Here is a 72,089-nt window from a genome sequence, read left to right on the forward strand (position 1 = left end):
CAACAAACCATTCCTCAATCATAGTTTTCAAATAAAGGGGGATCTTGGTTAATGGTTGTTTAACACTTCGTCAAGAATAAAAATATCATTTAGGGGAGCCTAGAGAAGAATTGGCCAACCCTTCCTCAAGTTTAAAATTTTCACAAAAGAGGTATATTTGGAAGGGTTAGTTGACCCTTCCTCTTCTATAGGATTGTCATTGAGGGAGAGAACAAGTGAGGGGTTAGTTGGAACTTCCTTGTGGGTGGTATGCTCATCATGAAGTATTTGGTGGAAGGGTTAGTCCTTCATCTAGAATAAGTTCTACTAAAGGGGGGACCTAAGGGAAGGGTTAGCCTTCCTAAAACATAGGAATATCATATATGAGTCCTCATTTATGCAAATTAATGACCCTTTTGTTGCAATAACAAACTCCATTCCTTAAAGTTTTTGTAGGTTCATGGAAAAATATATTTCCACCTCATCATCAAAACCCGTGAGTCTCTTAAAGAATCCTATCCATTGGCAATTTTCAAATATGGTGACAAATTTAGGATGTTGGTAAATTCTACTAGTATCAATGGGCTCTCTCCTATTGAAATTTCCTACCATTCTACCTTCATAGAGTTCCCTTAAGTAGATTTTGGAAATTGATTTTAGATTACATTGAGAGGGTTCCTTGTTATAAATTCCAAAGCCTTGTTAAGATAAATAGTTTTCTCTATGGGTATGAAAATTTGGAGAGAAGGTGTTGTGGCTGTGTTGCTACAAGAAACATGGTTTCCTATTGTAACATCTTTGTGGTGTTATTTTTGAATGAAAAACAAAAAAATAGTCTTAACTTTATACTTTCATAAAAATAAGCATAAAATATGAAAAACAATCTGATGAACCCTAGGCTTCCTTTCCACTCAAAATTTGACACAAAAAAATTCTTATTTAGACTGTGAACCTAGTTAATCACATAATCGGTTACACATGCTAAGCATTTTTTGTGCTAATAATTTCAAAGATTATTTTGGGGCATCAACCTATGTAATATGTGTAGGGATCTTGGTGAGAGAAGCTTGGAAGTGTATCTACATCCTTGTAGCAAACCCTTGTAGTGGTTTCAATAGAATTTTATAAGCTTTTGGCTTCTTGTAGCAGTTTGTAAACAATAATTTTTTGCAGCAATCTATAAACATGTAACAACTCTTATAATTTTTTCATGCAAAACATCAATGGGGGGAGACTTCTTTTGTTGTGATTTCCCAATTAATCGAGCATGGGGTATAACATGATATCGAGGTGGTAGGGATGGGACTTAACACATAACACTTAGTTGTCCCATCTACCACTCCCCTTCCAATGCATTCCTTAGTAGTACTCTCATCTTGAGTGTTTCATCATTAGAAGACAATGACAACCTTTTCAAATGAGGCAAAGAGAAATAATAGCTTGTTTGTCTCATTTTCCCTCGCACGTGGGAAGAAAACTTTTAGAAAAGTGAGTGTTGACTGATTTTTATACTTTACTTGTTGGTTAGATTGCATAGGATAGTATATTTGAGCCTTGTTTTACACGAAAGCTATTTTTCACTACACTTCAAATTAATCTAGAGATTTTTTTTTAGGGAATTCATACCTCATGGTTACCCTTTTGGATGATTGATGTTGATGTATTCCATTGTTCTAGGTGTTTTCAGGTACTAATTACAGTGTACAACTTATCCTATAAATTTTTTATGGGATCATGTAGCTTCTCAGAAACTCTTCATTAGTTTTTGGAGGGTATTTATGAAGCTATTAAGTTTCCGAAGAATGTAGTCCTCTCAGAGGGCTCTCTCCATGTTGAACAAGTTGGGCATGTAGGGTTTTGGTATCCCAGTACAAGATTGTGTAATATCCTGTAGTAGGAATAGAGGCCCTTCATGCTTAATGAGATAATATCTTCAAGTGGCATATGTGTTTTGATGATTCATAGGAATGGAGGAAATGCTGGTAGTAAATATTTTGAGTTTGACTGTGATGAAAGATTGAAAGAAGTGGGTTTCTATAAGGTGGAATGGGGCACACATAATGAGAGGAACTCATTTGTGAGGCTTACCTATGGAAAGGTAAATTATTAGGATCCCACTAGTTCTCTTTCATGGATCAGATGCTCAAAGAAACTTGCATCTATAACTTTTTTAGAGGTTGGTCCTTCCTCTAGTAGTTGTGGACTTTCCTGTAAAATTTTAGGAAAGTTGCAGAAAAATTATGAAAAGTGGGTTATATGAGATGGATGATATTGAGGAAGATGCAAAGGAGTATAATATGGTAAAAGGATGTCAACTAGGTCAACCTTAGAGAAACTGTTATGATGACTTGGAATGAGTTGTAGGACTGTCCCTCTTGGTTGACCTAATTGTTGTGTCTTTGCTTGTTCCAGGAAAAATACCTACACAAAAAACAATGTGAGAGATTAACATGTTTTGTTCTTTTTTTTCTTCTTCTTCTTGTTTCTCTTTTTATGGGCTCAATTTCTTCCTCATGGAGGTTTTCAACCAATGAACCTGAACAAGATGCCTAGGAAGATATTTTCACTTGGAGCTTTATATATATATCTTTTTATTTTTTTATTTTTAGTTTATTTTTTATTTTTATTTATTTATTTTTATTTTTTCTTTCTGTAGACTCACTTACTACCTCCTCGAGGTTTTCAACCAATGAGCCTATCTCAAGCGCCTCAAATGAGGTTTTCACTTGAGATCTTATATTTTTTCTTTTTTTCCTTGATTTGATAAGGATATGGATGGATTTGTAGCACTAAGGTTCTTAATCACATCTAGTTCCTTGCTTATTGAAAGTATGAATTCAACCCTAGAGAGGGGCTTCCTGTAAAACTTCAACCTAAAACCATTTACTAACAGTGGTATTTATTCCTCATCTATAGTTCTAATTCTGACAGAGCCATTATCATACCATTTCTCCACCAAGTAAGGTCGCAACCATCAAGACATGAGTTTACCTTTGAATTACTTGAACCTAGATTCATACAAGGGGGCCTAATCACCCTCTTGGAAGGCTATGGCTATGATGTATCTATCATGCTATATTTTTCTTTGTAGTTTGACTACCTCATTATGTAACAAGGATTGCATCATATACTCATCTAAGAAATTTAGATATTGTATCCCATCATCTTATCCCTTGATCAAATCCATGTATAGCTGGGTTACCATCCTCAAAGTGTTCTATTCAAACTCATCTAGCAACAAATACTTCTTTCCATAAAATAGCTCATATGGGGTGAAACTAGTGGTGGTTTTCCAAATGGTGTTGTAGTCCCAAGTTGCTTCAACTAATTACTTTAGTAAGACTAATTTCTAATTCTTTTTAGTGACTTTCACCTTCCCATTTTCTTAGGGTTAGTAAGGAGTGGACTTTCAATGGAAAATGTGATGCTACTTCATTATCCCCTCGATCATGTAGGAATTAGACTAGGAGAGTTTGTCTACTACTAACTTTCTTAGAAAACAAAACTTGTAGAAAACATTCTCTCTTACGAAATCAACTATATTTTTTTTTTGTGGATACCTTTATTGCTTTCAATTCAACCCATTTACTTAGGTAATTAGTGCATAAAATTACGGACTTTTTCTATCTAAATGGGGGATCAATAAGACTAATAAATTCCATGCCCTATTTCTCAAATGGATCAAAAGGAACTTGATGTTGAAGGGGAATTTCATCCTTCCATGAGGCTTCTCTATTCTCTAGAATTAATCACATTATGTAGTGTATCTTAGGGCATCTTTATGAAGAGTTGGCCAAAATTACCCTAGTTGCAGGATATTGTAGGTTGTCCTTCTTGTATTGAAATAACTTCCATAGGGTCCATCATGAAAAGCTAAGAGGATATAATAGACTTCATCCTCACTCATACATCTTCTTAGAATTTGATTGAACCCCAACTTGAACATGCTTCCCCCAATCCATGTATAAGAGGAAATTTGTCTAATGATCTTGCATTTCTCCCTTGAATATAGGTGAGGAAGGAGTTGGATAGTGGCTCGATATTTGGAAATGTCAACACATAATGGAGAGAGAAGTGAGATGAAAAAAATATGATCATCTTGGATTTGATCATCTACTAGCCCTTCATCTACAAAAAAGGTTAGCCTTGACAAGATACCTGTAATAACGTTTTCTTTCCTTGGTTTGTCAACAATGTTTAAGTCAAACTATTGCAAAAGCAATGGCCATCTGATTATCCTAGCATTTACATATGGTTTGTTCATCAAATACTTAATTGTTTCATGGTCAATATGTATGAAGACTTGGTAAACAATAATATAATGTTTAATCTTATTTAAAGAGTACAATAATCAGGAATTATTTTCAGTTACAGTGTAATTTAATTCATCCTTAGACAAAATATTCTAAATAAGTAAAATGCATATGGAAATTTAAGTTCAAGTTGACCTAATGTTGCTCCAACTTCCCTATCTGATGCATCTACGTGAATGTGAAAAGTGTTGGTAAACTGACAGGGCGGTTTAATAATTCATGTTTCCCATACAATATAGCTATTTGTGATTATTCTCCTTTTATTATGTGTGTATTCTTTTACCATGAAACAAATTCCAAGCAAACAAAGATCACAAGAACACAAGATGTAGGCATCATGCCAAGGAAAAATCCCTCCAATAGGGGAAAACACCCAAGAACTTTTCTTCTTATCAACTTCAAATGAGACTTCTAATACCATTGACCAAATAACAACACACCAAGACCAAGCCAACCACACAACCAAGAGTCATGCTCCTTCAACAAGGTGTGCTGCTAACTTTTACAAGGTTCAGACTTGTGGAAACCCTAATATCCACATAAATTTTCATACCATTTCAAAAAACACAAGATATTATTTCTCCCTTCTTCGGTGGTTTGTTATAAGACCCTCACACCTTTTTTCTTTCCTCAGATCAGATAAGATGAATGTACTCAAAATGTATGTCAAATGGAGGTTGAATTCCTTCCTTTATATATGCTTCTTGTGGGTTGGAAGGGTCTCCTCTTGGCTGACTTGAAGGGTGGGACGACTTGATCTTTGGTGGACTCTAGACACTTATTTACATAAAATTAAATTTATTTTTCTTGTTACATGAGCCCCAATGGGTCTATTACATCATGACTTTGACTTTGACTCAATACAAAAATCCTAGAGCACACAATGGGTGCTTTGACCTATTGACCAATGACCCAAGCATAAAACACATGCTTTAATAAGTCAAATTTCTTCTTCTTCTTTTGATCAATACATATGAGTTAAATCATGACATAAGACATAGGAAAAGTATGAAGACCGAAAATAGTTACAATTTTCAACACTCCCTCTTAACTAGGGAGGTATTCATAATTGTCCAACGAGTACAAGGACAATACTCCATTAGAAAAGTTCTTATAAGAAGAGAATAAAATTGATAAGAATCACTCATCATAACTAGCATTTTCACATTACCGAAGGCCTTGACAGGTACACTTTATCTCTCACAAGATCAAAGCACAATTTAGGAGTCATTCTATGGGACACCATACTGCCTCATCATGGTACATACTCCACCTAGGATACCTGAGTAATCCTACCATCAAACCATTCTTATCCAAGTCCATGTGACTTAGGATTTTTATCCTGATCCATCACATTACATGACTCCAAGAATGTAAGTCAAATATTCTTATCCAATCCAACATTATCCTTATCCATGTCCATGTACTTTACCTAGGACATCTGTACTAATCCATCAAAGTACTTGACACAAGGATAACCAAACAAGTCATCATTCTCCCTATTTTTGATGCATGCACTAGACTTATGGATGTAAGTCCCAGTCTAGTACATGACACATGTATAACTAATGTCCAATCATACTCCCTCTCAATCAAGAAAGACAACCATATTCTCTTTGTAGTCAGAGAATAGATCTTGCTCCTATTCAAGGAGAGTTCTTTTACTCCCTCTCAAACATAGAGGAGATTCCCAACTGTGTTAGAGAAGTCACAACCACAAGTACTTTTTGTAAAAGCACCATCTATCAACTTCCATGGCTCCCTCTTTCCTCCACATCTCATTGTATAAAGCATGTTTCCTTTCACAGAGCCATCTTCTTATGAAAAATTCCAAGTAATCCAATTTGCTCATCTCTTTCTTATTGACTTTATTAACGAAGGCATTCTATTGAACCTTCCCAAACTTCAAGCTAATCATAGATTCCTAATGAAAGTGATATTCCTTCTAGACCTTTAGGTTATCATCTCACATTTTTATCCTTCAATCCCAAGATGAGAACATCTTGATCTTCCTCAATGTTAGGCACCAATGTTGAGTTTTCCCCCAACATCCATAAATCTTCGACATCTTTCTAGGTAGCAAAGCAACATATTAACAAGATAACCAATAATAGATATCATTATCAGACTTACCTCATCATGAAGATATTCAAAAAATATTCATGGTACATCTCCATAAGAGTCTATCAGAGTGCCCAAGGATCCAACTTGATTACCAAGTTACCATTTTTCCTTTAATGATATTTTGATAGTATCATTTCCTTCAGGGTCTTTATAGTTCCCTCCATTCATCATAATCTTCATAGCATAAGACAGATTTTTCTTAGCGACATACTTTTACTATGACAAGTACCACCAATAAAAATATACAAATACAAGAACATGATTGTAACTTTGATAATCTAAGGATACCACAATATCTTAGAGGGAGAATTCCTAGGATTTTCGATACAAACCCTGAGTTCCTAGATATTTCCCTTAAAACATCAACCCTAAGGTTTGAACCCAAAATTCAGTTCTACCCTTACTAATAATTTTCATACACCCTAGACTACCAACAAAACCTAGAAACCAAAAACTAGGGTTTCTATAAGGGAATAAATATATTAGGGTTAGGGTTACTCACTTGACTTGGGTTTCGAAGTACCAACTAGGGTTTTATAAAATACTAGTTACCAACAATATTCAACAAACCATAGAAACAAACATATCCAAAATACCCTAATGAAATTCAATTCAAACCCTTTATGTATAAAAACAATTATATGTATCTTAAATTCAAGGAACACATACCTTAGTTCTTCATGATCATTGAGTGTTTCTACAATGCTTTCTCCTTGATTACATTGTCCAAGGTATTTTCATTTCCTTAGTTTCCATGATCTTCCTATTGATTCCAATATTCTAAAGTCAAAGATTGAGTTGCAATGATCTTGTAAGTTTCAAATAAGAGAAAACTCATTTGTCCTTTCATGCGTGGTTCCTCTACCAATCTTCAGAAATTCCATAAAAGTGCCTTCAAAATAGATTTGGTACCTATCTTCAATATTTCATTTTTTCAAATAAAATTATGAGGAACAACCCTTAAAAGCTATTTTCACATAATCTAGTTAATTCTTAACAATTTCACTAAGTATTATATAACAAACCTATAAGTTCAATATCCTCTACTGTCTTACTTCTTCTAACACTGTTTTCAACAATAGGACAACTTCCTATGAGTATTCCTTTTAATGAGATTTCAATAATGATGGGAAATGCTACTGCTCTTCATTTTATAGTAGAGACTGCTACATTATCTCATAAAGACTTCTCTCATAGGTCGGTGCAATATGCTTGATGCCTCTTCTATCATTGATTGTATCTCCCAAGGAGGTAGGATTACAAGATTTTCATATTATTGCAAAAAAACATTCTTTCACTACTTCTATCTTTCTTTAGCAAGCTGCGACGTAGACCCTTAGACTGGGGTTTCCTCAATCTCAGAATCGACTTTGCAAAGGATCTACCCCACCGAAATATATATATGTGTCTATGTGTCTAAATACACACACACACAGACACACACACACATATGTGTGTGTGTGTGTGTGTGTATATATATATATATATATATAGGTATATAGATACATACATATCTATATCTATATATATCTATCTATCTATCTATATATATATATATATATATATATATATATATAGCTTAGGTATTTCCTTATACAAGTATCTGACCTTCTCCACAGGGATCTTGGCTTCTTCAAAGATTATGGTGATTGTGGCTTTATAATAGGCCTATAAAGCCTCTAAATAACTTGGTTTTGGTTCTTCTCTTCTGTTCTGGAGATTAGGACCACAAGAGACACCATAAACTTCTAATTCGATAAACTTAGCATAGATATATGAGATGACACAAATTTCAGATTGCTGAAATGATTTTTGACCATGATTCCTATGCCCAAGTCTTCACTTTGCTTTCCAAAGGACTCGAATTTGATGAGGATAGAGATATAGTTATTCATATCTCCAAATGAAGAAAATCAACTCCTCTATACTTCGGTATTTAAGGGCCTACTCTACAGCCTTAATTGTAGAGGTATGTTCCAAAAAATATACCTTCTAATAAGCTCAACCTTCAAAACTAGGCTAAAAACCCTTGACCTCTGCACACACAAGTGATATTTAGATGCCTTATTTCTTTGACCATAGCTCTGATACCATGTTGGAAAAATGAAAGGGAAGCTTAATAATTTATGTTTTCCATACCTGAAAATTATTTGTGGTTATGCTCCTTTCATCTTGTGTGTATTATTTTATCATCAAATAAATGCCAAACAAACAAAGATCATAAGAACACAAGATGTATGCATCATGCCAAGAAAAAACACGTCCAAGAGGGGAAACTCGTAAGAACTCTTCTTATCGAATTCAAATGATACTTCCAAGAACATTGACCCAAGATCAACCCACAAAGACTAGGCTATCCATTCAACTAGGAGACCTGCTCCTTAAACAAGGTCTGTTGCTAGCTTTTGCCAGATTCAAACCTGTGTAAACCCTAATATGCATAGAAATTTACATATCACTTTAGAAAAACACGGGATCTTCTTTCTTCCTTTTTCACTGGCTTCTTATAAGACCCCCACACATTATTTCTTTCCTCAAATCATATTAGATGAGTGTACTCCAAATGTATGTAAAATGGAGGTCAAATTCCTTCCTTTATATAGGCTTCTTGTGGGCTGGAAGGGTCTCCTCTAGGTTGAATTGAAGGGTTTTCTGACTTGATCTTTGGTGGATTCTAGACACTTATTTACATAAAATGAAAATTCCTTTTCTTATTACATGAGCCCCAGTGGGCCTATTACATCATGAATTTGATCTTGACTCAACACAAAAATCTTAGAGCACATAATGGGTGCTTTTACCTATTGACCAATGACCCAAGCATGAAACCCAAGCTTTAATAAGTAAATTTTATTTATTTTCTTCTTTTGATCAATACATGAGAGATACATCATGTCATCAGACCTATGACAATTATGAAGACCAAAAATAGTTAGAATTTCTAGCAAAAGGGAAAGTTATAATTAGAATCTATGAGAATAGGTGTTATCATTAATTTTTATTTTATGCTTTCATATGCTTCTTAGCATGGATCTATTGAACAAAAATCAACATATTTGGTTAGCAAGGAAAACAAAGTAGAACTCCCGATCGGGATGTGTAATGAGATAAGTGAGGGTGGCAGGGGTAGTTATGATTACGGAAGGATAGCCGGTCATAACCACAGGGCTGAAGTCGCCCTTCCAACCAAGATAATGAGTAGTAGGTCAGTGTAGGGCCCAAGAAATTGGAGTGGGGGAGGTGGAATACAGGTGATTAGAAGAAGTGGCGATGATAATGGAAGAGGGAGAAGGTTGGTGAGGAGATACTATATGAAGGTGGCAGAGGGGAACGGAAAGGGTATTCCAAGCGAGACAAAGGCAGAGCAGAGCGCAACACAGTCGACAGGAGCCATCAGGGAGGATTGCGATTACGGGTATGTGAAACCTGAGACCCCTGTACCCCTTTACTCCATTACAGTAGGTAGTATGGATAAGTTAAATTCATGTGAAGTCCCTGTAGAAGGAAAGGGTTGGAGCGAGGTCGCCCTCCCCTCAGCACTGCATTGTGAGGGACAATTGAGTCAGAATTGGAGGAGGATCCGTGGCGAACAGGGAAACTGTAGCCGGGAGCATAGCCTAGGAAGAAATTCGGGAAACGAGGGCAAGCAATCCACCACAATAGCAGAGGGGAAGCTGGAGAAAGGGGATTCGAAAGTTATGGCCTTAGCCCACCAAGTGATATGCCTGACAGAGGGTCTTATACATCTCCTGTATACTGATAATGGTGAACAATGTCAAACCCAAAAACAGGGTGGTGACTGCAATAGAAAGAGAGGAATACTTGAAAGGAAAATGGTAGTGGGAGAGGATGATAGGAAACTTGAAAATGTGATTTCGGTGATTGATAATTGTCAACAGGTAAGGAAGGAAACCAGGATGGCGTGTTCGGGTCACGGCAGAGGACGTGGAGGCAGAGGACGACCAAGGCATGAGAACCAGGAAAGTCGGCCAACAGAACCCCCAAGCAACCCGAGCAGAGGAAGACGGTCCACACTGATTGCAGTTTAGGAAGCGGCAAGAGCATATCGGGAAGGTACGAGTGAGGACATCCGCTAAATCATCCAAGACATGGAGACCAATGTGTTGGAGGAGTAGTCGGAATCTGAGATGGAAGAATGGGCGGAAGTGATTCGAGACCCAGGGAACACATGGGGTAGACTGACTCAGTATAGAAAGTCTCTTCATATCTACTGGGTTGTCAAATGCCTCCTGGCAAAAGCACTAGAACATGTAGCAAAAGAAATGGCAGAAATCACAAATGGTATGCTGAATCTGCAGAAGGAAATGAAAAACTTCCAGGTAATAATGATTAGACAGAACAACAAACTAGAAGAGATGTCGCAGCTGCTGTCCAAGATGGTTAGCATCAACCCAAGTCAGGAGGAACAAAGGGACACTCCCATGGAAATGGACCAGAATGTAGGCACCAGAGAGGAATGATCCTCTTGAGCATTTTTTGTGGTTTCTGATCTTTTATTTTCACAGCCTTATGCATGTTAGCTGCTTAATAGGTAGTTTCAGGTGTATAGTGCATATAGCTAGTATGGAAAGACTCATGAAATTTTGCTTTTGGAATGCTTATAACAAATTGAGGTGGCCAACAGACCTGGTTTCCCTTCGGGGTAGGTTGAGGCCACCAAAATGATGTATCTGGTTTTATTTATTATAAATTGAAAAGAAAGGCACTACCTACACTTACAAAAAAAAAGGAAAACAAAGTAGAAGAAATTTTATCATAATCCTTTATAAACCTTCGATAGTATCCTTCAAGGCCTAAGAATATTTTGACATCTCTTTGTTTCAGAGGTACATGAAGGTGCTTGATGATGACTACCTTACTAGGGTCTACTTGAATACCTTTTAAGGAAAGGAAAGTTCCTATTAAAACTCCCTAATTCATTAGGAACAAGCATTTTTCATGGATTAAGGATAGGTTCATCTCCCCACATATTTGTAATAACTTGGTTAGAATGGAGAGAGCTTCTTGAAATTCATTCCCATAGGGTGTGAAGTCATCCATATAAATTTCTACTAAATGATGTACAATATTAGAAAAGATGCTAAGCACAACCCTTTGGAAAGTGGTAGGGGCATTACATAATCCAAATGGGAGGACCTTATAAGTAAAATTCCCCCAAGGGAAAGTGAAAGTGGTTTTTTGCTAATCATGAGGATTGATTTGGATCTAATTGTACCCACTAAATCCACCCAAGAAGGGAAATAACCCTTTCCCAACAAGCACATCAAAGACTTGGTCAATGAAGGGAAAGGGAAAATGATCTTTCCTTGTGGATTTATTAAGTTCCTTGTAACTGACACAAATTCTCCATTTTCCATTCTTCCTAGGGACAATAACCAAAGGTGATACCCATTCACTATCTGACATTAGACAGATGAACCTATCATTTATTGATTCATGCAATTCTTCTTTCACAATATCTTTTAAAGCATGATTCATTTTCCTTTGAGGCTGGCGAATAGGCTTGTGATATTATTTTATGTATATGTGATTGGTGCATACAGAAGGATGTATACCTTCATACTATTGTAGTTATTCCCATGCAAATACACTAATGTGTTATCTCAATACAGTGAGTGATTGATCCTCTTGATCAGCTAAAAGTGAGGAGTTGATTTTCAACATTTTGGAGGGAATGATTTCTACCATTTTTATGTTGTTCAAATTAGAAACAACAACCAATAATTCTGTCCATGGACTTTCCTTGGAACAACTAGGCTTCCCTAGGGATAACTCCTCTTTCATCCCATCAATGGTCATAGTAGTAGGACATTGACTTTTCCAAAAATTATCAATCAAGTCATATTCATTAGCTTGATTTTTGCTGAGGACAGTTTCTATTGTACAAACATGATAGGGTGATAAGAGTTTAAAATCCTCTTATTATTCTTCCTCCCATTTAGGAAATTAACTTCAATAAGAGGTTGTGTTGGGGGATATAGTACAGGTTCTTTTCGAGACTTCCTAATAGTAATTTTCATATTTCCATCCCTACAACTAATATATGCATCAATATATCTAACCAAGGTCTCCCTAGAATGAATGGATAACCATTGAACTTGGTTTTGGGTCCAAGGATAAGGAAGTGTGTGGGATATTCCCAAGTTTCTACGAAGACCATTACGTCTTTGATTATGCCTTCTAGATCTACTTTGGATTTGTTAGTAAGATGAAGTACAATAGTGCATTTTCTAAAGGACTCTTGGAGGTTAAGCTTAAACATAGTTTCCCTAGTCATGACATTGATTGTATCTCCTAGATCAATGAGTGTGTTTGGAAATGAAATATTGTTTATGTGTGCATCTATTATTGGACTTCCAGGATCCAAATACTTAGGGATGAATACTCACTCAAGCATTAGGTCAGTTAGTTTCCCAACAACATTGATGTTAGGGGCATCCCTTCTCTTCCTTCTAGGCCTTCTAAGACACTATAACTTGATGAATTTGTTATAAATTGGATCATTCTAGATGGTTTGGAGGAGAGGTATTTTTACACTTAAAATATTTAATTCAGATAGAAGTTCAACCTCTTCTAGAGTGTATGTTTTTTGGGTTTTCAACCTTTTAGGATAGGGAGATACTTTGTGAAAGATCTAAGGCACATGATCCTCCTATTTCTTAGGATCTTCATTAGGAGAAGGTTGGTGGAAATCTAGGAGAACCTTCCATGACCTAATTCATATTTCTTGGATTTCTATAGAATAAATCTGATAAGTGATCTCTCTATTGTAAACAACTTGAGTCTACTTATTATTAGGATTGGGATTTTGTTAAGCATGCATCTGGGGTTGTTTCAGAGGATGCTATAGGGTACTTGTTGCTAAGGAGGAGACATTAGAATAGGTGGTTGGGAAACCTGAGGTCTCTATTCTTGTGATGGATTACCCCATTAAGGAGATTGGTTTGAATACGGCTAGAAAGGAGGAACAATAGGTTGAGAAGGATATGGCCAAGAAGTGTGCATGGGCCAAGGAAAATTGTTAATGAGAACCAAGGCTGATATTGAGCATTGTAATTATGATTGAAATGAGAAGGGATGTTCATACCTTGTTGAAATTGTCTTGGAGCGTGTGGTGTATTCATGGAAAATTTTAGGGGCTAATATTTGCAGGTGGGCTAATTTTCCATGATTTTTCCAAAAAATGATTTGCCAATTTCATATTTTTATAAAAATGATTCACCCAAATTTTACAATATAAAATTATTTTACCTTAAAAATCACCAAAATTATATAGAGAGTATATATTAAATCATTATAAATTTGAATAATTTTACAAATACATCAATAAGAATTTTATAGTTTGCATATTAGGGACTAGTGAGATTCACCAATTTTTTTAAACTTTAAGATAATTTTCCATCCTTAAAATATTCCTTATGCCTCTTCTAATTGATGAAGAACAATTGCTCCATGCTCCCTTATATTCCTTGGTAAATAACCTTCAAAAAATGATGGAAACTTATCAGTAGAATTAATTTATTCACAAAAAAACACACTTCTATAGCATTCAAAGGACACTCATTCCTATGGCGTCTCCTAGTGCACTGGGGTAGAACACAACCAATGGTTTTTTTTATTCTTCTTGTTTTCTTTTGATTCACAAAGCATCCATATACATAAAAAATGTGTTCAAAATTTATTTTTCATGTCCTCTAACATACATTCTATTTCATTTTTAGAAATAATTGAGGAGGAAGAAGGACATACCAAACTCTTGCTCACTCTACCTCTTTTTCTATTGGCTCTCAAATGATTTTTAAAAACCCACTTAATCTCATCATAAGTGAGGTGGTAGATATCTCCATTAACCAATAAGTTGAGAGTTTCCATATTGATATATTCTCTAACTCCCCTCAATAGTACAATATTTAGGGAGTTTGGTCTTAGAGTGAAATATTATGCCTTTCTGTAACTTAGCTGGAACATTTCCTCATAATCATCTAAAGACTTGTTTTCCCCTTATGAAAATCTCATATGTGGTGTCCATTGTTCTACAATAGTATTGATACTTATTGTTAAAAGATTTTTGCATTTGATGGTATTAATAATTCCTTTTTAAGGATGGTATTCACATATTAGGGTATCCAAAGGAAGGTAAAATTGACCCTTCCTCAAGCATAGTTTTCATAGAGAGTGGGATCCTAGGGTTGGGCTAGTTCACCCTTCCTTAAGCACAAAATTCTCAACGAATGAAACTGATAGAAGGATAAATGGAACCATATTCCAACATAGTAAATATGTTGAATATGTACATGAGGAAGGGACAATTAAATATTCCTCTCATATAGTATTTATGTCATGGATGAGCATGGAGAAGAGTTCGTTGACCCTTTCTTAAGGAGGGCATTGATATCATGGGGTATCTAGTTGAAAGGTCAACCAACCATTACTCAAGCATAATTTTAAAATAGAGGGGGGTCTTTTTTAATGGTTGGATAACCATTCCTCAAGGATATAAATCTTATATAGGGTAACCTAGAGAAGAATTGGCTAGGACCTTCCTCCAATTTAAGATTTTCACCAAGGAGGTATATGGGGAAGGGTTAGTTGACCCTTATTCATATATAGGATTCTTATTGAGGGAGAGCACAAATAAGGGTTAGTTGGCACTTCATTTTGGGAAGTATGCTCATCACAAAGTATCTAATGGAAGGTTTAAGCCCTCCTCTAGAATAAGTTCTACATAAAGGGGCGACCTAAGGGAAGGGTTATCCTTCCTCTAGCATAGTATTCTCATATATGAGATCTTAGCAAAATATTGGCCACCATTCCTCTAGTATAATATTTTCATTAAGGAGGTGCATGGGGAAGGGTAAACCAATCCTTTCTTGAAAAATATATTCATATCTAGTATATTATAGGGAAGAATTTACCAACCTTTCCTCTAGCATAGTGTTCTAATAAAGGGAAAGCAGGGAGGAGGGTTGGCCAAACCTTCCTCAAGGATGGTATTCACACTGTGGGATATCTAATGGCAGGGATGATCAATCATTTATCAAGCATAGTTTCCATGTAGAGAGGAATCCCCAGTAAGGGTAAGATGACCCTACTCCAACATAATATTTTTATGGAGGGGTGGCATGGAGAAGAGTGAATCAACGCTTTCTCAAGGAAGGTATTCATGTTGTGGGGTATTGTTTGCTACAACACGCTCCAAAATTTAACTAAATTCAAATTTTGGAGTCTACTTTATCAACATATCAAGTTTTTCCTTGATTGTAAATTGTCGTTTCATGTCATCCTATATGTTTCAAGTGTTCTCGACTGATCTCAAGTGTCATCACATTGATTGGAACATAATTGGTGCATTTCATGGTCATAACACCTTTGTTGTTATAAAATGACACTTTTTGATCTCAGTCGCACACACGCCAGCTATTATGCTTGGGGAATGTTTCTAAAGTGGCGTTTTTATGTTTACTTATCATTATTCAAGCTTGTATAAGTTTTCTTAATGCGTTGGTATGTGTCACACTTGATTTTATGTTTAAAATCATTGTGTTCACACCTTTCATGGTATAAGCATGAAGTGTTGTAATTGGCTACAACCACCCTCCAAAATTTTTCCTATGCTTTGATTTTGGAGCCTTCCTTCCTATCCATAGGAGCTTATCTTGTACTATTTTCAAGTACTCGTGATGTGTATGAGACTTATTTTTTTGATTCGTGCTTGTGTTTTCTTGTTTTTACACTTAGCTGATCTTTTTAATTCACAAGCCAACCTCCCGACTTAGTCTTACAGCAGTTCTGGGGTTTCCTCCAGAAACTGTGCAATCCTTGAGGGTAGTGAACCTTGATGATTGGAATTGTGTAGTTCAGACTAGAAGTCATCCTTGAGCTCAGAAACTATGTAGTCATGGAAGGAAGCCAAGAACTGAGGCTAGAAACTGCACAATCCCTCACTGAGCTCAGAAAGTGCACAATGCATTGAGTTGGGAAGTTGCCTAGTTCCCCATAATTATGCAATCTTTCCTGACAATGTGTATGGAAAGTTCCCCCAGAAAAGAAAAAAAAGAAAAAATATAAAAGGAAAATTCATTCCTAAGAAATAGGGATCCATTATTAGTATCCCAAAGGAGGCATGCTTCCTATTTTTAGAAACTTCCACCAAGTGTCACTTTTTCCTTGATTTTAGGCATGTGCATCATGAACCCTAATTTTCTTAAATATATTTAATCGATGCATCTAGAGATCATTTTCACATTTTATCTTGGAGATCTAGCATTCTCGAGGAAATTAATGAACCTTCGGTGGAGTTGTCATTGCTTTTCAAGGTGAGTTTCGCTTTTATCGTCTGTTGCTGCTTTTTCTATCATTTTTTGTTGTTTCACTTATGTGGGTGTTGTTTTTCTTATTTCTCTTCATGTTTGCTGGTGTTTCAAATTATTTTAGCTTATATAAGTGTTTTTCTAAGTTTTCGTTTTCCTTTCACAAGTGTCACACCGCTTTTCTTGTTTTTGTACCAATGGTCGTCGTTTCAGTGACTCTCCTCACATACTTAATTTTCCTTTTATTTGTTGAGTTTCTGTACTTGGTTCACATTGGTTCATTTATATTTAGTCAGTTCTTCACCCAAGATCACATCATCACCTAGTTCTGCTCGTTTTCCACACTTCCACAGGGTAGATCTGCACTTTCCTTATCCAGATTTTGCCTTGCCTAGCTGGGCATTGTGCAATTGTCAGGCTCAAGCCGAGAGGTTGGACTCTGTAACTACGCAATGCATAGTATAGGCTATCCCAACTATGCATTGCGTAGTTTCAGGGTTGAGCCTGTTGCCTTGGCCACTAAGACCACAAAATGCACAATCTCTCTGAGTCATTACCCAAGATGAACTATGCATTGTGCAGTCTCAAGCCTCAGGCTACACCCTTAGCTGTTGGGACCATGCAATTTGCAATTCCCACACCCAGTCTCCCTTTCTTATTGATGAAAATTACGTAGTACCTCTCACCACCTGCCCCATTTGTTGCTTGATCAGGCTGTGAAGTTAGATTTGCAAAAGATTAATGTTTGCTTTCCATGAGTGTCATTTTGTCCCATAGGTATCAACGTTGTTAAGCGCTTCTCTCCAACATACATTGCTACCATGGCACCAAAGAGCGCTCCTTCAAAAGCGACCACTGAAAATAGTACTAGGGAAGTAGTTGAGAAAACACCAGCAGACTTGCCAATATATGCAGACATTCATTTGTTTATAGAAAAGGAGTCAACACTAACATGGCACCAAGTTAATGAAGCTCTTTCAACAAAGAGACTTGAGGCAGATCTCAAGGAGCAACAAGTTTATCTCAATATCTAGTAGTTAGGACTACATAGGGTTGCATGTAGATATCCAGTCTTCCCATGTGCAGATATCATCAACTGGATTGTTTCACACATTGATGAGGAGACCATGAAATTATGAAATGCTAGCGGATAGAAGCTTGCTATCTTTCTGGCATAGGATTATCAGCATATGTATCACATGCTCAATCCTGTGAAGCTCATGGACTCATTCTTCTATGCCACCAACAACTATGTGAACACAAGAGATATTGTTAAAGGATGGGTGAAAGAGCCATTGAATTTTTGACAGATACCCACCCATTTATACAAGAAAAATTCTCTCAGGAAGACCTAATAACTCTTGTTTATATTAGCTTGTAGGATCCATGGTTAGTAGAGAAAAAGGACCTTTCCTGAAGGGTGGGAAGTCTTATTGAACTAGGTTGTAAGCGACGGGAAGCCATTCAACTGGTCAAATCTTTTGGCTCGACAGTTGAAAGCCCATGTAGCACATGACCATAATCCTCTCAACGATGAACACACAAATTTCTATATGTCTTCATATTTACTAGATGCAATCTGTGCACATAATCAGTTTCCTGGCATGAATTGGACATGGACACCACATGAAAATACCATGCATATCTATTGTAAACTAATTTTGGATTGTAGTTATCAAGGAGTAATGGAACATCTAATTGACCATTTCATCATCTTGCTTTACAAGCTCATATTTGAAGAAGAACTGCCTTGCATGTCACGAGGAGAAATGGAGGCAATAACAAAGATCACAGATTATTTTGCCTCACTGGGTGGCATCTTCCTTAGAGTGTTCAGTGGAGAGAAGTAGTCGCATGTTTTTCCATGGTATGCCACCGAAAAGCTTGTCATGCAAGAAGTGTCATATCATCTCACCACAAGGTTTTCAGTAACTTTGCACAGGAATAAGAAAGAACCATGGACCACTCTTCCTTTGAAAATTAGATTATACGAGATAAAGAACTTGAAAATCATAGACACTGATGGAAAGGAGATAATGAAGTTTGCATTCAGTACTCGAGAGTTTAATCCGTATGATCCCCTTAAAATTTGTAAATACCAATGTGCTAGAATTTACTTTTAGTGGCTCAATAAGATATTTCATTGGCTAAAGGAGGATCCATGGAGGAATTTCTACAATGCCTCCAAAGCTCGTGATATGGTTAGTTAAGCAGAGACTTCACAGGCCACTCCATAGAAGGAAACAACTCCAGAAGTAGCACCAACAGAAAGCAACAATCCCATACATGATAAGGGAAAGAGAAAGGTTGTTGATAATTTAGGGGGAAAACAAAGCTTCAAGATGAAATCAGATCTAATCCTTATGAAAGAAGCTTTAGTAGTAGAAGCGAAGAGGAAGAAAAAGATATAGAGAGCATAGTACAGGAAGAGAGAAAAGTAGAGCTTGTAGGAAGCATAACTAAGATTGAAGCAAGTAGAACAAGAATTAAAGGAAGAATGAGAGCTAAGTATGAAATAACAACAAGAGAAACAAAAGAAGGAAGAAGAAGAAAGGCAAGGTGCCATGGCTGAAGAAAAATGCCAATACATGTTGAAGAGCAAGAACAAAACTAGCCAACAACTGACGAGGAGGGTGAGTAGATGCAGGATCGAGAGATTTCTCAACAGATTGAAGACTTGGTTGAAGTTGCAGATATGGAGTTGGAACTAGAGCCGCAAAATGAAGATGTTGACATGATGCCAAGTGAACCTCAATTCACCGTTTAGTCTCAACCACCTATAGCAGCAAAGTTAGTTCCGAGCGAAGAAGGGGACATTGTTCCTCTTGATGATGATTTGGTAATGGAATTGTACAATCTATTTTATGATGAATTCCAAAAGAGAATTGTACAAGCAGGGAGAAAGCATTTTCTTAATGATCATGCATCACCTACATTCACTAGAGAGAGGGTGATAGTGGAAGACACCAAGAAGAATCCAAATGCCATTTCCAAAGCCAACTTGTCCTTTGTAGGTGCATCAAAATAAAACACTCAGTATTTGATGACCAAGAATAAGAAATTGGCACAGGATTTACAGGTTGCCAGGCAAGAGGTAGAAAAAATCCGAGCAATAGCACATAATGTATCTTTCACAAGGGCCCACTTGAAGGAGATGAGAACACCGATACTTGTTGAAGTATCAACACTTGGAGAGACCATGCAGGACCTCTATGAGGATCTCATTACCGTACATAAGGAAATTGTCTTATTGCATGTATTGCAGTAGAAGAGCAAAGATTTTTTCAAAAATCTCATGAATATACAAGCTTCCATCACACTCATGCATGAATGGACAATGCAATAGAAAGGGGTATCACTTAACTTGGGAAAGAAAATGAAGCCATAGACAAAGTTGGAGAAAGAGAAGGTTCGATTGTTGATTTAGAAAAATAGACAGCTCACCTTTTTCATTGGTAGTATTCAGGCCTCATGTATGGTTATACAAAAAATTTGATGTATTTATGAATGCACGCAAGATCCCATCAGTTTTCACGCTTGCCAAATCCAAACCCAAGAACCAGGTCCTGAAGGAGATCTAAGAGTACTTGGAGTAGTTGAGACAGATTTCTACCAAGGAAGATTTGGAGCTGAACCGATAGAACATGAAGAACTACATCGGTGGTCCTGTCCAAGTTATAACAATGTTGTGCATGCTTCAGGGGGAAGTTGAAATTGGTTCCAAGTCATTGTGCCCCTATGCCATGGAGGCTAGAGTATGCTTCCATCCAGACACCATCACACAATTTAGGGATTTCATTCACAGTACCAATCTTAGCACCAATATGTCATCGAGAAGTATCAAGTGCAAGTTGTTGAGCTAGAGTTTTCCCAAAAGTAATATCATAATGTTTTGTTTTGTTAGGTTTTCTAGTTGTCTCTACCCTATTTTGTCTTATATGGGTACAAGTGTAAATTGAAATATTATTTATAATTATTTTGTAAGTGAAATTACAAGTCTAAATATTGGTATATAAAGTGTCATGATGTAATGAATGAGTAATTTGAAACAACTTGAAGAGTCACATAGGGGAGTTGAAGGGTCATCCTCCCCCTTGTTATAAATAGAACATCATAACAAATGTAAGATGCTTTTGGGAGCCAAGCTTTTGGCTAGGATTAGGATTAACAAGAGCTTGCTAGTTTTGTGAGAGCCTTGGATTCTCTGTAGCATGGAGGTAGTATACTTCTTTGGAGGAGTAGGTGTTGCTGACTTTAATGTTCCACTATCGGGCTAGTGGTCATCAATGGTGTATGTATGATTGGAACTTTCACTTTTAATAAAACTTATATCCGACACGATTTCATGCATATGTTGTGAATACAATAGGATTATTCTTGTTTTATTTGAAATGTATGTTATTTAACTTACACTCATGCTTATGAACTATTTCATTTGAATTTGTACAAATCTTGTTGAATGTGTGTTGTTGTATTAATTCATCACCTTAACATGTGGACTATTCCACATATTAACTCATGATGTCATTATGCTCATGTGTTCCTTTTAAGTTGCGTACTATTACAAACTTCTAAGGGGCTCACTCTCTTTTCCCTTCGTGTGTTGGAACCGTTCATGCATCACACTTGACTATCCGTAGGGTCACACACTTATTCTCACCAAATACATCATGCATCACTCTATGATTATTTGCAACCAAGGAGTATCATTAACACTCCACTGCTGGGATTCCTACTCCAAATGGTGTGAGGTCTAGTTGGGACATCATATCAAGGAGATCCCATGAATATTGGTGGGTTCAGCACCATCAACAGGTAACCTAGAGAATAATTGGATAGGGCCTTCCTCCAATTTAATATTTTCACCAAGGAGGTATACTTGGAAGGGTTAGCTGACCCTTCCTCTTATAGAGGATTCTCATTGAGGGAGAGCACAAATAAGGGTTATTGGCTTCCTTATGGGCATTATGCTCATCAAAAAGTATCTAATGGAAGAGTTAGGCCTTCCTCTAGAATAAGTTCTACATAAAGGGGGGACCTGAGGGAATGGTTAGCCTTCCTCATGCATATTAATATCATATATGAGATCTTAGAGAAAGATTGGCCACTATTCCTCTAGTATAGTATTTTCATTAATAAGGTGCATGGGGAAGCATAAACCAATCCTTTCTTGAAAAATATATCCATATCTAGTATAGTATAGGGAAGAATTGACCAACCTTTCCTCCAGAATAGTGTTCTCATAAATGGGAATCATGGAGGAGGGTTGGCCAACACTTCCTCAAGGATGGTATTCAAATTATGGGATATCTAAGGGAAGGGCTGACCAATCATTTATCAAGCATAGTTTCCATGTAGAGAGGAATCCCCAAGAAGGGTAGGATGATCCTTACTCCAACATAATATTTTGATGGAGGGGCTTCATGGAGAAGGGTGAATCAATGCTTTCTCAATCAAGGTATTCATGTTGTGGGGTATTGTTGTCATTGCTACAATGTCCTCCAAAATTTCACTACATTCAAATTTTGGAGCCTACTTTATCATCTTATCAAGTTTCGACTTGGTTGTCAAGTGTTGTTTCATGTCATACTATATGTTTCAAGTGTTCTTAAGTGTTCTCAAGTGTCATCACATTGATTGGAACATATTTGGTGCATTTCATGGTCGTTACACCATTGTTGTTATAAAACGACACTTTTTGATATCAATCGCACACACGCTAGCTGTTATATGTGGGGAATGTTTGTAAAGTGGTGTTTTGATGTTTACTTCTCATTGCTCAATCTTGTATAAGTTTTCTTAATGAGTTGGTATGTGTCACACTTGATTTTATGTTTAAACTCATCGTGTTCGCACCTTTCCCTATCTTCCAGACTTAGAAAAATTTTGGTTTCAAAGAAAACCCATTAGGGAAAAGAGTGCATGAGTGAAATTTGAAGCCTTGATAAAAAATCCTTCATTGTTTCGAAGTGCTCCATGTGTCCTCCAAGAGCGCAAAGTGAAATCCTTAAGCCCTTTCCCCTTACTTGTTCCAAAATGTGCCCTTGAAAGGCCAAGTCTTTCTTTTAGCACACTCCTTCGACCCGAATGGATGTGCCCACCTTGAGCACATGAGTGCACCTTGAAGGCCTTAAGCTCCACCCTTCAACCTTCCACAATGTTCCATGTGCCCTCTTGACCCTTTGAGTGCATGAGTGCACTTCGCACGAAGCCTCATCATTCAACCTTAAAAATTGTGACATGTTCCCTCATGGGCCTCTTGAGTGCATGAGTGCACTTTGAAGGCATTAAGCCTACCTCCTTCAGCCTTCATGAGCGCACACCATGCCCTCCTCTCCCCTGAGCGTACAACACACTTGGGAAGCCTGAAGCCTTTCCTTTCATCCTTCAGACTTAAAACATGCACCCTACCTTGATTTCCTCTTTTCATTGAGTGCATGAGTGCATCTTGAAGCCCTAAAGCCTCCTCCCTTCATCCTTTCAACCTTTCAAAGTGCACCCTTGCACCTAGAATCTCTCCTTGTCCCTTTTAGCTGCACTGATGAGGCATGAACAAAAAACATGCATAAAACATGTTAGAATAGGATATATTCAAGCTGATAGTTGCTTGTCATGAGTGATTGTAGTTAAAAATATCCCAAGAGCAACATGGAAACACGCATAAGGAAGATTAGGAAAATAAGGCAAACAAAGGAAGCGTTGAAGAAAAAAGAACACGTTGAAATCCTGATCATCAAAGCACCATGAAGAATCCATTAGATCAAAGAACCTTTGGAGGGTGAAGACATCAAGGACCAGAGCGCACATATATAATGAAGAAATTAGTGGCATCCATGTCACCTTTGAATAAATTCCATGTCATCGGTCACTATTAGTCCCAGTCAACAAGGATAGTGACACGTCACATCATCATCACATGATGATGTGGAACTTATGATGTAATTATGTAATCATAGTAATGTCAAATAATTGAAAGTCTAAGAGTCATGTATGGACAAAATATTCATGGAAGTATAAAGGACATGTAATACCAAGAGTCATATGTAATTCCAAAATTCATTTGGAAGTCCAAAGGTTGTAGAAGTCCAAAGGTCATTAGGAGCTAAAAAGTCAAGATTCATGGGGATGTGAATGGTCATGCTTCAAGCTATAAAAGGATCCTCATTACTCATGTAAGGGAATTTTAACCTTGGCTTCTCCCACAAGGCATTAGAGTGATAGAGTTAGTACTTTTGGGGAGCAAGTAGTGGCTCTAACACTCTATTATTGGAATTAGTGATGTTCATTGTATTTATGTATCTTGGAACTTTTTCTTAATATTGAAGCCTTTCAGGCCAATGAATTTTCACACATGGATTGTGGATGTTTCTAAGACTACTCTTTGGATGTTTATGATTCATGTTTGTTTTCACATGTACTAGAATAATTGAACTATTTTAATGACTTCAGTTCATAACTTATTGGAAATGTGTTGTAATGTTTATAACAATCGTCGCATCTATTTGAACTACCTCACTTGTTAGATGAGTATTTCTCATTCATGTGTGTCTCAATTAGGGTAGTACTATTACTTCTCTCTTAGAGGCTCACTTTCATTCCCCTTTGCAGTGAAAGAACCTTGATACATATGCAATCGAACATTCACAAGACACACTCTCTTGCTCATTCAAAAGCACATACATGCTTCACTCACGTGCTAACGACTAAAGCTAAGGAATAACTTTAAGTAAATGGAAATTGGGTTGTGTTCTATATGAGAATCCTACACCAAATAATGTGAGGTCTAATTGGGACCTTATATCGGGAGATCGCATGTATGTTGGTAGTATCCAACATCATCAACATTCTGGCACTAGAATGAGGGAAGCCATTTTTTTATGGCTGATAACTATGCACACCCTAATCATTCATCCTCTGGTTCATATAGAAACATTATGAGCTCCATTTTGACTCCTATTGCGAAAGTAGGAGGGCGTTCTCAACCTGGTTTGGAGTTATCATATGAGGTTACCCACCAACATCTCCTGGAACTTTGACCTATAACTCGTCAGTTTGTTAAATCTATCAGTTTACTCCCTATTGCTCAAAATATCCCACATCATCCGAAGAAGAAGAAAAAACTTGTACTGATGTGTTAGTTTCGACAGTGGAAGATTTGGTTCTTTCCATTATTGAAGAGTTAGAAAAGTCTTTTGAAGACACAGTTCAGCAAGAGCCACTTCCACGCATTAAAGAAAGGTACAATGAAGACACTGTTCTTTCTAACAGATTTTTTTAGTTCAGCGAAAATTTAGAAAGTTAAGGAGAAGGATTGTCAGATTTCGAAAAGGAGGAGGAACCTAAAGATGAAGACATGGCCAACCAAGAACTGTATTGGATGGCCCAAGGACCTCTCACTCTTTGGGATAATCTTCATAATATTCCCATACATCTAGAAAAGTTGTTATCAAAGTTTGTTCTAGATAAGAAGACAAAGGGATAAGATCACATTGACAATTTGTATGTGCCTCTGTTTGAAGTAAGGTAGAATGATGTTTCTTGCAAGATTTTTCCCTTTAAATTAGAAGGTAGAGCAACAATGTGGTACCATAGTCTACCTGTCAATTCAATCCACAATTGGAGGGAGTTTAAGAAGTAATTTCTAGATAAATTTTCTAATGACAAGACTCCCTCCATGTTATTAAAAGAGATTGAAAATAATAATATGGGGAAAAGGATAAAGTGAAGATTTTAATGAAAATTTCAATCACATATTGAACAAGTTTCCCTCGGGAATGCAACTGCATGATTCGATTACTATTGATTATTACACAAATACATTTACCACTAACATTTCCTCATTCATTAAAAGAGATGCAAAGAAAACATTCGCACTAAAATTTGTAGAAGAAATAGCCATCGAGAAAGACTTGACTTATATTGGAGTTATTATTGGTGACAATGAATCAAAAGACTCCAAGGAGACTAGTAGGAAGTATCATCCTTCTTCAAGTAAGGATAAAGAAAAGGAATCGTTAGATATTGAAAGATTGTCCAAGAGAGTAAAATCACTTACTAATGAGATTTTAGAATTAAAGAGAAGGTCAAGAGATACTTCTACCAGTAGCAAGCCTCCCAAGTCTTTCCCATTTCGAATGAATAACAACAACAACAACAATCAACCCGCAAAATCTTCCCAGAGTTCAAATGTCATGTTGAATATAGAAATTATGGGTATGGACAACTATTTCTCTTTCCACCAGGAATATCACTCAAAAAAGACATGCCCGCAGTGGAGCCACAACATGAACACTTTGGCCACACAAATTGTGGATTCCTTATTAGCATATGAGAAGTCAAAACAAATGTAGGGAATAAAAGAACCTGTAGTGGCCTAATAAAGAGCGGGTATTGGACATGCAATGAATAAATTTGATTGTATGCTCAATGCTGAAAAGAAGAGTTCTGAAGAACCACCAAAAAATGAAGCCTTGCCTCAGAAGTAGTATGGTTGGTACAATTTGATGAGCAAAGGGAATATTTATGAATAGGAGGTAATGAGACATAAATTAAAGGAACAATTGTTATGAAGAATCTCACCGCTAGTGAATCCTGATCATAATGCACAGAGTAAGTTTGGAAATACAACTACTTCCAAAAACACTTCCACCAATAGTAAAAGTAATTTCATCACTCCGGAAGCGTCAAATAAATCTACTCCTCTAGACACTTTGGCACAACTTTCTAGAAGTGAAACAATTGATTATAATTTTTTTGAAGATTTGAAGAGAGCTTGCGATAATATTTCCATCTATGAGCTCGCAAATATAGAACAATGTGAGCTACTCCTCCAAGCCTTTTCACAACCTTCGCTAGGTGAAAAATCTCCTACCTCTCATAAGGTGTCCGGTAAGTCTTTTGGTTCCCTTGAATCTATAGCTAATGTTGTAACATTAGAAGTTAACACTCTTTGCCCTCCACTTTTATTAACTTTTGAAATTTTTAGTTACAATGTCCATAATTGTTTAGTCAATTCTGGTGCAACTATAAATTTAGTTTCATTACCTGTTGCAAATAAAAAAACACTAAATGTGACAAAATATCTAGTCCATGATATTGGTGAACTCAACAACATTATTATTTGATTATCATCTGATCAATGAGTTAAACAATGTATAAATATTGTAATTGTGGACATCCTATAATCCTATGACGTACTTTTGAGTAGAGACTGGTCTAGTAAGTTACAAGGGTATTTTTCTATAGACTGGTCACACTTATGGCTTCCATATAAGGGTAGAAATAACTAGATTTGAGTGGCAAGTGAGCATTCATGAAACACACCATGAAACCACTTGAGGGCCATAATGAGCCTATTTCCTTTGTCGATATGATATTTGGAAATCATTTCCTTGAAACTGACCATTAGTGTTATCAAGCGTAGCCATCACCCATCCCACCAGATACACATCTTGAGCTCCTTCCTTGTTCTCTAGCTAGTGTAAATGAATCTTGCAATATAGATGTACATAGTAATAGTAATAATAGTATAGGAAACAACTTAGTAGCTAATAATGTTTGGACTTTATACTTTGATGGTTCAAATATGCAGGATGGCTCTGGAGCTGGCTGCGTACTTATAGACCCATGTAATAAGAAATATATCCTTTCATGCCATTTGGAGTTCGATTGTACCAATAACACTGCTGAATATGAAGCACTTGTACTTCGATTGAAGAAAACCGTCGATCCAAAGGTAGATATTCTCAAGGTAATTGGCGACTCAGAGGTGGTTACTCATCAGGCATGAGATACTATCCACTGTGTTTAACCAAATCTTAAAAACTACTAGTAGGAGGTATGGTGTTTAAATAATTATTTTAAATCTTTCAATATTATTTCTGTTTAAATATTACCATATGAATAAGTCACTCTAGGAACTCATGACAATCCAAAGTATGTAAGCCTTGGTACCTGTTGTTCTCCACAAGATCGACAAGCATTTATCCGCTTATTCAAATAGTACCATGATGTGTTTTCATGGACATATTATGATATAAAGACATATGACATTCGTATTGTCCAACATGTAATTCCTATAAAGGAAGGGGTTTCCAACAGAAACTAAGGAAAGTCCATACAACAATGGAACTCCTCATCCAAAAGGAATTGAGAAAGATATTGGATGCTCAAATCATTTTTAAAGTTAGACATTCCACTTGGGTTTTGAATTTGGTCCTAGTTAGAAAGAATTATAATTAAATAAGGTTATGTGTATATTTCCACAATCTCAATCGGGCCTCTGGTAAAGATAATTACCCAGTTCCATCCATGGAACAAATCCTCCAAACAATATCTAGGTATGAGATGTTTTCACTGCTAGATGGTTTTTCTGGTTACAATCAAGTGCTAGTGGTGGAACCAGATCGTTTGAAGACTACCTTCAAGACCAAATGGGCAACATTTTCTTTCAAGAGAATTCCATTTTGGCTTATCAACACTAGTGCTACATTTCAAAGAGTGATGGACATTGATTTCCATGGTCGCCTTATTGGTCAGAGCATAGTTTTTTATTTAGATGATGTTACTATGTTTTCCAAGAGAAGATCAAATCATGTATGCCACCTAAAACAAATATTTGAGTGGTGTTGTAAATATGGGACTTCTATCAATCCCGAGAAAAACATCTTTGTTGTGTCAGAAGGAACTCTCTTAGGGAACATCATTTCAAAGAGCAAAATTAAAGTTGATCTCGAGAGGGTCAAAGCCATTACACAAATCTCATTCCTGGTGAATAAGAATGCTATGCAGTCTTTCTTAGGAAAGATCAATTTCCTAAGAAAAATAATCTCTGATTATGCTCAGATAGTTAAGCCTTTATAGAAGATGATTAAGAAAGATGTGACATACAAATGGGACAAACAAGAAAAGGATGCTTTCACTCAAATCAAGAAGGATATTTTTGATACACCTGCTTTATTCAGTCTAGAATATGGCAAAGATTACTTCCTTTATACCTTTGCTTCATATTCCACTATTCTTGTCATATTTAATCAAAAGGATAGTGAAGGAAATGAGTGACCTATCTCTTTTATAAGCACCGACCTATAGGGGTCGAAATTAAATTATCTTGCCATAAAAATACAAGCATATGTTGTATACAAGGTCATTAAGTATTTTAGGCATTATCTTTTAAAATCTCACATGATCATATTTGTGCCTCATCCAATGGTAAGAACACTCTTTGTGTAGCAGGATCTGGGTGAGAAGAGGGAAAATTGGATGACCTGATTACAATAATATGATATAGAATTTAAACTAGTTCATACCATAAAAGGTCATGGCCTTCGTAAGCTAGAAATCGAATAAAAAGACGCTCCCAAGCAAGATATTTTATGTTAGGAGCAGGAAATAGAAATGTACAATGTTGAACATCTTCCCTAGTTGGCGTTTATAGTGCCATGGTATTTTGTTATATAGAAAGTTCTAGAGAATGACACCTTGCCCATGCTCCTATCAAATAAACAAAAGATAGTAGTTCGCCTTAAAGCTCTATCCTATCAGCTTGTTCATGGAATGATTTCTAGAAAGCACCACAATAGTGCCTTGTTGAGATTCCTTGAGCCACCAGATAGAGAAAAGGTACTCATAAACTTGCGTGATGGAGTGAAAGGTGGTCACTATGCAGGTGACACAACTGCACATAAAGTCACGAGGGATGGTTATTATTGGCCTACTCTATTCAAATATGCTCACACTTATGTATACAAGTGCCCAAATTTTAACAGATTCACTGGCTAGGATCAGAAGTCAGCCACCCCACTACTACCAGTAGTAGTTGAGGAACGTTTCCAATAGTGGGGCCTAGATGTTATTAGAAAAATATTTCCCCACTCATCAAAGCAACAATGATATATTTTGACAATAATAAATAATTTTTATTAGTGGTTAGAAGCAATTCCCTTGAGGTAAGTAAAGACCAGGAAGTTATCCACTTCTTGTAGCAGAATATTATAACCAGGTTTGGCATTCCAATGTCACTTGTCTTTCGTAATGCAACTTATTTTTCGTCATTGAAAATTTATGAATTCACATTAGAAAATGGGATGGTATTAAAGCATGCATATAATTATTACCCACAGGGAAATTGTTTGGCTAAATCGAAAAACAAAAATATTATATACATAATCAAGAAAACCATCTTCTTTAAGCAAAGGAATTGGCACAATGATTTTATCAATGCATTATGGGTTGACTATGTGACTCCTAAGCCTTCCCTTAAAACTTTGTCGTGCATTCTGGTTTATGGTAAGGAAGCTATCTTTCCCTTAAACTTGTATCTCCCAACCTTTCAACTCTCCTAAGAGTCCCAAGGTAGACCTTTCCTTATGGTTTAGACTAGGATAGAAAATTTAGTCAAACTTGAGGAAGAAAGGCTCAAAGCCAAAGAGATATTTTTTGTTCACCATAACTATGTTAAGCACTCGTTTAATAAGAAATCTAAAGGGGAAAATATTTTCAATGTGGGTAACCCAATTTTGAAGTGGCATAAACCCCACAAAGAGAAATGAAAACACACAAAGTTCCATCGTTTTTGGATTGGCCCATTTACCATTAAAGAGAAGCTCAGTCACAATATCTTCAAGCTGGACTACTTTGATGGGAGGATTGACTCCCTTCCTGTAAATGGTTGAGATTTGAAACAATATTTTCAATAGAAACTACAAGTTGCGCTTCCTGTACAATTTGTTCTTTTTATTTTCTATTTCGTATGCATGTCTCATATGTGTGTCATGTTAGTTGTGTCTTTTCCTATTTGTGTCTGATTCATTATACATAAATAATACCTTGTGTAAAATTGTATGGCTCAAAGGGACTTGGTGGTGGAATAAAATAGAAGTTTGACAACCACAACGCTTGGCTTTCTATTTGTTCTCCTTCTTTGTTTGGGAAAATGCCATAGGTTGAGAAAAGTCCAAATGGAAAATATGATACGTCCAAAATGAGAACTTTGAAGGAACCTATTAGATATACACCTATGTTAGTACCCAAACTACTCAACTTGGTATAAATCTACTCGTGTGTTAACGCTTGTCTAATCTAGTAGAGAAAGGATGAGGGGAAAATCTAAAGTGAGAAAACATATATCAGAGGTATTAAAATACTTCTCTAATTGGGAAACCTCCTTTTCTCTCAATAATTGGGATCCCTCTTCCGCTCGTTGAAAATAATAAGTGTTGATGCATAGTCCTATTAAATAAAAACATAAAGGGTGAAATAAGAGAAAGGCTTCTTGCATAGGGAGGTGAAGCAAGTGACTTTGCCGGGGTATTATCCAGGCCTACTGGTAGCAAAGCAACATTTGTTCTCCTGAATTGACTCCATCAGGGTACTATCCAGTCCTATTAACGATGGAGTAACACCAGCAATGAAAAATCATACCCTAAATATCATAAACTTATCGTGCACATTAGCCTTACCTAGATTGAAACAATTGTGATACGATGTATCTTTTGTGTGTTCAAACTAAGTGGAAGAAAGTAAGGTACTATGTATATAACTGGGTCGAAAGGGGAAAATCAAGGCAATCTAATTGGTGAATCAATACTTCCTAAAGGACTGAACCTATAACTAAAAATTAGTTCCTATACAAATAAGTTGAAGCTCACCCAGTGTGTCGCCAAGTGTTATTGCTGCTACAACACCCTCCAAAATTTCACTACATTCAAATTTTGGAGCATACTTTATCATCGTATCAAGCGTCACCTTGGTCACCAACTATTGTTTCATGTCATCCTATATGTTTCAATTGTTATTGAGTGTTCTCAAGTGTCGTCCCATTGATTGGAACATCTTTGGTGCATTTCATGGTCATAACACCTTTGTTGTTGTTATCACTCAGGTTGTTCCCAAAAGTTGTAAGAAAGGGAATACGACCGAGGTAACCACAAACCAAGCTTTTAGATACAATTTCTAGCCAATATGCATCTAGAGAGGGCTCTCTCTTTTTGATTTAGCTTTGTTTTTGGAGGTTTTAGGATAGTTATGAAGTACAAGGGTTTTGTTTTGAGTTTGGGTGATGAGATTCTAAAGAACAGAGATGTAAAACTGAGTAGTTTCAGTCCATTGGGCATGATGGAGTCAAAAGAAATAGGTTTCCTGGATTTGGTTTCTAACAGAGGATGGCATCACAGAGCAAGGTAGTCAAGCATGGAACAATTAAAAGGATGGAAACAGATGGAATGGACTCAAATGGGTGAAGGGCAGTTACGAATCCTTCATCATATTGAAAGAGGGAAAGTGAATGATTACTGATAAGGAGCAATTAAGAATTCCTTAGCAAATAAACACATGAAAGAACCAGGAAACAGGAGCAATTAAGAATTCATTGTTTATACTAATTCTTGAAGAAAACACAAAGAATAATAAAGACTGAAAACAAAGTGCAGTTAAGCAAATTCTGAGTTAATATTTATCTTTATCATTCAGATCATGAAACATAGATGATATAAAAACTCAGAAAACTGTAAAACATAAGATATAGGGGACTTATTGATCTAGAGGTTGATTTAAGAATTCTGTGATAGGTCCTCTGCATCATTTCTTCATCCAGTAGACCAGACAACAGTTTGATCCAACAACTTTTTTATTCCAAAAGTTCAGTGTTACAGCAAAGTCTTAGAGAACTCTACACATACCCCACCTCTTCAAAACTCTGATGAAGAGGGTATTTATACAACAAAAATATGTACAACAGAATATATCGTCAAAGCCCTGAGATAATATCTAAGTTTAACCTAAAGTAATTTACAAGCAAAGTAGAAACAACTAACTTATGCTGTGCTGAGGGCTAGCTCTTTAGGGTTCGGTCTGCAGTTGTCTGAAGTAGCTGTGCGTTGACTCTCTGTCTTAACTGATACATTAATTCTGATCTGCTTTCCTTAGTTGGCTCGGATACTCTTTAATGCTGATTTGATTTGTCTTTAATTCTGCACTGATACTCTTTATGGCTCCTCTGATACTCTTTGACTTTTATCATCTTCTTTAATGCTGAACCGACCCTGCTCACCGCTGTCTGGCAAAATAAAACTGCAACGTGTCTTCACACCACCTTTCTCTACTAGTTTTCATGTCTCTACAGGTTCCCACTGGCTGGGGTAGCAAAACATCCTGGAAATCTCAGTTTTTTTCTTCTTAGAGCTTAGAAATCCCTCCTTTGCTGGTTCAAAATGTTTTTAAAAGAGGAAGAAAACTGTAACTGACAGGCTGATTGAGGCCAAGCTCATCGATGGAGCTTTTCTGATGAAGAGGCGGTCGGAAACTGGAGCTGAGTTGGTCACTTGTTGCACCCAGAACACAATTTTGTAGCGAAAAAACATCAAAAAATGACCTTTTTACTATATATTTTGACAAAAAGAATTTTGGCGGGAAAATTTGATTTCAAGGATGGATGATGTCAGCATGACATTAGTGGGGGTTGCGGGACGGATGACATGGTAGTACGGATGGTGACATGACAAGTGACATCAGCAAAGGACAACTGACATCAGCAGATGATGTCAACGGGAGGAGGGCGGTAAATGGTTTCGCCCGCACTACTTTTGGGCTAGGGCGGTTTCAGGCGGAGGGGAAGCGAACAAGCTGAGAAATCGACACGTGAATCTGGTACGGCATTGAAACCACCATATCCTCGCGACTTAACGTTCGACAGTTGGAGGGCTAGCGAAATGCATATGGACTGTTGGATGTGGAGGTCCAGATCGGACAGTGGGCGCTCTGCGGAGACGGCGAGAGGTTAAATGCGCGGGCCCGGTGAATTAAAATGTGTTTTTAATGGTGCCAGGCGGGTTTTCATTGGTTGCGGGGCTTTGGTTATTAAGTAACGTGGGGTTAATTAATCCCTTTATTTGTGCAGCAAGACTATTAGGTTTCAAATAAACCTTCAATTCCTTTTTGAAACAGTGATATACAACTATAGTTTAACTGGGGGCGGGAATAATAATGTTTTTTGGGGTTTTCATATATTAATATAATACGGAAAAGGGGAATGGATTATATGGGATTTAAATAATAAAAGTTAATTTGTTAATATGAAAGAAATGAATCGAGCACTAAGTTATAGTGTTGAAAACTTAGGCTTAAAGGGCAAAAAGAGTTTATACAAGAAATATGGTTAATCCCTAAGTAAAACAGATTCTTACATAGGCAAACATTATGGAATGAGATGAGTGATTCAGTGATATTAAGCAGATCTCAATATCATTGGGGGAAATTAGTAAGTGATTGGGGAAACAGTATGAAGGGAGTTAGTCATGCCTTGCTTGAGCTGCTCCAAGAGTAATGCCTACCATGTAATTGTGATAGAGGTGTAAGTTAACACACATTTTGAGAAACAAAATCCATCACAAGTGTCATTCTACAACAACAATCTACCTACCTAGCCTACTTTGCCTAACATTTTTTCTTCTTTTACTTGGGTGCACTTAGACTAGCAAACCTTCTTCAATCTTCTTTTCTTTTCATTGTAAGCCTACCTAAGTCTTCACTTATTACTTCCAAGGGCTCAGATTAAATAGTTGAGCTCCTTTGCTTCTCTACCTATCTACTTATCTACCAAGTTTAAACAGTTTGGACAGATTTTTATTCTCTATCTCTAAAACATGAAATTCAAACATGAACTGGCCAAGATTAAGCTGTTTGGCCATTCATCAATTGTGGTAAAATTTCAACAAGCTGTACATGATGCTTTATTTACAGAAAATGAAATAGTAGTGGCATTTGGACTTGCACACTTTTCTGGTCTTTTTGTTTGGGGTTCATTTATTTTCATTTTTTCTTTTGACCATTTATTTTTTCACCCTTTGATTTTTCTTTTAGGGTATGCCCTCTTTACATTTTTTTTAATTTTTAATTTTTGATAATATGGAAACCTTTACAGCAAGGAAAGGTATGAACATATTGCAGAGCTCCACTAGTCAATCATGAAATATGACACCTATAACTATAGGCGTATAACACTGGGTCCACTTGGGGATGGCTTTCCCTTGTGGAAAGTCAGGAACAGCAGGTCAGATGGCCTTATCAATACCTTTTATTGTGCTCTGAAATCTTCTTTGCTGAATGAAGAAACTGTACAAAAGGATGCTGCAAAATATATACATTATTCTTGAGCTGATTCAAACAACTGTGCATCTGCGCTGGATAATCTGCTTGGATTATTTTATCTTATGTTTCTGCTCCCAATTTTTCTTCTGCAATCTTTGATAAACTGAAATGAGGCTAAACAAAAATGATAAAGTTCCTTCACTGATTTCAAAATTTTCTGCACTTTCCTCCTCATTCTCATTTCTGAAATGAATAAGTTGATTACTTCTTTCAAGTTGTTGGTCTTGAGTTTCCTTATGTACATGTTAGAGTTAGAATATATCAAAAAATTGGATCAAAGTAGTGTTTCAGCGTTTGACCATTCACTGGTCCTTCTTCTGTTTTTGTACCATCCAAGCTTTTTAGAAAGTAAGTATTGTTTCCTTGTAATGCATGGATGATAAATGGTCCCTTTCATAAGAAGTCATACTTCCCATGCTTTCCTTTGTCTTCTCTCCTGGAATCTCTGTTTAGAACTTTGTCTCCTATGTAGAAGTCTTCTGCTTTGGTCCTCTTATCAAATATTTTCTTGAGTCTTCCTTGTAACATTTGAGATCTTTGGTGCACTTCTTCTCTGGTTTGTTGCAAATTGATGGTCTGATTTATTCTTCTTTGAATAGCATTGGGTTCCACTTGAGCTTCTTGTAGCAATTTCATCACAGGAACTCCTAAATATGAAGGAAATACAGCCTCCATGCCATAAACTAGCTCATAAGGGCTGGTTCCAATTGATCTTTTTGTAGTAAGTCTGTCTGCCCATAGTGCATTTGTGAGCTTCTTATGCCAGTTTTTCTTGTTCTCCTCCAGTAGTTTCTTAATAATATTGATCAGGCTTTTATTTGAAGACTCAGCTAGACCATTACCTTGAGGGTAATAGATTGTGGAATGGCCTAAAGTGATGTGATATTTTCTGCAAAAATTTATCAGTTTCTTGGATTTGAAGGCAGAAGCATTGTCAGTTATGATCTTTTCAGGACAACTAAATCTAGACAAGATGTTGGTCTCTAAGTATCCTATGATCACTGTATCATTGGCTTGTCTAGCAGGGATGGCTTCTATCCATTTGGTGAAATAGTCAGTGGCAGTAAGGATCCATTTGTGTTGGCCAGAAGAGGAAGGGTGGATTTCTATAATGAAGTCTAAACCCCATTGTTGAAAAGGCTTTTCAGTGGAAATTGGTCTCAATGGCAAGGATAACAGTTTCCTTTTGCCTTCAAAAATTTGACATTTGTGGCAAGTAGTGACAAACTTCTTTACATCAGCGAACAAGGTTGGCCAGTAAAATCCAGCCCTTAGGATTTTGTCTGCAGTTGATTTCCAGTACAGGTGTCCACCACAATCCCCGGCATGAAATTCTTTGAGAACTTTGTCAGCTTCTTCCATTATTAAACAATTCAATAAAATACATTCATGATTTTTCCAAAAAATAGCATTATCTAAAACACAGAATTTTGAAGCTTTCATCTTTAAAAACCTTTTCTTTGTTCTGGATAACCTTTTAGGAGCCTGCAGGTTTAATAATACATGAATTATATTAGCATACCAAGGTGATTCTAAGAAGCCCTTGTTGATTTGTGGAGTCACCATCTCCTGTTCGTTATCCAGCTCATTGATGTCTAGGGCTTGAAAGTTTGTTTCAGTCATGAGTTTAGCTAATCCCAGCCCTTTTATCAGCTTTGTAAGTTTTATTTCAATGTCATACTCCAATATTTTAGCTATCCATTTACTTCGTTTGCCTTCAATTCCATCCTGAGTCAAGATGTCTTTTACAACAACATTTGGCACATAAGCTATTACATGGGAGTACAGTATCTAGATTCTGAAGTCTTGAATAGATTTCACAAGTGCATAAGCCTGCTTTTCCATGATTTTGTATTTCAGGGGTGCATCTCTAAGTGCTTTACTAAAAAAGTCTATGGGTTTATCGCATCTTTGATTATCTTTTTGGAGTAAAACAGCTGCTACGGTGTGTTCTGATGAAAATGAGAAAATTATGAAGTCTCTGTCAAACTTTGGACTTGTAAGGACTGGTGTTTTGGTCAAAGCCACTTTGATTTCTTCAAATGCTTTTTTAGCTTCTATTTTCCATTTAACTTTTGAATCCTTTCTCAACATGTTGTTCAGTAATCTAATTAATTCAGCCAAATTAGGTATGAATCTTCTCAAAAAGTTAATCTTTCCTAAGAAAGCTTGAAGCTCTTTGACATTTCTAGGGTGAGGGATTTGCAAAATAGCTTCTATTCTAGCAGGGTCAATTCTGATGCCATCTTTGGAGATTATATGGCCTAGGAGTTTTCCTTCTTCTAGACCAAACAAAGATTTTTTAAGAGTCAGTGAAATACCATATTTTCTGCATGTTAGAAACATTTGTCTCAAATGATTTAAATGTTGTTGGTCTGATTTGGAAAACATAGTGAGGTCATCAAGATATACAACCAGAAAATCGTGAATTTCTTTTGCAAAAGCTATGTCCATTGCTCATTGAAAGCTTGCCCCTGCGTTCTTGAGTCTGAAAGACATTTTAACATATTTGAATGTACCCCATGGTGTCGTAAATGCAGTTTTTTCTTGGTCATTAGGATGAACTAGAATCTGATTGAAACCTAAAAACCCATCCAAAAGTGAAATCCTAGAAGCACCTACTACCCTTTGTAAAATATGATCCATCTTGGGTAAAGGGTAGTTGTCCTTCAAAGAAACCTTGTTTAAATTTCTTAAGTCAACAAATAACCTGATTTCCCCTGTTTTCTTCCCGGTAGGCACTAAATTAGATACCCATTCTGAGAATCTGATTGGGGAAATTATCCCTGCATCATGCATTCGTCTGATTTCTTTTTCAATTAAATGAAGCAGTACAGGGTTGATTCTTCTGAGTTTTTGTTTTAATGGCTTTTGATTTTCCTTGAAGGGTATTGTATGTTGAATAACAGAGGCATCATAAGATTTCAGGTCTTCATAGCTCTAGGCAAAAACATCTTGGAATTCTTTGATCAGTTCAACATACTTTAGCTTTTGATTAGGAGGCAAAGATTTGGACAGTTTTATCATTTTTGGAATCTGTTCAGTTCCTATGTTGTAGTCTTTAATGTCTGCTTTTGGAGGTTCCATCTGAGGTTTCTTTGGAATATCATTGAAATCAAAGAGATCTTCCAAAGGAGTTAATCCTTTAGGCAAATGATTGTCTTTCAAGTGGATGACTTCAGATTCTTCTTCAATAATATCATCAACATCTGTTTGTTTGAGTTCTTGTATTTCCTCTTTGTTAAATCCCATTGGTCGAAGCATTTGATTTGCGTTTTCTGCTGAAATGTCTATTTGTATCTGATTTGTTGGATCAAATTCACTGACTGTGTCTTCATTTGCGTTAGTGCTGGAAAATTCCTCTTCTAGGGTCAAAAATTTGTTGACTTGTTTATCACTTTCAAACACCTGCCAATTCTTTAAATTATCGGGTATGGCTGGCCTATGTCTAACTTCTGCAGTGAATCGATGATTTGGTTCAAAAGGCAATTTACAGGTGCTGGCAAGCACTGCTAGGCTATGAGCTTGCAAGTTATGTTTTCTTGGGATTTTAGCAAGCTGAGTTTCTTGAAATGTGTTAAGGATGTTTATGGCTGTCCCTCTGTATTCTCTTAATCTGGGATCAATTGTCAAGAAGTTCCCTTTTATCTGTTGAATGATTAAATTAGAGTCTCCTAAAACTGACACTCTAGTTGCTGCCAATTTCTTCAGCAGTTTAAGACCTAGCAACAAAGCTTCATATTCAGCCATCTTATTAGTGCATCTAAAGTTTAACCTGTAGGCATGACCTTCAGCATATTTGTTTTCAAGGTTGTGCACCCAGACTCCTGCGCCAACTCCTAATTTGTTCACTGAACCATCAAACTCTAAGTACCAAAGGATTTCATGTTTATAGTTAGTGTATGGATTTGTAGGGATCCTTTCAGCAGGGAGATCTGGTTTTTCAGACTGTTTTGGTTTATCCAATGTTTCATGATTTTCAGAGATCTCTTGGATTCGGGCACTAGCCTTTTCATTCGCTGTTTCTTCTATTTCATCTGCCAGAATTTTTATTCTATGTGGGAGATCAATTTCAACATTATAAAGGATAAAAGAATCCATATTTGAATGCACTAAGTAGATAGGGAAATTTTGAGGTTTCTCTTGATTACTTACTACATACTTCATTAAGGTTTCTCTGTACAATCTCTTTGGTTGACCAAACACTGAAATAGTAGTGTAAGACATGTCTAACTGCAGAGATCCTTGAAGCTTTGCACCTCAAGATCTAGACAATAACATACCATACTTTGGAGGAATATCTGCTACTACTATTTCCATTAAGATGGTTTTGGCAGGATATTGGACAAGTGACACACATAAATCTTTGATTAAACCCAAACATTTGAACTGACTTGAATCAAAAGAAAAAAGGTCTTTATATGGCCTAGTGATGTCAAGGTCAAGTTTCTCGATTACAGATTTAGGCATCAAGTTATGGGAAGCACCAGAATCAAACATGGCATTATGAAGTATTTTCTCATGAATGTTTAAAGCCACATAAAAAGGAGGAACTTGTCCTTATGTTGTTTTTCCATTTACTTCAGGGCCAAATATCAGTTCTGGTTAGTCATCAAAAACATTTATTAAATCTTCTGAATCCTTGTTTACAGAAATTTTGAGTGATCTGCTGATTTGACTTCTGTAGACATCATGTTTAGCTAATTCTGATAAGGGAACAACTATTTTTAGTTTGCCTACTTCTGTCTCAAAATTGAAAGGTTTTTCGGTCTGAGTTTTTGTAATTTGGACAACTAAATTTTCTACGTTTTTCTCTTCTTCATGTGTGGGATTGTGCTGAAATGTTATCCAAATCATGTTCTAGAGGTTGTTCTTCTTTTTCTTTAGCAGGAATTGTAGTGGAAGACTGTCTGTTAGGTGGCTGATTGTCTGATATATCTTCAGCAATTGGGTTGTCAGGGCTAGGATCTGTTTTAGAAAGAATATGTACAGGGGTGTTATTGATCTTACCTTTGTTAGGCTGCTTGGTATCTTTCTGTTTGCTGATTTCAGGGACATCTATCCTTCTTCTCCTCAGATTGTATTGTTTGTGGACTTCATAAATGGCTATATCATATCCTTCCCTAAAGTCAAATGATTCACCTGACTGAGTTTGGATTTGTTCAAGGATGTTAGCTTCTTGATCCTCTTGGGTCAAGAAAACTTGTTTTTCATTGTTGAGTCCCATCAGATTGATTTGAGTGTCTTCTGTTAGTTCATCAGAAGTTGAGGCTTCAACATAGTTTTCTTGAAATGGGGGCCTAATATTTTGGTCAGGCCCTGTCTTTCCAGTGATAGGATTTTGATTTTTTTTGAAATTTGGATTTCTCCCAGCATTGCTTGGTTGACCATCCCAAGGGGATTTTCTCTTAATTGTTTCTACTCTATCTCCAAGACTATCCATTCCTTTGATAATTGCATCTAGTTTTTGTTCAATGACAGAAGGTTATTCTTTGAAAGGTATCCTCCTTTCAGCTCTGACCCTAGACCATTTAGATATCAGATTGGCTTCCACACTAACAGCTATACTCTGCATTTCTTCTAAGTTTTGGGGAGCTCTTTCCCTAAGTTGGTAAGCCATATCAGAGTCGAATGCATCAGGGAATTTGATCAAGGCCAAATCTAGAGGAGGTCTGAGATTCTGAGGAATAGAATTGTAAACATTGTTGAATCTGGAACAGTAATCTTGGATAGTTTCTTGTGTGCCTCTTCTTAGGTTCTCATACTCTGATAGAATGTGCAGAGGATCTTTCTTATTTTCCCATATATTCAAGAAGGTCTGATAAAGAGCTTGTGGGTCATTGATGCTGTTTTTAGGGAGGGCTCTAAACTAGGTTCTGACATCTCCAGTTAAACTTTGAACAAATACTTTAATTCTGACATCATCATCATCAATCTCATAGTTTTCAAAATAGTCAGTCATTTTCTTGGTATGTTGTTGAGCTGTGTAAGTACCAATACAGTCAAAATAGGTGATTTTACTTTGATAGTCTTGAGGCATGGCCCCTGGATTTGCAGGTAAGTTTAGGGGAGTATATCGGTTTGCCATAATTGCAGAGATAAAAGTGACAGCTGGAAGAGCAGGGATAACAATGGGAATGAGAGTTGAAGATGGAGGAGTGGAAAGGGTGATTGGATGAGTTGATGGTGAACTTGAAGAAGCTGTAGTAATCACAGAAAGGTTTGGTGTTTTTACAGAGGTAAGTTCAGATTGGATGGAATTCTGCAAATGTTTGTCAATGTGTGAACTAGCAGTATTTTCTTGGCTTTCTTGTCTTCTAACAATCTTAGAAATCAGATTAGGATTTTCAAACACAGGTGTAGGATTTGGATCAGGATTTGATCTGGTATAACGAATCTTTTCTGAAGCTAGTTTCTAGGTATGTTTTTGGTTTTTTTTTTTGGAATAGTTTTTGACAATACAACTTTAACAGACTCTTCTAGGAAATGTTAGATATGGGAATTTTGAACTTTCCTAAAGATTTATTTGAGAAAAGGAATTGATCAAGTATTTGAAACCAATTGTTCAAAACATAAACTAGACCAGAGATAGACTGAAGCAACATTTATTTACTCCTGCAATTGCAAAGCAAAAGCAGTTTCAAAGGCTACCTGGCTAACTTCAGGCTCCATCTGTAGCTTATGAAATAGTGAATAGTAACAAACAGTTATTCAGATCCCCAGTGGAGTCACCAATGATGTTATCACTCAAGTTGTTCCCAAAAGTTGTAAGAAAGGCAATACGGCTGAGGTAACCACAAACCAAGCTTTTAGATATAGATTCTAGCCAATCTGCATCCAAAGAGGGCTCTCTCTTTTTGATTTAGCTTTGTTTTTGAAAGTTTTAGGCTAGTTATGAAGTACAAGGGTTTTGTTTTGAGTTTGGGTGATGAGATTCTAAAGAACAGAGATGTAAAACTGAGTAGTTTCAGTCCATTGGGCATGATGGAGTCAAAAGCAACAGGCTTCCTGGATTCGGTTTCTAACAGAGGATGGCATCACAGAGAAAGGTAGTCAAGCACGAAACAATTAAAAGGCTGGAAACATATGGAATGGACTCAAATGGGTGAAGGGCAGTTAAGAATCCTTCATCATATTGAAAGAGGGAAAGTGAATGATTACTGATAAGGAGAAAATAAGAATTCCTTAGCAAATAAACACATGAAAGAACCAGGAAACAGGAGCAATTAAGAATTCATTGTTTATACTAATTCTTGAAGAAAACACAGAGAATAATAAAGACTGAAAAAAGAGTGCAGTTAAGCAAATTCTGAGTTAATCTTTCTCTTTATCATTCAGATCATGAAACATAGATGATATAAAAACTCAGAACACTATAAAACATAAGATATAGGGGACTTATTGATCCGGAGGTTGATTTAAGAATTCTGTGACAGGTCCTCTGCATCATTTCTTCATCCAGTAGACCAGAAAATAGTTTGATCCAACAGATTTTTTATTCCAAAAGTTCAGTGTTACAACAAAGTCTTAGATAACTCTACACATACCCCACCTCTTCAAAACTTTGATGAAGAGGGTATTTATACAACAAAAATATGTACAACAGAATATATCATCAAAGCCCTTAGATAATATCTAAGTTTAACCCAAAGTAATTTACAAGCAAAGTAGAAACAACTAACTTGTGTTGAGGGCTGGCTCTTTAGGGTTCGGTCTGTAGTTGTTTGAAGTAGTTGTGCGCTGACTCTCTGTCTTAACTGATACATTAATTTTGATCTGCTTTCCTTAATCGGCTTGGATACTCTTTAATGCTGATTTGATTTGTCTTTAATTTTGCACTGATACTCTTTATGGCTCCTCTGATACTCTTTGACTTTTATCATCTTCTTTAATGTTGAACCGACCCTGCTCACTGCTATCTGTCAAAATAAAACTGCAACGTGTCTTCACACCACCTTTCTCTGCTGGTTTTCATGTCGCTGTAGGTTCCCACTGGCTGGGGTAGCAAAACATCCTGTAAATCTCTGTTTCTTTCTTCTTAGAGCTTAGAAATCCCTCCTTTGCTAGTTCAAACTGTTTTTAAAAGAGGAAGAAAACTGTAACTGATGGGCTGATTGAGGCCGAGCTCGTCGATGGAGCTTTTCTGATGAAGAGGCGGTTGGAAACTGGAGCTGATTCTATCGCTTGTTGCGCCAGGAACACAGTTTTGCAGCGAAAAAACATCAAAAAATAACCTTTTACTATATATTTTGACAAAAAGAATTTTGGCGGGAAAATTTGATTTCAAGGACGGATGATGTCAGCATGACATCAGTGGGGGGTACAGGACAGATGACATGGCAGTGACGTGGTAGTATGGATGGTGACATGGCAAGTGACGTCAGCAAAGGACAGCTGACATTAGCAGATGACGTCAGCGGGAGGAGGGTAGTAAATGATTTCGCCCACACCACTTTTGGGCTAGGGCAGTTTCGGGCGAAGGGGCAGTGAACAAGCTGAGCGATCGACACATGGATCTGGTACGGCGTCAAAACCACCATATCCCTACGGCTTAACGTTTGGTAAATGGAGGGCTAGCGAAATTCATATGGACCGTTGGATGTGGAGGTCCAGATCGGACAGTGGGCACTCTGCGGAGATGGCAGGAGGTTAAATGCGCTGGCCCGGTGAATTAAGATGTGTTTTTAATGGTGTCAGGCGAGTTTTCATTGGTTGCAGGGCTTTGGTTATTAATTAACATGGAGTTAATTAATCCCTTTATTTGCGCGGCAAGACTATTAAAGGTTTCAAATAAACCTTCAATTCCTTTTTGAAACAGTGATATACGACTATAGTTTAACCGGGGGCGGGAATAATAATGTTTTTTGGGGTTTTCATATATTAATATAATACGGGAAAGGGGAATGGATTATATGGGATTTAAATAATAAAAGTTAATTTGTTAATATGAAAGAAATGAATCGAGCGCTAAGTTATAGTGTTGAAAACTTAGGCTTAAAGGGCAAAAAGAGTTTATACAAGAAATATGGTTAATCCCTAAGTAAAACAGATTCTTACTTAGGCAAATGTTATGGAATGAGATGAGTGATTCAGTGATATTAAGTAGATCTCAGTATCATTGGGGGAAATTAGTAAGTGATTGGGGAAACAATATGAAGGGAATTAGTCATGCCTCGCTTGAGCTGCTCCAAGAGTAATGCCTGCCATGTACTTGTGATAGAGGTGTAAGTTAACACACATTTTGAGAAACAGAATCCATCACAAGTCTCATTCTGCAACAACAATCTACCTACCCAGCCTACTTTGCCTAACATTTTTCCTTCTTTTACTTGGGTGCACTTAGACTAGAAAACCTTCTTCAATCTTCTTTTCTTTTCATTGTAAGCCTACCTAAGTCTTCACTTATTACTTCCAAGGGCTCAGATTAAATAGTTGAACTCCTTTGCTTCTCTACCTATCTACTTATTTGCCAAGTTTAAACAGTTTGGACAGATTTTTATTCTCTATCTCTAAAACATGAATTGGCCAAGATTAAGCTGTTTGGCCATTCATCAATTGTGGTAAAATTTCAACAAGCTGTACATGATGATTTATTTACAGAAAATGAAATAGTAGTGGCATTTGGACTTGCACACTTTCCTGGTCTTTTTATTTGGGGTTCATTTCTTTTCATTTTTTCTTTTGACCATTTATTTTTTCACCCTTTGATTTTTCTTTTAGGGTATACCCTCTTTACATTTTTTTAATTAATTAATTTTTTTTATTTTGATAATATGGAAACCTTTATAGCAAGGAAAGGTATGAACATATTGCAAATCTCGACCAGTCAATCATGAAAGATGACACCTATAACTATAGGAGTATAACAGTTGTTATAAAACTACACTTTTTGATATCAATCACACACACTTCACCTGTTATGTTGGGGAATGTTTGTAAAGTGGAGTTTTTATGTTTAATTATCATTGCAAAATATTTTCTAAGTTTTCATGATTATTTGGTATGTGTCGCACTTGATTTTATATATAAACTCATCATTTTCACCCCTTTCCCTATCTTCCAGACTTAGACAAATTTTGGTTTCAAAGTAAACCTATTATGGAAAAGAGCAGATGAGTGCACTCTGAAGCCTTGATTAGGAATCCTTCATTGTTCAGAAGTGCACCATGCACCTTCCAAGAGCACAAAGCACACTCCACAAGCCCTTTCCCCTTCCTTGTTCCGAACTGTACCCTTGAGAGACCAAGTTTTCCTTTGAGTGCACCCCTTCGACCTGAAGGAGTGCACCTTCCTTGAGCACATGAGCACACCTCGAAGGGCTTAGTATCCACACTTCAACCTTCCACAATGTACCATGCACCCTCTTGACCCTTTGAGTGCATGAGTGCACTTCATAGGCATGAAGCTTCATCCTTCAACCTTTAGACTTGCGCCATCCACCCTCTTGGGCCTCTTGAGCACATGAGTACACCTTGAAGGCATGAGGCCTTCCTCCTTCAGCTTTCAGGAGTGCACCCTATACCCTCCTTCACTCCCTTGAGTGTATTAGCTTTCGGTGATTTTGAAGGTTGGCAAGACAAAAGTCACAAAAGACACATCAAACCACTTATGAATCTAGGACCTAGCCTTCCTAGACTCAGAGAGGGCTCTCTCTATGTAATTATGATTTAAATTGGTTTCTTAGTGCTATAATGTTTTAGGCTAGATATTAAAAATAAAATGTTTGTTTGTTTGTTTGTTCATTTGGTTGGGAAAAAAGTCATTTTCTTAATATTTTCCATTGGGCTATGGATTCACAGGCTGGTTGGTAGCATCACTCTTTATAGAGGGTTTGCAGGGCGAGCTAACCGTCCTCACTAGATCTTTTAAATTAGAATGATAAATGGAATGAAAGATAATGATATCAGTTAGGATTACAAAGAATTTAAGCATTTTGTAATCGTACTTCATAAGAAAACACAAATATTGTAAATACAGATAACAGTAAGGTGCTCCAACAACATATCTTAAATTATAATTTCTATTATACAATGAGAAGTGAAAATGCATGGGTAAGTGAATAGAAATACATTAAACACGGAGAGAAAAACATCACCAGGTCAAAACAGATCAAGTATCCTGTAAACTATCCTTTTATTGATGCTCTAGCTTAAAATTACAATGCTCCAAATAGAAAAAATAGTTCAGATGACTAGGGTCCAACCCCTAATACTCCCAATGCATGGAGTTTAAATAAAAACTACAATGATTTTCCTTGTACACTTGGCAATATATTATTTATTACAATGAAGGAAAAAATTGACTAATGTAGCTAAAGAGTAGCCACATTGAGAAGACCGGGACAGGTGCCCCTCCTTTTCTAGAATGCTATTTCCTGAAGAGTTAGTTGGACTAGAGTGGTTTTGATGACATGGCTGGTACTGACTCAAACCTATATGACTACTCTAGTCATCCTTGTCTTGTTCTTCCTGTTAGTCACATAAGTCACTACACTCTTCCCCTTCAGGGATCTTGATTTTGATTAATATTCGACACACCTCATCAGCATCAGTGTATTTGGAAAATGAAGGCTTGACCAAAAATACGTGCTTCAGCTCATGTTGAATGTAAATTTGATCGATGATTGCTTCTAGTAAAGTTTTCCCTGTTATGCTCCCTTTGATGTTTGAAAGATTTGAAGCATCTGTGGCTATGCCTGGAAGCTTCTGAACATAATCTCCTCTATCCACGAGTTTGTCATTTACAACAAATAGAGAGGGAAGACCCTTTTTGTGTAGAGGCTGCATTCTATTAAAAAACATGTTTACTGTCAATTCTAAAACTTGGAACTTTTCCTTTAGCTGCACATTTAAATTCTTCTTTGTTAGCACCTTCTTGACTTGTATTATGGTCTCTCTTCCGTCTGCCACTCCCAAGTCTTCCAGCTCATATTTGTTCCTTGCATTCGGGAACTTGATAATTCTGTTTGCTGTTTCTGGCATATCTCCCAACTCTGTGTTGGTGGCTGAAATGACTTCCTTGGACTTTTATAGCAACTCTTTCTGCTAAAAAATAATTTGGATGTTAGGCCAAATTTCATTCATCTGATCTATGATATTGTGCCAAATGATTTCCTTAAGCCTCCCTAGAGTATTCCCAATCCATGCCTTTGCTCTCTCTATCTCTACCAAGTGGTTAGCTTCAACCCTTTTAATTTGATCTTGTAATACACTAACTTGGGATTCTAGCCTTTTGATTTCTTCATTTTGTAGATTCATACCCTCCATGGACCTTGCCAACTATTCTGTACTGCTTCCTTCCCCAGTTGTTGTACCTGTTGGAGTAGTTATGGGGAGGGCTGTGAGAGGAAGGGTCTCCATTTTGGTGATAGCCATATGTGCTGCTTTTTCTTTTTCCTGCAACATATTTTCCATCTCTGTCTCCATTTGTTTGATTTGGATGATCTTTTCTACTATAATTTTCATCATGTAAACTTTTATGCTCTCTATTTCCTCTATTTCCTTGGTCAGTGGGTCATGTGTAGCAGGCAACTTGAGCTGGTTCTTCAGAGCTACAATGTCTAGCTCCTTCTTCTTTATCACTTCTTTAGCTGCCTTGGTATCTGAGGGTTCATACCCAATTTTGATTATTAACTCTTCCAAAGACTTAATCTTGGTGTCCTTTGATAATGCTGAAATTTTCTCCATCTTCAACTGAGATTGAGCATTTGAAAGAGCTACCTGCATTTTGAAAAAATTCATTGAAGTATTGGTCAAAGTAGATGAAATCATTTCACCTGTTTTCTTATGCATCTCTAGCTGATCAATTGGATGCACATTTTTAACATCAAACTCAAATGAATTCTGCTTGTAGTCTGTTGGAGTTTTAGGCTCTGATGTTTGTGCCTCCAAAAATGCCATATGCATCTTGCCCTTCTCTGAGTCAAAGGTAGAGAGAAGTCTACCTTGTGTAGTTGTACTCTGCTTCCAAAACTGAGCATAAGTGCTCTTCTTGAGCATTTCATTCCTAATTTTGATTTCCCTAGAGGTATCAAATACAATTTCTTCTTTCTCCTTAGTCACCTTTGTATATGAGAACACTTGGGGATTTTGTTGTCTTTCTGAAGTTGGAGCAGAAGGAAATGATTGTCCTCCAGCTGGTGAAGAATATGGAATTTCAATTATCTTGATCACTGTCTGTGGTGGTGATCCTTTATCTATATCCATGTGTTGTTTTCTGGCTTTCTTTTTGTGCTTCAATATGAACTCTTTTATGGACATATCAGTTCCTAGTGATTGTTCTTCTCTGGATCTTTTCCCTATTATTCCTTGTTCTGGATCTTTCCCCTTTTTAGACCTTTCTTCAGTAGTTTGTTTCTCCTGTGGCATTGGGGTTTGCGCACTAGATGAGAATATTACCTGCTCCTCGGCCTCCTGTAATGTATCTAGCACCCACTCTGTTTGATTCATGTATTTTTCGATTTCAGGTCTTTGAGTGTGGATGTAGGTCGTGGATTTATTTTCCACCCTCTTCTTAGAAATAATTCCCCAAGGGTCATAAGACCAAGTGAAGCTATGGGTGAAATTCATCTCTCTTAGTCTTCTATCTACCTCCTCTCTTGCAGCTCTGCTATTGCAAATGAAGGGACCAATTTGGGATTTGATCCTGAATTGGGATTTCTTCTTGGCTGCTACAAAATGCATCTCATCTACACTGATCATCTGTCTAATATACTCTAATGCAAAGATCCTCATGGGGAGGAACTTTGGCAACTTGTAGGGGGCCAATTCACAACCATACACTCTTATTTCAGTGTAGTTTTGGTACAAGTACCAATCACCAGTTCTAGCTTGATCAAACAGCTCTATGATTCTTTTTATGTCTTCACTTACCCTTGGTTCTACAGTTCCATTGAGGAGGCTCATTGATGGGTGTACAAACATTTCCACAAATGTATTGTAGTTGAAATCCTTTTGATCTTTCGTAACCTAGGTTGTCCAAAATATCACTGGCTGTGGCTCACCTTCATCATTCATTTTGCTCAATGAAAATTGAAACCTGTCTAAATGAAAATACACAAACATGTAAACCAACATTGAGGAATAATGAAAAACTTCTTGTTAGAAAATTATATATTACGGAGCAATGGAACACATAAAATATTGCATAAATATAAACACAGAAAAAGCATAAAACAAGAGGGACACAGATATACGTGGTTCACCTAGTTTGGGCTACGTCCATGGAGAAACAACTAGTCCTTCCTTTTATATTATCCAACAAACTGAAAGAGATACAACCTATAGCAGATCTGCTGTAACACCCTCTTCGCTCTCAATCTCCTCTCTCTTTCCCACTCAGAATACAGATCTCCATAGACACAATACAATTATCTCATATATAGTGAGGGGTTGCCTTCTAGGGCAAAAAAACCTAAATTAAACATAACTTCTACCGTCAGATCATTCACCTAATGAACGGCCTAGATTGATTAGAGTTTACTATACTTTTACAAGGCAATTTTACATCTATTTTTAGCTTCGAGGGCGCTGCCCCCAAACCCCCGCCAAGGGACCGCTGGCCCCCGGACCCCCTAGCTGGGGGGAGTATTAGCCCCCCGGGACCCTCACGGGGGGGACAAGTCTCCCCCGCACCCCCCCCCCCACGTGGAGGGGTGTACAATCTTCCTGGGGTATACATCCGGCTAAAACCTTTGAATACAGAAGATAATCAGGCTCCACACCCAACAATCTCCCGCTTGGAGACTGATTATAGAAACTCCACCGCTGCTTCATTTGCTAGAAAATAACTCCACTTTGGACCTAGTTGTTTCTCATCTTCTTCATCATACTTGAAGACCAATTGAAACTGAGCAGATTCTTAGTTTCTCCCTGGTTACAACTTTTGTTAACATATTTGCAGGATTCTGGCTAGTGTGTATCTTTTCTAGCTTCAACTGTCCATCTTCTAGTGCTGACCGTATGAAATGGTACTTGAGCTGTATATGTTTAGTCTTGGAATGAAATGCAGAGTTCTTTTCAAGATGTATGGCACTCTAGCTGTCACCGTATAACCTACCCAACTCCTGCTTCTTGCCCAATTCATCCAGAAACCTTTGTAACCAAATAATTTCTTTACTAGCCTCTGTAGCAACAACATACTCTGCTTCTGTTGTTGAAAGTGAAACAACACTTTGGATTATTGAAACCCAACTGACAGCAGTTCCACCTATAGTAAACACATACCCTGTTGTGCTCCTCCTATTATCTCTATCACCTACAATATCTACATCAAAATATCCCTGTAGAGAAATGTTTGAACCACCAAAGCATAATGCTTGATTTGTGGTACCTCTCAAATACCTGAGAATCCACTTCACTTCCATCCAATGCTCTTTTCCTGGATTGTTCATGTACCTGCTTACAACTCCGACTGCATGTGCAATAGCAGGCCTTGTGCAGACCATTGCATACATTAAACTTCCAACTGCTGATGCATATGGAACTTTAGACATATGAGCCATTTCTTCCTGAGTCTTGGGACACGTCTCCTTACTTAATTTGAAATGGCTAGCCAAAGGTATACTAACTGGTTTTGCATTCTGCTTATTAAACCTTTTCAACACCTTTTCTATGTACTCACTTTGAGACAATGTTAATTTGCGATTCTTCCTATCTCTAGTTATTCTCATACCAAGGATTTGTTTTGCAGCACCCAAATCCTTCATTGCAAATGAGTTTGCCAATTTTCTTTTGAGCACATTTATTTCCTGCATGTTAGAACCTACAAAAAGCATGTCATCTACATACAATAACAATATAATATAGCTGCCATCAATTTTCCCTTTGAGATAAACACAATGATCAGAGTGACATCTAGTATAACCTTGTTCAGACATAAACATGTCAAATTTTATATATCACTACCTTGGAGCCTGTTTTAAGCCATACAAGCTCTTCTTCAACCTGCACACTAGTTTCTCCTTCCCTCTTACCTCATATGCTTGTGGCTGCTGCATATATATCTCTTCCTCCAAATCCCCATGGTTAAAGGTTGTCTTTACATCTAATTGCTCAAGATGCAAATCTTCAGCTGCTACTAGATGTAAAATAGTTCTGATTGAAGTCATTCTAAAAACAGGAGAAAATATTTCTTCAAAATCAATACCTTTCTTCTATGCAAACCCCTTCACCACAAGTCTAGCTTTGTACCTCTGTTTTCCTCCATCTTCTTCCTTCAGCCTATAAACCCATTTATTCTCCAATGTTGTTTTACCTGCAGGTAACCTGACTAAGTCCCAAGTCTAGTTATGTGATAAGGAGTCCATCTCTTCTTTCATGGCTTGCTCCCTCTTCTTCCTGGTTTCTACCTGCACTGCTTCTTCATAACATTCTGGTTCACCAGAATCAGTCAACAATACATAATATAATGAAGGAGAGTATCGTTTAGGGGGTCCACTTATCCTGGTAGATCTTCTAACACCACTTTCAGGTGTTTGAAGTGCTTGTTGCTGTTGTGGTTGTTGTTCTGGCTATTGATCATTATGATTTTCAGGCACCATCACTTTTCCTGTGATATCGTCAAGCACTGTGTATTCTCTGTTTTTTTTTTCTTGTTTCTTTTCCTGCAGCTGATTCTTATACAAGACCTTTTCATTGAATATTACATCCCTACTCCTATTGATTTTGTGATTTTCATAATCATATAAGCGATAACCAAAATCATTAACACCATATCCAATAAAGGTACATTTCTTTGATTTTGCCTCAAGCTTTGTTCTATTTTCTTTGTTAATGTGGACAAGGGCTTCACAACCAAAAGTCTTTAAAAATGAGTAGTTTACCTTTTTACCTGTCCATGCCTCCTCTGGAATACCACCATCCAGTGAACTTGAAGGCCCTCTGTTTATTAGATAAACAACAGTATCTACAACATCTGCCCAAAATTGTAAAGGCAATCTTGCATGCAATATCATGCACCTTGCATGCTCCATGATTGTCCTGTTCATCCTTTCTGACACACCATTTTCTTGTGGTGTTCCTGGAACTGTTTTCTCTTTGCGAATTCCATTCTCTGGACAGTACCTATCAAACTCTTTGCTGCAATATTCACCTCCATTATCTGATCTGAGACACTTCAACCTTTTCCCTGTCTCATTTTCAACCAAAACTTTCCATTTCTTGAAAGTATCAAATACATTAGATTTATTTCAAATACAATAAATCCAGTTTTTTTTGGTTGCATCATTAATAAAAGTAACGTAATAACGAGAGCCACCAAGAGATGATACCTGAGCAGGTCCCCATACATCTGAATGCACAAGCTCTAATTTTTCGCTTTTCTTTTCTTTCCCAACTCCAAGGAATCTGATTCTCTTCTATTTTCCATAAACACAATTCTCACAGAATTTTAAATCAACATGCTTCAAACCTGGTAACAAATTTCTTTAGTGAAGAATTTGCATCCCCTTCTCACTCATGTGCCCGAGCCTATGATGCCACAATGCCGTATCTTCTCCTGTAGAGGTTAAAGCATTAACATAATTAGAAATACCATTGCATAAATACAATGTACCAAACTTTTCTCCTTTCGTTATTACCAGGGATCCTTTAGTGACCTTCCAGGTTTTATCTGTGAAAGTAGTTACGCAACCTTCACCTCCCAACTGCCTTGTTGAAATCAGATTTTTCTTCAGATCTGGAACATGCCTTACCTTCTTCAATAGCCACTAATTTCCATTTTGCTGTTTTATGAAAATTTTACCCATTCCAATGATTTTACAGGGTTTATCATCACCTAATCGAACTTGTCCAAAATCTCCTTGAACATAATCATGAAAATGTTTCTTATCAGGTGTGGCATGGAATGAGGCCCCTGAATCTATCACCCAAGCATCAATAATATTTTCTAATGAAAGAATCAAAGCATCTTGCAACACATCACCTGTTACATTCGCTTCATGATTAGTTTCTTGCTGCGCATCTCCTTCTTTTCTCTTCCGAGACTTGTAGTCTTTCTTTAGGTGTCCTTTCTTCCCACATTTCCAACACACTATCCCCGATCTAGACTTGGATCTGCATTTTCTTGACTTACTATGATATCCCGGGCTCTTTCCTCTTTCCATTTTTCTTCCCCTAGTCTCTGCAGTTAAAGCATTACCTAGTGTCTCACCGAAGATTTTTTGTCGCATTTCCTCGCTAAGGATTGCACCAACAACATCATAAAATTTAAAGTACTAGATCCAAATACAGAGTTACTAATGACCATAACTAAACCATTCCAACTTTTTGGCAATGAGTACAGAAATAACAGAGCCATAACTTCATCATAAAAATTTACCCCTACAGAACTTAACTGACGTGTAACTGTATTAAAATCATTTAAATGATCTGCAACAAATCCACCTTCTGACATCTTCATATTAAATAAACTCTTCATAAGAAATACCTTATTTGAGGCTGAGGGTTTTTCATACAGTTTGGCCAATGCCGACATTAAACCTTGTGTTGTCGTTTCCTTCGAAATATTAAATGCTACTGACACCGCTAGGCACAGCCGTATTGTTCCAAGTGCCTTTCTATCCAGAATATCCCATTCTGTGTCTGTCATACTCGTCAGCTTTTTTGTCTTTCCACTTAATGGTAGGTATAGATCTCTCTGATACAGATAATCTTCCATTTGCATCTTCCACAGTTGGTAGTTTTGGCCGTTGAATTTTTCGACCCTAAACCTACCATCTTCTTCCATCACTCCCACTCGAACCAGGAACCCTTCTCTCCTGTGAGTTTATCAGCCAAATAGACCTTCGGCTCTGATACCAGTTGTTAGAAAATTATATATTACGGAGCAATGGAACACATAAAATATTACAGAAATATAAACACAGAAAACACAAAAAACAAGAGAGACGCAGATATACGTGGTTCACCCAGTTTGGGCTACGTCCATGGAGAGATAACCAGTCCTTCCTTTTATATTATCCAACAAACTGAAAGAGATACAACCTACAGTAGATCCGCTGTAACACCCTCTTTGCTCTTAATCTCCTCTCTCTTTCTCTCTCAGAATACAGATCTCCATAGACGCAATACAATTCCCTCATATGTAGTGAGGGGTTGCCTTCTAGGGCAAAAAACCCTAAATTAAACATAACTTCTACCGTCATATCATCCGCCTAATGAACGGCCCAGATTGACTAGAAATTACTAGACTTTTACAAGGCAATTTTACATCTATTTTTAACTTTGGGGGCGCTTCCCCCGAACCCCCGCCAGGGGACCGCTGGCCCCCGGACCCCCCAGCCGAGGGGAGTGTTGTGGGGAAAAATGCCTATGCAGGACGATCCTATCCACCTAAGGTGTGACAGTGCCTTAGCAACAAACAGAAACAGCTATTCTAGTATTCTTCCTTTATGAATTAAGAATGAAGAGAGATGGATGGACTAACCGGTGTCTTTCGTTTGTCCCTCGATCCGATTTCTCTTCTCTTTGAGAGTGTCCAGCTACTTGCCTTCTCGCTCGCCCAGTTTCAACAGGTCCCTGCAAGATCACAAGAAGAGAACACTACACAAAGACATAGATTCATATTCATAACTAGTTCAGGATTAGAAATAAACTAAACATACTAATGCAATCATACATCAAAGATACATCAGTATATAGGAGAAACCAAGATAGCTTTATTGATGAATAACAAGGTTCAGGAGGAGATACAACTAAGAGGGCTCCAATCCAGCATCTCTTTCCCAGCAAATGAAATTCCTATCTTCACCTCCCTTCAAAGCATTAAGCACCCAATGATCCCAATCTCAAACCAACAACAATTCTTTGCAATAACAAAATTCCAGCCTCCTGGATCTCATGGAGGAGAGATCCATATATAGATGTTTGGAGAGAGGATGAGTCAGCTTGAGATCTGACTAGTGTCCTCTCCCTTTGTCAGTTCTTGCTTCCACTTGGAGACTAAGAGCCTCTTACTCATCACTAGTCGAATTCATTGAGGCAAGTGTCATTGGAGAAGATTCTGGAAGCTTCCAGGGTCTTTCCACCTCGTTGAATGAACTTGCCATTTGTCACTTCCCGCTCAGCGCACCCTGGTAGTGCTTCTACCTGCGTTGCAGTGCACCTAGCCAGTGTAATCTCTGCATTTCAGCGCAGACAGCTAGTGGAGCCTCTGAATTGATCTTGAATTGACTTGTTTTTGAGCAGTTTCTGGTGGAGAACTTCTGTGAACTTCTAGAACAACCCCTCTTCCATGACGGACGGGGTACGGACTAGTCATATTCTCCCGCGGAAACCTACTCTATACCCAAAGTTTTCCTGCCGAAGCAGACCAGGACGCATGCCCCCTGGGTTCCAGTCATATCCTTCCGAATCACTCGCGCTCATCGGGAGGACGGACCGTGGGTTGAGACATTTCTTGCGTGAAGAGACCATTTAGGGATGGTATGTGACTATTTGCGATGCGTGATCCGGGAAATGAAAGCTGGTCCACGAGCTTGACCACTCTTCCTTCGTGCGGAAAACACATTACTCTAAAGAGTGAGGAGACGATGGCTCCCATGCAATATATATAGTCTCGTCCAAGGAGTAGGTTATAATCCAAGGGTCCTTGAACGACCATCACGTTCATTTGAACGGTCTTCCCTTTCAATGTGATAGGCACATTGGGGAGGATCCCTAAAGGTCGACTGGTTCCTTTATCGAAGCCCGATAGATTTCTCATTTCAGGCAAAAGCGCTGGCGAACCAAGTGCTTTCCAAGCAATAGAGGAAAGGATACTCACAGATGCCCCCTCATCAATGATTGTGCCAGCCATTACCATTATGTATATTTGAACGATAATTCTGAATGGTATACTGGCTGGCAAGCGGGGTCTGCCTAGTTGGTTCCAGTCGAAGGACACAACTAGGTTGCTTGGCGGTGGGACCGAATAGACGGCCGGATATCGCTCTGACGAACTTCCTTCCTGCGATAAAGGAATGGGTGCATTGCCCCCGTGTTCGTCAGAGTCTGTGCTGATGAAAAGAATCTGGATGGTGTCATCCTTATCCTCTTCAGTGACTGTATCATTCGAAGATAAATCCTCTGAAGGCAAGACCAGGTCAACTGTCGCCTCGACCTTTTGACTTTCGTCTGGTATGGATTCAATCGGTTTATCCTCAATGATAGACGCTTCAGCTGACCACTTGAGCGGGCCAGCTGGATTTTCAACTAACGAAGGACTTGGCAAGAGTCTTTGATATCCAGGAGGAAGTCGTAAAGGTGAAACCGGACGATCTTCCAAGACTCTTTTGGCCTCGTCTAATCAGGGACAACGGTGGAGGGCATGATCGCCTTCGCACAGTCTACAAGGAGGTCTAGTCTTCCCTTTCTGTCCTGGAACTTCACTTTCGCTAGTTGACGGTGTACTTTCAACATGGCTATCAGAGGTTGACGACACCGGATTGTGCAAACGGGGAGACCAGTCCCTTAGTATCCGAGGGATGCAGGGACAATCTCGGTGAAAGTGGTCTCCCTTGCAGATGACACATGGCGATCTAGGCCTGGTCAGTGCTGTGTGTGGATTTTCATCAGATGAAACTTGTTTTCCCTTATTTGCCTTTGGCTCCTTCTTCTTTTTCTCTTTCTTCTTCTTTTCCTTCTTCTCCTTAGGAACTTGGTTTTTAGTCTTACCAGTTCCGTTACGTGAAGAGGAAGGAAAAGAGGAAGAATTATAAGAAGTAGAAGGTTGGTGGGAAATTCTAGACTCGTCTAATTGTTGATTCGACTGTTCAGGAATAGTGGTGTTCTGAACGACATTGGTTGAGAAGAGCCAGACCGGCAGGCCAATTGTCAGTCCTGGAAGCGACAATGTGGCCATATGGGGTGCACCAACATCTCCCCAAGAGGAGAAGGGACTAGGATTTCCACCAAGGGGAATTCCTTGGTTGGTGGGCTCCATTTTCTCAACCTAAAGATCAACGCAGGAATAGAGGGTGATTGTTCCGTTTAAAATAAATTTTTAACGACGCTTAGACACAACTTGCTTTTTCAATTTTAAAGAGTCGAGAAAAAGCTAAAGATGACTCTAGTCTCCTTTGATGTTTTAACGAGCCCGAAGTGACAAATGCTCGGATGGACTTTTTCCGTTATAGAGTCTAAAAAAGGCCAAAAGGAACTGCTCTGGAGTTCTAGGTAGAGGGTGTGCCAAACTTTTCGCAAAACCGCAGAATACTTTTTAAGGTACGGGCGGTCAATCTTCCTGAATGCTGTGTTCAGTGCATTGCGATCAGTAGGGCGACCGACACGGCTTCCTAAGGATAAAGGTTTTATGCCTATAGGGGTCTCCCAATATATACTCGACGGTACGTGGGAGCACAATCCGTACTGGCACTATCGTTCCTCAGGAGGAATCACCCACCATCAACGAGATCGACAGTCACCAGGCTTTACGATGCCGGAACACGTCTCTAGCCTATACCTCTATGTTGTGCGTTATGTTGCAAAGCGTTGTTAAGTTCATTCAATTTATTTTAGGTTGATCTTTTTAGAAGTTTGCCTTTTTGGATCACCACGAGATGTATGATACAATTCCTAAATGCAGTCTAAAGATGATAAGCAAGCTTTATATCTTTTCAACAATGAAAATCCTAGCTACAAAGGGAAAAGAAAGACACCATCTTTTCTCAAAGAGCAATCAGCACACTCTAATGCACTTTTCCTAAATCAAGCATGCAAACTATCAAGATGCAAATGCACAATGCAGGTGTTTGTTTTCCACTTTCTTAATATTGATGCCTAAAAAGAAAGCTTTTTTGTACAACTTTGAATTTGCTTTTAAATGACAAATACAAACAAGTTTACTTTTTCGAAATCAGAAAGGGTAGAAGAGAATACAACACTTTACGACTTTCGAAATGAACACTTGTTTCGACACTTAAGAGAGACAAACTCAAACCAAAAGCAAAAGTAAATGTATAATCAACTGTAAACAGCCAATGAACTCTCTCCTAAGATCACAATCAACAGATCTGAATCAAGGGCTACAGGATGATTACTTCACTCTTGCAAAAGAAAATTGTAAATGACGCCACAAACACATAAAAACACTCACAGTCTTTTTGTACAAAAGGAGGCAGAATTTAAGTAGAGAAAAGGAGTTATCAGACAGGTACCTATGTTGGTTACAGGCTGCAAAAATCAGAGATCAAAACAAGGCAAAACAGAGCAGAGAACCCCAGCTGCACAAGGCCTAACTGGATCAACGCACCCTCAACATAGAGGTTTTGACATTCAGCGCAGGTAGCCTTCACGGGACCTGCGTTGAAATGCAGAACCTCTTCACAGAGTTTGCGCTGAAGGAGAAGCGAGAGTTCCTCACTGGGTTCTGGGTCACAGTTTGCTGATTAATCTACGGTTTCAGGCCAAATAAAAGCAACAAGCAAGGTACAATCAAAGGGATGTTTTAAGGGAGGACTAAGATCTATCACAAAGGATGATCAAATCATTTGTGATTCCATTGTTCAGATCATAGGCAAATCCAGTGATTGGATCAAAGCAGCAGCTGTCTACTTTGCATCTGAGAATAGCAGATGCAGTTCGATTGTTGCTGTTGATTCTATGAAACAAACAATGATAGAGACACAAATAAAATGACTAAACAGATCTCCCCAGCGGAGTCGCCAATTTGTTGTGGGGAAAAATGCCTATGCAGGACGATCCTATCCACCTAAGGTGTGACAGTGCCTTAGCAACAAACAGAAACAGCTATTCTAGTATTCTTCCTTTATGAATTAAGAATGAAGAGAGATGGATGGACTAACCGGTGTCTTCCGTTTGTCCCTCGATCCGATTTCTCTTCTCTTTGAGAGTTCCCAGCTACTTTCCTTCTCGCTCGCCCAGTTTCAACAGGTCCCTGTAAGATCACAAGAAGAGAACACTACACAAAGACATAGATTCATATTCATAACTAGTTCAGGATTAGAAATAAACTAAACATACTAATGCAATCATACATCAAAGATACATCAGTATATAGGAGAAACCAAGATAGCTTTATTGATGAATAACAAGGTTCAGGAGGAGATACAACCAAGAGGGCTCCAATCTAGCATCTCCTTCCCAGCAAATGAAATTCCTATCTTCACCTCCCTTCAAAGCATTAAGCACCCAATTATCCCAATCTCAAACCAACAGCAATTCTTTGCAATAAAAAAATTCCAGCCTCCTGGATCTCATGGAGGAGAGATCCATATATAGATGTTTGGAGAGAGGATGAGTCAACTTGAGATCTGACTAGTGTCCTATCCCTCTGTCAGTTCTTGCTTCCACTTGGAGACTAAGAACCTCTTACTCATCACTAGTCGAATTCATTGAGGCAAGTGTCATTGGAGAAGATTCTGGAAGCTTCCAGGGTCTTTCCACCTCGTTGAATGAACTTGCCATTTGTCACTTCCCGCTCAGCGTACCCTAGTAGTGCTTCTACCTGCGTTGCAGTGCACCTAGCCAGTGTAATATCTGCATTTCAGCGCAGACAGCTAGTGGAGCCTCTGAACTGATCCTGAATTGACTTTTTTTTTAGCAGTTTCTGGTGGAGAACTTCTGTGAATTGCTGTGGTTTGTTAGCCTTGTTCCTCTAGGGGTAGGAACAACATGTTTAGGGACTTTGGATCCCTTAGATTATGGACATTTCATGCTTATAGCTGTAAGGCACAAAAATGTCTATAACAGGGGGGATTAGCCCCCCCAAACCCCTGTGGGGGGGGACAAGTCCCCCCTGCACCCCCCCGCGTGGATGGGTGTACAGTCTTCTTGGGGTATACATATGGTTGAAACCTTTGAATATAGAAGATAATCAGGCTCCACACCCAACATTTCTTCCATGAAATTGTTGACAAGACGTTCATGAATTACATCTGCTAGAAACTGGCTGAAGTTGAAAATGATTGAGGGCTTGGATTTAGTGGAGAGGATAGATAAGAGATCTATATTAGCTTCATCAAGCCACTGATCAGAATAATAGTCAAGAAGGTAGGAGAGAACTGAGGCAATATGTCTAGTTCTATCAGGGAAAACAAAGGAGGAATAAGGAGGGTTTTTTCCTGGCAGAGGTGTGTTCTCGGCCATGAAAAGCTCTAATGTTTTAGCTCTTTTGGATAAATCTAGTTTTTGGTACATTTCAATCAAAACTTCATGTGAAAAAGGAACAAATCCTTCAATAAATGGGGCCTGCATCATCTGCATGATTGGTTGAGCATTAATTGTGAATAAAATATGTCCTCTTGGGGCCATCACTACTCTTTGCTGTGGGTTGTAACATGAATGGCACTTCCTGATCAGTTTTGGACAACTCAGTGTTTTAGGGAAGATATAGAAAGGTAGGTTTTGTGTCATAGGCCTATGTCATCCATTTCCTCCATGAATTTGTCCTCCCAATAGCAATATACATTAAACAGATCAAACTCTGAGAGGGTTTCATGGATCTTGAAATCCCTATCCGCCAATGGTAAATGATCTAAATCCATTGGTGGGTGCACCATTGGGTTGAAGATTTTTGGTTCTTTCTACTTAGGTGCTATTGTTGTCTACTCTGTAATAGAAAAGGATGAAAGAAGTGGTATTTCTAGTGAGGGAGAAAGAAAGGGATTTGAACAGAAATGGGATTCAAGAATAGGAATCGATGATCACTGTAGGGATTGATGATCACTGTTTGAATTGAGGATCACTGTAGGAATTAAGTAATCCTGGACTGTGTTGTTGTTCTCTTGCTCTGCTTTGCGTTCTCTGCAATAGATGAATGGAACGAGAGGAAGCGCATGCAAATGGAGTGGGAGGAAATGCCTGCAAGTGAGGAATAATGTTTAAAGTTCGAACTCGGTGCGACTTTGGTGATTTTATGATTTGAAATTAGGCCGTTGGATTGGCTTAATTTGGCACGAGTCCGTTGGCTAACAGACCGACCTCATTTATGGCTCAACGACCGGAATGGTGATGTCTAGACGGATGGGACAGGTTGGCGCAGTGAGGTGGCGAGTGTTCAATGGTCACCTGGGAGAGTGGTTTAGCCGATACTGGATACAACTTTTTGGGGGGCCTGCGGAGTGGTAGGTGGTATGAGAGTGGGGGGTGCGAACTCATGAGAGCATGACATGCGGGAGTGGAAACCATTGACTTCGGACCGCGCCCCCAGGGATTAACTTTCGAACGGTGGGGGGGGGGAGGGGGGAGAGACGTGGGCCATTCGATTGGGCGGTGTGAGCAGAGATGAGGAGAAATTTTTTGGGTAGGTTAATGATGACGTGATGGGTGAGTGCATGGTGGGGTCAGGTTATGAATGGGGGTAGACCATAGGAATATGAAAGGGTAAATGAATAAGGTTTAAAGTGGGGGGGGGGGGGGGGGTGATTATTAAAGTGCCATAAGCCCCTTTTCCTTATAAATCCTACTATCCGACCTTAGAAAGATCGAATTTTCTTCAAACCTTAGGAAATATCTTCCCATTTTTAAGAAGGTCCTATGATACCCCTTCCTTATTCTCTGATTCTACCTACCCTTATTTTCTATCCTAGAATTTTTTGTTCTTTCATTGTTTTTTCTTTTTCTTTTTCATCTCTTTTCTTTTAAGATCTAACCTACTCTATCACATATTTCTCCTCTTTGATCCAAATTAAACAGTGGGACCAAATTCCATTTCTACCTAGCTACTGATTTGCCAAGATTTAACTGTTTGGCAACTCTTTATTTTCTAACCTATCAATATAAATTGAAATTTGTTCAATCATGCTTAAACTGTATGATTTGAACAATCTTTGGGGCTTTTTTTTCTTCTTATTTATCTCTTTTTTTTATATACCCTCTTTTCATTTCTTTTTCCTCTTTTTTTGTATGAAATTAATTGAAAATTGAAATCTATGGATAATTTGAAACCTGCAAATTGTGAAATTATTAATCACCTTGAGATCCTATAAATTATAGGACCCTAAAAATGGCTCCAGCTGAGGATGTCACTTCTCAACTTGAAGTGTCAAGAAAACATGACCAGTAGCCTTGAGTCTTTCAAATCTGTTTTGTCTTCAATCTTATTTATTTTATCAAATACACTAATAAAAAAAAACCTGGAACTTGTGATATTTACAATGGAGTGACGCAATTCCTGTGCTTATGAGAAATAATGTTTCATCATCCTACCATTGAAAATATCTCCTGATAATTTTGTTCCATCCAATTCTTTGAGAAAAAATTCATCATTTCCTATGAAAGCTGAAATGATATATGGACCCTTCCAAAGATTCTCAAATTTACCATGCTTTCCTTTGTCTTCTCTTCTTGAGTCCCACTTTAACACTTTGTCTCCCATGTTGAACTTATCAGCCTTGGTTCTTTTGTCAAAAAAATTTCTTTATATTTTCTTGGACAACCTGAGTTCTGTTGTAAACTTCTTCTCTGGATTGCTGTAATTGAATGGTCTGATATATCCTCCTTTAGATATCATTAGGTTCACTTTGTATCTCCTGGATGATCTTCATAACTGGTACTCCCATGGAAGTAGGAAATACTGCATCTATACCATAAACCAACTGAAATGGGGACATGCTAATTGATTTCTTTGTAGTCAATCTGTCAGCCCATAATGCATAGACCAATTTGTTGTTTCATGACTTCTTATTGTCCTCCAATATCTTCTTAATAATGTTCACCAAACTTTTATTAGAAGATTCAACTAACCCATTACCTTGAGGGTAATAAGTTGTTGAATGTCCCAAGGAGATATGATATTTGTGACAAAAATCCACCATCTTTTTTGACTTGAAAGTTGCAGCATTATCAGTGATCAGTTTCCTAGGACAACCAAATCTAGAAAGGATATTGGTTTCTAGGAACTTTATTATGACAGAGTCAGTAGCAGCTCTTGAAGGAATGGCTTCTATCCATTTGGTAAAATAATCAGTGGCAGTTAGGATCCATTTATGTTGGGCAGAGGATGGAGGATGAATTTCACCAATGAAATCCAGTCCCCATTGTTGGAAAGGGCTTTCAATAGAGATGGGTTTCAAAGGCAGGGGTAACAATTTTCTCTTTCCTTCAAAAAGTTGGCATTTGTGGCAAGTAGTTACCATTTTATGGATGTCTGGGAATAGTGTAGGCCAATAATAACCAGCTCTAAGGATTTTATTTGCAGTTTCCTTCCAATAAAGATGGCCTCCACAGTCACCTTCATGGAATTCCTGCATAACTTTGTCAGCATCATCCTTTAACAAACATCTGAGTAAAACACCTCCAACATCTTTCCAATACAATATACCATCAACAATACAAAATTTGACAGCTTTTAATTTGAGAAATCTAGCTTTTGTTTTGGATAATCCAAGAGGAGAATTTAAATTGAAAAGAACATATAAAAGGTCTGCATACCAGGGAGAATTTAAATATGCCTCATCTATGGGTGGAGTTGCCAGTTCCTCAAGATCATCCAAAGCAAACACCATGTTGATGTCTAAAGCATTGAAATTTGATTCAGCCATTAATTTGGCTAATCCCTGTCCTTTGATCAACTTGGTGGGCTTGATTTCTATATCATATTCCAATATCACAACTATCCATTTGCCTCTCTTCCCATATGGTCCATTTTGAGTGAGAATTTCTTTGACCACTACATTGGGCACATAAGCAATGATATGAGAATGTAAAACATAAACCTTGAAATATTTGATTGCTTTGACTAAAGCAAATGCTTGTTTTTCCATGATATTGTACTTCAAAGAAGCATCTCTCAGAGCTTTGCTAAAGAATGCTATTGGTTGTTCATGTCCATCACTATTTTTCTGTAATAACATAGCAACAATAGTATGTTCAGATGCAAAAGAAAATATTATGAAATCCTTGGTGAAATCCGGGCTGATTAAAACTGGGGCTTGTGTTAATGCGTGTTTAACTAAGTCAAAATATTGCTTAGCTTCCACATTCCATTTGATTTCTGTATCCTTTTTAAGCATGTTTGTTATATTCCTGAGTAGTTCAGCCAGATTTGGTATAAATCTTCTCAAAAAATTTATTTTCCCAATAAAAGACTGAAGTTCTTTCATGTTTCTTGGATGACTGATTTTTAGGATGCCTTCAATCCTACTAGGGTCAATCTTGATTCCATCTTTGGATATGATATGGCCTAAAAGCTTTCCTTCTTCAAGGCCAAACAATGATTTCTTAGGATTAAGTGAAATACCAAACTTTCTGCACTTTTCAAATACCTTTCTTAGATGCGCTAAGTGTTCTTCATCAGTTTTTTAAAATACTGTGATGTCATCGAGATAAATTACAATGAAATATCCAATCTCTTCTGAGAAAGCAATGTCCATTGCTCTCTGAAAAGTGGCACCTACATTCATTAATCCAAAAGGAATTTTAACATACATGAAAGTTCCCCAAGGGGTAGTGAAAGTAGTTTTATCTTGATCATCAGGATGTACTAAGACTTGATTGTACCCTGAGAAACCATCTAACAAGGAAATCCTGCTGGAACCCACTACCCTTTGCAATATATGGTCCATCTTTAGCAAGGGATAGTTGTCCTCGAGAGAAGTGTTGTTTAAATTTTTAAAGTCAATGCATAGTCTCATTTCACCACTTTTCTTTCTTGTAGGCACTATGTTGGATACCCATTTAGAATATCTTATCGGGACTATGATCTTAACATCATACATCTTCTTGATTTCCTTTTCAACCAAAGGCATTAAAACATGGTTTATCCTATGTAGCTTCTGTTTGAATGGATTTTGATCTTCTTTGAGTGGAATTTTGTGTTGTATAATGCTAGTATCGTAAGCTTTCAAATCTTCATAACTCCAAGAAAACACATCTGTGAATTCTTCGAATAGAGCTATATATTTTCTTTTAGCCATGAGGTATTTTGACAGTTTTATGATTTTGGGGTTCAATTCACTACCTATATTTCATTATTCTATGTTTGTCCCTATGGGTTCTATTTTTGGTTTTTTAGCAACATCATTTAAATCAAATAGCTCTTCTAAAGGAGCAAGTCCTCTAGGGAGAATATTATCTTTATGTTGTAGTACTTTAAATTCTTGTTTTTCTGGGTCCTTATGTATTTCAATTTTTTGTACAGTTTTACTTACAGGAAATTTCTCCTCATAGATAGCAGTTTGTTCTAAATCACTATGTACAACAGTTTGACTATCTATTTCACTTTCCAAATCTATGTTGCAGTCTTCAAATTCATCTTTTGATTGCAAAAAGATTTCAATTTGTTTGTCATTCCCAAAAACTTGCTAGTATCTCATGTTATCAGGCACTGCAGGGCAATGCTTTACTTCAACTGTGTATTGTTTGTTTGGATGAGGTAATTTGCAAGTGCTAGCTGAAAAAGCTAGTCCATTGGCCAAAGCATTCTGGAGCCTAGGGATAACAGCAAGGTCATACTCTTCAAATGTTTTTAGGAAATCAATAACAACATTTCGATATTCCCTCAATCTCGGGTGTTTAGCCGAGTATTGTCCTTTGATTTGTCTAATGATAAGCTCTCCCTGGATAGAAATCCTTTTGGCACCTATATTTTTAAGTAACTTTAAGCCTAATAACAACACCTCATACTCTGCTATGTTGTTTGTACATAGAAAATTCAGTTTATAAGAGTAACCTTGAGATTGATTAGTTGTCAGATTATATAACGATATTCTTTCCCCTGATCCTGTGTTACCACATGAGCCATCGAATGTCATATTCCACAAAGGGTCTGTTTCAGAGTTTGTTTCATAGTGGGTACTTGAGTGTTATGTTTTTCATCAGATTCATATTTTGCCTGTTTTACCTGAGTATCTATGTCTCCAATATTGTCATTATATGGAATGAAGGAATCAATATCAGTGTGGACTGAGTAGAGGGGATAATTGTCCGGCCTTTCTTGACTACTCACCATGTACTTCATTTATGTTTCTCTATAGGGTCTCCTTGATTGACCAAATACTGGTATTATGGCATATGTCATATCCATTTGAAGTGTTCCCTGCAACTTAGCCCCCCAAGACCTTGATAACAACATACCATACTTAGGAGGGATATCTTCTACTACAATGTCCATAACTAAACTTTTGGCTGGTATCTGGACTAGCATGACACAAAGGTCCTTAGTTAGACCTAGACATCTAACCTTGTTGGAGTCAAAAGAATACAGATCTTTATATGGTCTAGTGATTTCCAATCCAAGTTTCTCCATAACAATTTTTGGCATGAGATTATGTGATGCACCTGAGTCTAACATGGCATTGTGAAGGATCTTATCATGAATATTAAGACTGACATAAAATGGAGGGACACCTCCTTCTTGAGGCTTGCCATCCACCTCTGGTCCAAACAAGAGTTCAGGCTGGTCATCACTTAAATTCACTGTATCTGTGTTTTCTCCTACATTGAGTGCTTTTAAAACTTGAGACCTATAAACATTCTTGTTCACCAATTCAGTAAGGGGAATAAAGATCTTGATTTTTGCAATTTCATTCTCAATATTGAAGGGTGCTTGACATTTAAGCAAGTTTGAGAAATTTGTTTTGTTAGCTATGGTCCTCATTATTAGCTCAACTTGTTTACTTGTAGTAGGCATTTCAGTTTGGAGTTATCATTATTTTTCTTGCTCCTGAGATTATATTGTCTGTGGACTTATAATATAGCATTTTCAAAACCATGTTTATACTCATTAGATTCTTCAGATTCCAGTTCCGTTTGAGTTAATAAAAAATAATTCTTGTTCTTTTTGTGTAAGAAAAAATGAATCATCTTCATTAGTTCCCATCAAATTTATCTAATTTTCCTCAACTTCTTCTATCACCTCTCTGCCTTCCTTAGCATAATTTTCTTGAAATGGAGGCCTATTTTGTTGATCTGGGCCTCTTTGATCTCTTTGTTTGATTTTTGGATTGTTTCTCCTAGGGTTTGGATTTCGATTCTGTTGGGCAGGTGTGTTTTCCCTAGGAAGATTTCTATCATTTATACTGATTATCTCCATCATCCTTTCCATAGTTCTTACTAAGGAATCAATTTTGGCTTCTGTAGCAGAAGATGAAGCTTCTTCTTTGAAAGTCACTTGTTTTTCAGTTCTCATCCTAGCTCTTTTAGCTTGTAAATTGGCCTTTTCACTCACAAAGTCTCTTTTCATTGCTTCTACTATCGGAGGATTTATTTCCCTAAGTTGGTATGACATATTTGGATCAAAACCATCTGGGAATTTTATCAAGGCTAAATCCCGAGGTGGTTTGAGATTTACAGGTATTGCATTATAGGTATTGTTGAATCTAGCACAATAGTCCTGTACACTTCACCTACCTCCCTTTTAATATTTTCATATTCTGATAGAATTTGTAAAGGGTTCTTCTTGACTTCCCATCTACTGAGAAAAGTTGGATGAAATGCAGGGAGATCAGTTATATTATTTGCAGGTAAAGATTTGAACCATTTTATGACTTCTCCTCCTAAACTTTGAGCGAATATCATGAGCTTAATACTTTCATCATCTACCTCTTGTAGGTCAAAACAGTCATTCATTTTGTCCACATGTTGTTGGGTTGTTAAAGGACCTGTCCCATCAAACAATACAAGTTTGGATTGATAGTGTTCTGGAATATTGGCCAATGGTGCAGGTAGCACCAAAGGAGCATATCTGGCAGCCATGATTGGTGGTGGTGGCAGAGGGCCACTTGAAGGAAGTTGAATGGTGGATGGAGTTGGATTAGTGCTAGGCGGGAATGAGAGTATGGGAATCTAAGAAACCTTATGTTGAAGGATGAAGGAAGGGGTGGGAATTATGGAGGCATTAGGACTTGGTGACTAAATATATGCAGGTGGAGATGTGAAGGAGGAAGTTGCGAGGTTTAAAGCATTTAACTCTACTGATTGTCAAAGGTAAGCATCATCAATTTATGAGGTGAGGTTTGTCACTAGATCTTGCAGTGTATCAAAATGTTGTAAGAGTTTAAAATTTGATTCAGTTTGTGAGGAAATTTCTCTTACTGGCCTCTTAGGTAAGATTGATGGATAAAAAATGATATGGTCTTTCCACTTCTCTTATTTAGTCCTGAATAAACCTTGTTCAAAGTGTAAATCAAATTGGATATCTTGGAAGGTGATAAAGTTTTGATGGAGTGAGTTGGCTTTGTGAAGAAATATACTACTTTTATGACTCTCAGTTCTAGGAGTTTTCCTTAGGATCTTTTCAGGATTATCTACTATGGTAGGAGGATTGGGATCTAGATGAGATCTAGTAGAGATTCTTTTGGGAGCTAGTGTTCAGATCTGACACACATACAAATTGAATATTCAAAAACAAAAGATAAACTAATCTTAGGAATTATAATATCATACAAATCTATCTAACTGGGGTACTCTAAATTTGAATGAAAGGATATTTTTTCAGTGTTCCCAAGTATGGTCGCCACTATGTTATCTTTATGTGATTTTGAAGATTGGCAAGACAAAATTCACAAAAGACACATCAAACCATGTATGAATCTAGGACCTATCCTTCCTGGACTCAGAGAGGTCTCTATCTATGTAATTATGATTTAACTTTGTTTTTTAGTGCTATAATATTTAGGCTAGATATTAAAGATAAACTATTTGTTTGTTCGTTTGTTCATTTGGTTGGGGAAAAGGTCATTTTCTTAATATTTTCCATTGGGCTATGGAGTCACAGGTTGGTTGGTAGCATCAATCTTTATAGAGGGTTTGCAGGGCAAGCTAACTGTCCTCACTAGATCTTTTAAAGTAGAATGATAAATGGAATGAAAAATAATGATATCGGTTAGGATTACAAAGCATTTAAGTATTTTGTAATCATACTTCACAAGAAAACACAGATATTGTAAATACAAATAGCATTAAGGTGCTCCAACAACATATCTTAAACTATAATTTCTGTTTTACAATGAGAAGTGAAAATGCATGGGTAAGTGAATAGAAATACATTAAACACAGAGAGAAAAACATCACCAGGTCAAAATAGATCAAGTATCCTGCAAACTGTCCTTTTATTGATGCTCCAGCTCAAAATTACAATGCTCCAAATAGAAAAATAGTTCAGATGACTAGGGTCCAACCCCTAATACTCCCAATGCATGGAGTATTTAAACAAAAACTACAATGATTTGCCTTGTACACTTGGCAATCTATTATTTATTACAATGAAGGAAAAATTGACTAATGTAGCTAAAGAGTAGCCATGCTAAGAAGACTGGGACAGGTGTCCCTCCTTTTCTAGAATGTTGTTTCCTGAAGTGTTAGTTGGACTGGAGTGGTTTTGCTGACATGGTTGGTGTTGATTCAAATCTGTATGACTACTCTAGTCATCCTTGTCTTGTTCTTCTTGGTAGTCACATAAGTCACTCCACTCTTCCCCTTCAGGGATCTTGATTTTGATTAATCTTCGGTACACCTCATCAGCATTATTGTATTTGGAAAATGAAGGGTTGACCAAAAATACGTGCTTCAACTCATGATGAATGTAAATTTGATTGTTGATTTCTTCTAGTAAAGCTTTCCCTGTTATGTTGCCTTTGATGTTTGACAGATTTGCAACATCTGTGGCTATGCCTTGAAGCTTCTGAACATAATCTCCTCTGTCCATGAGTTTTTCATTTATAAGAAATGGAGAGGGACAAAACTTTTGGTGTTGAGGTTGCATTCTATTAAAAAACCTGTTTACTGTCAATTCTAAAACTTGGCACTTTTCCTTCAGCTGCACATTTAAATTCTTCTTTAACAACACCTTCTTGACTTGTAATATGGTCTCTGTTCTGTCTGCCACTCCCAAGTCTTCTAGCTCATATTTGTTCCTTTTATTCAGGAACTTGATAATTCTATTTGTTGTTTCTAGCATATCTCCCAACTTTGTGTTGGTGGCTGAAATGGCTTCCTTGGCTTTTTCTACCAACTCTTTCTATTAAAAAATAATTTGGATGCTAGGCCAAATTTCATTCATTCGATCTATGATATTGTGTCGAATGATTTCCTTAACCCTCCCTAGAGTATTCCCAATGGAGGATTCTTTTTCTGGCTTCTGAAGCCTCTTAATTAGCGCCTTCACTCTTTGCATCTCTACCAAGTGGTTATCTTCATCCCTTTTAATCTGATCTTGTAATACACTAACTTGGAATTCCAACCTTTTAATTTCTTCATTTTGTAGATTCATACCCTCCATGGACCTTTCCAACTGTTCTGTACTGCTTCCTGCCACAGTTGTTGTACCTGCTGGAGTAGTTATGGGGAGGGATATGATAGGAAGGGTCTCCATTTTGGTGATAGACATTTGTGCTACTTTTTCTTTTCCTGCAACATCTTTTCCATCTCTGTCTCCCTCTGTTTGATTTGGATGGTCTGCTCTACTATAAGTTTCATCATGTAAGCTTTTATGCTCTCTGTTTCCTCTATTTCCTTGGTCAGTGGGTCATGTGTAGCAGGAAGCTTGAGCTACCTCTTCAGAGCTGCAATGTCTAGCTCTTTCTTCTTTATCACTCCAGCTGCCTTGGTATCTGAGGGGTCATACCTAATTTTTATTATTAAGTCTTCCAAAGACTTAATCTTGGTGTCCTTTGATAATGATGAAATTTTCTCCATCTTCAACTGAGATTGAGCACTTGAAAGACCTAGCTGCATTTTGAACAAATTCATTGAAGTACTGGTCAAAGTAGATGAAATCATTTCACCTGTTTTCTTGTGCATCTCTAGCTGATCAATTGGATGTGCTTTTTTAACATCAAACTCAAATGAAGTCTTCTTGTAGTCTGCTGGAGTTTTAGGCTCCGATGTTTGTGCCTCCAAAAATGCCATATGCATATTTCCCTTCTCTGAGTTAAAGGCAGAGAGAATTATGCCTTGTGAAGTTGCACTCTGCTTCCAAAACTGAGCATAGGTGCTCTTCTTAAGCATTTCAATCCCAATTTTGATTTCCTTGAAGGTATCAAATATAGTTTCTTCTTTCTCCTTAGTCTCCTTTTTAGATGAGGAAACTTGGAGATTTTGTTGTCTTTTTGAAGTTGAAGTAGAAGGAAATGATTGTCCTCCAGCTAGTGAAGAATCTGGAATTTCAATTATCTTGATCACTGTCTGTGGTGGTGATCCTTTATCTATATCCATGTGTTGTTTTTTGGCTTTCTTTATGTACTTCAATCTAAACTATTTTATGGACATATTAGTTCCGGGTGATTGTTCTTCTTTGGATCTTTTCACTTTTCGAACCTTTCTTCAGTAGTTTGTTTCTCTTGTGGCCTTGGGGTTTGTGCACTAGATGAGGAGATTACTTGCTCCTTGGCCTCTTATAACGTGTCTGGCACCCACTTTGTTTTATTCATGTATTTTTCGATTTCAGGTCTTTGAGTGTGGATGTAGGCCATGGATTTATTTTCCATCCTCTTCTTAGAAATAATTCCCCAAGGGTCATAAGACCAAGTGAAGCTATGGGTGAAATTAATCTCTCTTAGTCTTCTATCTGCCTCCTCTCTTGTAGCTTTGCTATTGCAAATGAAGGGACCAATTTGGGATTTGATCATGAATTGGGATTTCTTCTTGGCTGCTACAAAATGAGTCTCATCTGCACTAATCATCTGTGTAATATACTCTAATGCAAATATCCTCATGGGGAGGAACTTTGGCAGCTTGTAGGGGGCCAATTCATAGCCATACACTCTTATTTCAGTGTAGTTTTGGTAAAAGTACCAATCACCAGTTCTGGCTTGATAAGACAACTCTATAATTCTTTTTATGTCTTCACTTATCCTTGGTTCTACAGTTCAACTGAGGAGGCTCATTGTTGGGTGTACAAACATTTCCACAAATGTCTTTTGTTGAAATCCTTTTGATATTTCATAACCAAGGTTATCCAAAATATTACTGACTTAGGCTCACCTTCATCATTCATTTTTCTCAATGAAAATTGAAACCTGTCTACCTGAAAATACACGAACATGTAAACCAACACTGAGGAATAATGAAAAACTTTTTCTGTGAAAAAATTGACAAGATGTTCATGAATTACATCTGCTAGAAACTGGATGAAGTTGAAAATGATTGAGGGCTTGGATTCAGTGGAGAGGATAGATAAGAAAGCTATAATAGCTTCATCAAGCCACTGATTAGAATAATAGCCAAGTAGGTAGGAGAGAACTGAGGCAATATGTTTGGTTCTGTCAGGGAAAATAGAGGAGAAATAAGGAGGGTTTTTGCCTAGCAAAGGTGTGTTCTCG

At 37.5% G+C, this 72,089-nt stretch overlaps 1 protein-coding gene across 1 annotated transcript; it reads left to right on the forward strand.

Annotated features, from left to right (window-relative positions):
• Positions 1-10,564: 10,564 nt before the first annotated feature.
• LOC149151368 (uncharacterized) lies at positions 10,565-27,536 on the forward strand. The gene is made up of 2 exons (XM_089443137.1): positions 10,565-10,756; positions 27,339-27,536. The coding sequence occupies exons 1-2, from the start codon at positions 10,565-10,567 to the stop codon at positions 27,534-27,536; spliced, it is 390 nt and encodes a 129-aa protein (XP_089299263.1).
• The last annotated feature ends 44,553 nt before the right edge of the window (positions 27,537-72,089 follow it).

The sequence above is a fragment of the Pinus tabuliformis genome, chromosome 9 (genome assembly GCF_031772625.1).
Source record: "Pinus tabuliformis cultivar Carrire ecotype Pingquan chromosome 9, CPIR1, whole genome shotgun sequence".
Lineage (NCBI taxonomy): Eukaryota > Viridiplantae > Streptophyta > Pinopsida > Pinales > Pinaceae > Pinus > Pinus tabuliformis.

Excerpts from the sequence above, each read along its gene's own strand:
- LOC149151368 (XM_089443137.1), top strand. The coding sequence starts at position 10,565 with ATGGAAGAATGGGCGGAAGTGATTCGAGACCCAGGGAACACATGGGGT. Across the intron at positions 10,757-27,338 it reads AGGAAATGAAAAACTTCCAG|GATGGCTCTGGAGCTGGCTG; the intron begins GTAATAATGATT and ends TCAAATATGCAG.